General features: G+C 42.5%; 3 protein-coding genes across 4 annotated transcripts in view; all 3 read left to right on the forward strand.

Annotated features, from left to right (window-relative positions):
- The first annotated feature begins 11,500 nt into the window (after positions 1-11,500).
- Positions 11,501-38,946, forward strand: LOC106568205 (polypeptide N-acetylgalactosaminyltransferase 9). The gene is made up of 10 exons (XM_014138341.2): positions 11,501-12,378; positions 27,612-27,801; positions 27,900-28,066; positions 28,593-28,767; positions 31,646-31,843; positions 32,458-32,575; positions 34,720-34,905; positions 35,023-35,256; positions 36,875-37,042; positions 37,151-38,946. The coding sequence occupies exons 1-10, from the start codon at positions 12,138-12,140 to the stop codon at positions 37,295-37,297; spliced, it is 1,824 nt and encodes a 607-aa protein (XP_013993816.1). The 5' UTR covers positions 11,501-12,137; the 3' UTR covers positions 37,298-38,946.
- A 13,579-nt stretch (positions 38,947-52,525) lies between these two features.
- On the forward strand, positions 52,526-67,077 carry LOC106568204 (sushi domain-containing protein 2). Of its 2 annotated transcripts, none has more exons than XR_006758390.1 (16): positions 52,526-52,833; positions 53,542-53,740; positions 53,869-54,020; positions 54,168-54,335; positions 58,340-58,514; positions 59,910-60,111; positions 62,268-62,353; positions 62,430-62,698; positions 62,872-63,015; positions 63,141-63,299; positions 63,688-63,936; positions 64,129-64,312; positions 64,469-64,563; positions 64,679-64,899; positions 66,279-66,375; positions 66,524-66,722. XR_006758390.1 is itself a non-coding variant. In XM_014138339.2 (16 exons), the coding sequence occupies exons 4-16, from the start codon at positions 54,266-54,268 to the stop codon at positions 66,582-66,584; spliced, it is 1,968 nt and encodes a 655-aa protein (XP_013993814.2). In that variant the 5' UTR covers positions 52,526-52,833; positions 53,542-53,740; positions 53,869-54,020; positions 54,168-54,265; the 3' UTR covers positions 66,585-67,077. The 2 variants fall into 2 exon arrangements, 1 of the variants encoding a protein (XP_013993814.2); XM_014138339.2 differs by having other exon boundaries at positions 64,679-64,855; positions 66,524-67,077.
- Positions 67,078-70,709: 3,632 nt separating this feature from the next.
- Positions 70,710-72,089, forward strand: part of LOC106568216 (heat shock protein beta-1) — a 1,789-nt gene continuing 409 nt past the window's right edge. Inside the window, exons 1-3 of the mRNA XM_014138362.2 lie at positions 70,710-71,572; positions 71,730-71,793; positions 72,058-72,089. The exon at positions 72,058-72,089 is cut by the window's right edge and continues 409 nt beyond it. Coding sequence (XP_013993837.2) covers positions 71,170-71,572; positions 71,730-71,793; positions 72,058-72,089 — 499 coding nt within the window. The 5' untranslated portion in view covers positions 70,710-71,169. The remainder of the gene's footprint in view (positions 71,573-71,729; positions 71,794-72,057) is intronic.

Here is a 72,089-nt window from a genome sequence, read left to right on the forward strand (position 1 = left end):
GTTCTGTTATCACATAACATTCTCCAAACTCTGTTGAGTGTAAGTAAACCTTTTTGATTTCCTATGTTTGTATAGTGATATATATTAGTGTTTGTATAGTATAGTGCAATAGTTACTACATTCCCCATTCCCCAGTGTCTTAGGTCTCTAGTGATGCTCTGACAGATTCTGTGGGTTTTCCCTGATGAAGTGCTCCGTTTAGAAAGGTCCTGTAAGCTGAGTGCACCACTAGGCTGCTGGAGAGCATTGACAAATGAGACATGTATGCTCTGGAACAGTAGGTTCTAACCTCCCCAGGGCACCAGGAGTCCATTCAATAGTTATTAAAGGCCCAATGCAGCCATTTTTATCTAAATATCAAACCATTTCTGGGAAACAGTTAAGTACCTTACTGTGATTGTTTTCAATTAAAATGGTCAGAAAAAAAACAAAAATAGCTTCTTAGCAAAGAGCCATTTCTCAAACAAGAATTTGGCTAGGACTGTCTGGAAGTGGTCTGAGCGGGGACAACTGAAAACTAGCTGTAATTGGCAGAGGTTTGGAACTCTCTACATTGTAGAACAATAGTGAAGACATCAAAACTATAAAATAACACATATGGAATCATGTAGTAAGATTCTTCAAAGTAGCCACCCTTTGCCTTAATGACAGCTTTGCACACTCTTGGCATTCTCTCAACCAGCTTCATGAGGTAGCCACCTAGAATGCATTTCAATGAACAGGTGTGCCTTGGTAAAAGTTCATTTGTAGAATTTCTTTCCTTCTTAGTGCCTTTGAGTCAATCAATTGTGTTGTGACAAGGTAGGGGTGGTATACAGAAGATAGCCCTATTTGATAAAAGGCCAAGTCCATATTATGGGAAGAACAGCTCAAATAAGCAAAGAGAAATGACAGTCCATCATTACTTTAAAACATGACGGTCAGTCAATCCAGAAAATTTCAAGAACTTTCAAAGTTTCTTCAAGTGCAGTCGCAAAAACCATCACGCGCTATGATGAAACTGGCTCTAATGAGGACCGCCACAGGAAAGGAAGACCCAGAGTTACCTCTGCTGCAGAGGATAAATTCATTAGCGTTAACTGCACCTCAGATTACAGCTCAAATAAATGCTTCACAGAGTTCAAGTAACAGACACATCTCAACATCAACTGTTCAGAGGTGACTGCGTGAATCAGACCTTCATGGTTTAGTTGCTGCAAAGAAACCACTACTAAAGGACACCAATAAGAAGAAGAGACTTGCTTGGGCCAAGAAATAGAGCAATGGACATTAGACTGGTGGAAATCTGTCCTTTGGTCTGATGAGTCCAAATTTGAGATTTTTGGTTCCAACCGCCATGTCTTTGTGAGACGCAGAGTAGTGGAATTGATGATCTCCGCATGTGCGGTTTCCAGCGTGAAGCATGGAGGAGGAGGTGTGATGGTGTGGGGGTGCTTTGCTGGTGACACTGTCAGTGATTTATTTAGAATTCAAGGCACACTTAACCAGCATGGTCCCTACAGCATAATGCAGTGATACGCCATCCCATCTGGTTTGTGCTTAGTGGGACTGGGACTATCATTTGTTTTTCAACAGGACAATGACCCAACACACCTCCAGGCTGAGTAAGGGCTATTTGACCAAGAAGGAGAGTGATGGAGTGCTGCATCAGATGACCTGGCCTCCACAATCACCCAACCTAAACCCAATTGAGATGGTTTGGGATGAGTTGGACCGCAGAGTTAAGGAAAAGCAGCCAACAAGTGCATATGTGGGAACTCCTGATGGAAAAGCATTCTAGGTGAAGCTGGTTGAGAGAATGCCATGGGTGTGCAAAGCTGTCATCAAGGCAAAGGGTGGCTACTTTAAAGAATCTAAAATCTAAAACATATTTTGATTTGTTTAAGTGCTGGCCTGGTTTAGATCTTAAATAACATTGCAAAAATCAGAAATTTCGGTCCAAAAATGATGCAGAAAAATGTATCCAGCTGGAGGCAGAGCTTTCTCCTATAGAGCTACATTTTTATGGAATAGTCTGCCTACCCATGTGAGAGATGCAGACTCAGTCTCAACCTTTAAGTCTTTACTGAAGACATATCTCTTCAGTAGGTCCTATGATTAAGTGTAGTCTGGCCCAGGGGTGTGAAGGTGAACGGAAAGGCTGGAGCAACGAACCGCCCTTGCTGTCTCTGCCTGGCCGGTTTCCCCTCTTCCCACTGGGATTCTCTGCCTCTACCCCTATTACGGGGGCTGAGTCACTGGCTTACTGGTGTTCTTCCATGCCGTCCCTGGGAGGGGTGCGTCACTTGAGTGGGTTGAGTCACTGACGTGGTCTTCCTGTCTGGGTTGGCGCCCCCCCTTGGGCTGTGCCGTGGCGGAGATCTTTGTGGGCTATACTCGGCCTTGTCCCGCGATGGTATGTTGGTGGTTGGAGATATCCCTCCAGTGGTGTGGAGGCTGTGCTTTGGCAAAGTGGGTTGGGTTATATCCTACCTGTTTGGCCCTGTTCGGGGGTTTCATCGGATGGGGCCACAGTGTCTCCTGACCCCTCCTGTCTCAGCTCCAGTATTTATGCTGCAGTAGTTTATATGTCGGGGGGTCTGTCAGTCTGTCACATCTGGAGTATTTCTCTTGTCTTTTCCAGTGTCCTGTGTGAATTTAAATATGCTCTCTCTAATTCTCTCTTTTTCTTTCTTTCTTTCTTTCTTTCTTTCTTTCTTTCTTTCTTTCTTTCTTTCTTTCTTTCTTTCTTTCTTTCTTTCTTTCTTTCTTTCTTTCCTTCTTTCTTTCTCTCTCTCGGAGGACCTGAGCCCTAGGACCATGCCTCAGGACTACCTGGCTTGATGACTCCTTGCTGTCCCCAGTTCACCTGGCCGTGCTGCTGCTCCAGTTCCAACTGTTCTGCCTGCAGCTATGGAACCCTGACCTGTTCACCGGACGTGCTACCTGTCCCAGACCTGTTGTCCCAGACCTGCTGGAACCCTGACCTATTCACCGGACGTGCTACCTGTCCCAGACCTGCTGTTTTCAACTCTCTAGAGACAGCAGGAGCGGTAGAGATACTCTCAAAGATCGGCTATGAAAAAGCCAACTGACACTTACTCTTGTGTTACTGACTTGTTGCACCCTCGACAACTACTATGATTATTATTATTTGACAATGATGGTCATTTATGAACATTTGAACATCTAGGCCATGTGCTGTTATAATCTCCACCCGGCACAGCCAGAAGAGGACTGGCCACCCCTCATAGCCTGGTTCCTCTCTAGGTTTCTTCCTAGGTTTTGGCCTTTCTAGGGAGTTTTTCCTAGCCACCATGCTTCTACACCTGCATTGCTTGCTGTTTGGGGTTTTAGGCTGGGTTTCTGTACAACACTTTGTGATATCAGCTGATGTAAGAAGGGCTATATAAATAAATTTGATTTGATTTGGTCACTTCTAGATTAGACACTGCAATGCTCTACTTTCCTGCTACCCTGATAAAGCACTAAATTAACTTCAGTTAGTGCTAAAACACGGCTGCTAGAATCTTGACTAGAACCCAAAAAATGTATCATATTACTCCAGTGCTAGCCTCTCTACACTGGCTTCCTGTTAAGGCTAGGGCTGATTTCAAGGTTTTACTAATGACCTACAAAGCATTACATGGGCTTGCTCCTACCTATCTTTCTGATTTGGTCCTGCTGTACATACCTACACGTACGCTATGGTCACAAGACGCAGGCCACCTTACTGTCCCTAGAATTTCTAGGCAAACAGCTGGCGGCAGGGCTTTCTCCTATAGAGCTCCATTTTTATGGAATGGTCTGCCTATCCATGTGAGAGACTCAGACTCGGTCTCAAACGTGAAGCCTTTATTGAAGACTCATCTCTTCAGTAGGTCCTATTATTGAGTGTAGTCTGGTCCAGGGGTGTGAAGGTGAACGGAAAGGCTCTGGAGCGACGAGCCGCCCTTGCTGTCTCTGCCTGGCCGGTTCCCCTCTCTCCACTGGGATTCTCTGCCTCTAACCCTATTACGGGGGCTGAGTCACTGGCTTACATGTGCTCTTCCATGCCGTCTCTAGGAGGGGTGCGTCACTTGAGTGGGTTGAGTCACTGACGTGATCTTCCTGTCCGGGTTGGTGCCCCCCTCGGGTTCGTGCCGTGGAGGAGATCTTCGTGGGCTCTACTCGGCCTTGTCTCAGGGTAGTAGGTTGGTGGTTGAAGATATCCCTCTAGTGGTGTGGGGGCTGTGCTTTGGCAAAGTGGGTGGGGTTATATCCTGCCTGTTTGGCCCTGTCACGGGGGTATCGTTGGACAGGGCCACAGTGTCTCCCGACCCCTCCTGTCTTAGCCTCCAGTTTTTATGCTGCAATAGTTTATGTGTCGGGGGGCTAGGGTCAGTCTGTTATATCTGGAGTATTTCTCCTGTCTCATCCGGTGTCCTGTGTGAATTTAAGTATGCTCCCTCTCTTTCTCTCTCTCTTTCTCTCGGAGGACCTATGCCCTAGGACCATGCCTCAGGTCTACTTGTCCTAATGACTCCTTGCTGTCCCCAGTCCACCTGGTCATGCTGCTGCTCCAGTTTCAACTGTTCTGCCTACGGCTATGGAACCCTGACCTGTTCACTGGACGTGCTACCTTGTCCCGGACCTGCTGTTTTGGACTCTCTCTCTCTCTCTACCGCACCTGCTGTCTCTAACTCTGAATGATCGGCTATGAAAAGCCAACTGACATTTACTCCTGAGGTGCTGACCTGTTGCACCCTCTACCACCACTGTGATTATTATTATCTGACCCTGCAGGTCATTTATGAACATTTAAACATCTTGGCCATGTTCTGTTATAATCTCCACCCGGCACAGCCAGAAGAGGACTGGACACCCCTCAGAGCCTGGTTCCTCTCTAGGTTTCTTCGTAGGTTCTGGCCATTCTAGGGAGTTTTTTCTAGCCAACGTGCATCTAGATCTGCATTGCTTGCTGTTTGGGGTTTTAGGCTATGGTTCTATACAGTACTTTGTGACATTGGCTGATGTAAAAAGGGCTTTATAAATACATTTGATTGATTTATTGATTTAACACTTTTTTGGTTACTACATGATTCCATATGTGTTATTTCAAAGTTTTGATGTCTTCACTATTATTCTACAATGCAGAAAATAGTAAAAATAAAGAAAAACCCTTGAATGAGTATCCAAACTTTGGACCGGTACTGTATATAGTATATAAAATATAGGAAATCACTTTTTTGACTGCACTGGGCTTTTAATGTCAATTTGTCAATGTGAAAGCAATAAAAGCACACTCCAGTAATAAAAGCACACTCCAGATTAACCTTTGTGATGAGATCAATTGTCTACTTTCTAATACAATCTGACTGATGATTTGCAGTGGAATTATATGAAACACAGAACAAACGAGGGACAGAGCTGAAACCACCTTTTGTGAGAAACAGCAAGGAACATTGGAGTGGGCCTTGTTTTCTCTGTCGTACTTCACACCTGATGGATCACAGGGCACATTTGTGCAACACTATTGTTCAACGTTATCCATTGCTAAGAGGGTCCAGTCACCACAGCCATTTCATTTTGTGTTACACTGTCCTCTGCTGGTGTAATACCTGGCTCTTTGAAAACCATTTGAGAAACCAGAAACATGCTTGTCAGTAGAGGGCAGCATAGGTCTATCCCATGTCACTTATTGTGCTGTTGGATCAACTTGTCCAACCTTTAAATTGAAACTTTTACTTCGGGATGGATGGTTTAACCACAGCCTCCACGTTATCCTGTATAAATCTTTGTTTGTGCACATTGCACAACATCGATCAGAAATACCTGACAGAAACGCTCTCATCAAAATAATATTGTCATCTTTAGTTACAGGTCCGATGCAGATGTTTTTATCTCAATATCTAATCATTTCTGGGTAACAGTTAAGTACCTTACTGTGATTGTTTTAACCCTTGTGTGGTGGTCATGTTTTGGTTATTCACGCAACGTTCGCGGGTCTGATGGACCCACAACATTATTGGGTTTTTAAAACATTACAGCCATAACAATGTACATAAAATACTTAATGCTTAGATGTTGACATATCAATTACAAGCAATATAGACAGTATACATGGTTAATATTTGCCATTTACCTCTGCTAGATCACGTTGACCAATAAAACCGCTATTCGTTTTTTTTAATAATGTGATTTTTGTAAACAGAAATCTATTATAATCAAGACATGGGTGCAATAAATCATGTTTATCTTGAACAAATATTAATGAAACAAGGTTTTAATCACTATTGATGTTTATTGGTTTGAACTGAGCAAATTGGAACGACAAATTGTACATACAGTATTTTATGGAAATGATAAATGAGCCACATAGAACACAAATTAAGGCTGGTCTACACACGACATGAGGGACAGAGTTTTACTGTGTGTGTTGCAAATGTATTTCTTGCACTTGATGCGTGTACTGTGTCTTCCTGTCCTTCTTGGGTCCATATACATCACAGCGCTTCTTCTTGTTGCTACTGGCTGCAATCTAGAATGATCATAACAATTAGTTCAGGAATTTTACCAACATTTCACTCACTCACATAAATTGTTACAGCAGGCCCAGGTAGGAGAGTCAGACACACACATGCAACAACATCACTCACACTTACTTCCGGTACTGGAGTTGTTGGTTCTGTGGGTTGGGCGGATGGGGAACCGCCATCCTCCTCCTGAATCCTCCTCACAATGGCTGCAGAAGCTGGGGTCCTTGGGATATGTTGCCTTCTCTGGATTTGAGGTCTCACCAATGCCTTGCCCAGCTCCTCGAGAAAGAGCTGTGTCCTCTGGAGCTTCCCACTGTTCCAATCAGGGTTCAACGCCATCCAGGTGACAAATGTGTTGTATGCTGAGATGTCTAAGATGTTTAAGAATATCACAAGTGGCCAGCATAGGGTTCTTCTTTTGCAGCTGGAGCTGTAAATTGTCCACCCCTCCTTTTGTGGCATTGCAATCCATTATGATTTCTGTTTTTCATGTTCCTGGCCACAGATTATCCCATCCCTATGCAGCGTACTCATGAGTACCACAGTTTTGCCTTTCTTTTGCACATAGGACACTAGGGACGTGTCAGCCGTGAACACACATTTAGAGGAATTGATAGTTCTGTTCCGTGTATTCAACAGCTGAGGTGGGAGCTCTGGCTTGTTTTTTCGTACTGTTTCTTCCATCGTCAGCTTCCTCTTGAGGAGCTCCTGTCCCAGCTTGTACAAAGTAAAAAAGTTATCACATGTGACAGAGTCCCTGTGTCACGTCCAGGACAACCCACATCCCTTGATTCTTCTCAGGGGCTCCTCCATCTGGCTTCCCCATCTACACTTGCAAGTTCCACGCATATGATGAAGCAGCATCACAGTCAGACCAGATCTTCATTCCATATTTTGTGGGTTTAGACGGTATGTACTGCCTGAAGGGGCAGCGGCCCCTAAATGCCATAAGCTGCTCATCAACAGTAACGTTGGGCCCAGGGTTGTAAAACAGGGGAAGGCTGTCCACCCACTTGTCCCACACTGACCTGATTGCAACTATCTTGACTCTTTGCCGCTGAGCTGGTCTGGTGTCTTGGTTATCGAAGTGGATAATCCTGGAAATAATGTGGAAGTTTTCCAGAGACATTGTTGCATGGAAAAGTTCTCTGCCAGTTTCTGCACCCCACAGGGATTCTGTGGATTCCCCACTGGATCTGAAAACACCAGCAAGGATAAGAACCCCAAAGTATGCATGTAAGTGAGTTTGGTCCATCTCTTTCCATCTCTCTCCAAAAACACACCTCCATATTAGTGCATTCCAGAATGATTTTCTGGATGGTGTCTGGGATGAACAGTTCAAAAGAAGACTTTATGTCCTGCACATGAGTAACCGCCATCCGCGTCGGCCCTGGTTGCATCCTTATCACATTGGCAGCCATGTGGGGTGGCTCATTCCTTGGGCAAGAAGACCATTCAATATCACCATTTTTTGACATCCATATTTCTCCTCCTGCAGGCTACTGATGAGCTGGTTGCTGACGGGCTGGTCCTGGGGCTGGCTGCTGATGGGCTGGTCCTGGGGCTGGCTGAGAGTCAATCTCACCCTCTTCTTCCAACTCACTCTCAGACTCCAAATTGACAGAGACATGATCCTCATATTCAGAAAATTCTTCATCTTCCAAAGTGGAAGACGTTCTTTCCACACTAGCTTCTCTCTCTACAAAGATTATTTCTAAGGCCCTCTGGGCAGAGATTATTTTTGCCATACTGATTGATTGTGGTAAGGAGCCACACATGCAAAGCTATTTATTGGCTGTGTCCCTCCCCAAATTTGTACCTCGCTGGGGTAGAGTGTGGGAAAATACAGATTTTTGTTATAATGTATTGAAATAATGTATTATAATAACAATGTGCAGGTTCCCACAAGATATTGTGTAGTTTCACATACTACAGAGGGTAAAGAATGTGAGAAAAGCGGGAGACAGGCAGACAGGCAGGGAGACAGACAGGTTATTGGGGCTATGTTGAAACAGCAGGCCCTGGGAGGAGGAAGAAAGAGTCAAGGCACACAGAAAACCTTTTTGTTTCATTTTTACATGTTTTCACCTACACACATATTTTTCCACACTTTTATTACCCTCGGTTACAGTGGACCCGAACACCACATATGTACTATAAATGTGTAGGGGGGTGCACGGTGTCACTCAATGAAAATGTGTTATTTTAAATGTTCTTTACAGAAAATGAGCCAAGGCCAATGAGACTCAGGTTTAAAAAATTATTGATTGTATCACTTGTCTTTTAGTAAACATTGAAAATGGGTCCCATAGACCACCACACAAGGGTTCAATTAAAACAATAAAAAATAAACAAAAATGGCATCTTAATAAAGAGCAATTTCTCAAGCAAGAAATTTGCTAGGACTGTCTGGGAGTGGTCTGAGCGTGGAAAGCTGAAAAGTAGCTGTTAATGGTAGAAAGGTTTGGAACTCTCTTTCTTATTAGCCTATTAACTAATTTACTGCCAGGCAGGCCAAAACTCCATTCCACCAAAACAGGCTGAATTTGCAGGCCTCATTTTCACAATTTCACAGTATTATTTCAACCTCAAAGTGTGGAAATTTATGTAAAACACAGCAAAATCATTTTTGACTGCACTGGGCCTTTAAGGACGATATGGAATGTTCCCATATGGTAGAACTATTTTCTAAGCAAAAAAACAATAAATTTATTACAAAACTCTGATCAAGGAAAAGAAGATAGAACTTCAGATTGTCTGTATCAATTGTCTCCCACCCCCATCTCAGAGTTCAAAGAAAAAAACGTAATTGAAACATGTTAGGCAGACTTCCTAAACAATGTTTGCCTATTGCAATGAGGCAAGGAACTGTTTTATTGTTATTCTCAACATGTTTCTCCTGCCTGTGATGTGCTGTATAATGCGCTGTATGACCACAGCAGCTGCAGCCTGATGGCTCTCATGAAGCTGTTAATCTGGCTAAGAGAGCATGTCTGGCACTCAGGCTGCCACTGGCTCTGAATAGGATGTGATGGCTTTGGACATTTCCTAATACAGAGGCAGGATTGCCTGGGAAATGTGTTTGGATGGATTCAGTGGGAAGGCCAATGAGAGAGAGAGAAAAAGAGAGAGAGAGAGCAGCCATACCCAGTGTCACCTCCGCTGTGGCTTTTTAAGATATACTCAGGGTGGTGTTGTGAGTTTCCATGGGGTATTATTCAGCAACGAGGTGTAGTTTTGGTTTACAGAATAGCTCCTAAATGGAAGGGCCGGGATATTGCTCTTGAATGGTTTAAGATAGAAATGCCAAACCAACTTTAAAATGTGCAGACAGGCTACCTTTTGCTAGTGTGAAATATATCTTAAGGGACACTTTACGTTGCTAAAGGTCAGTGTATTATATATATTTTTTTACAATAACAAGTTTAATGGAAGATTCTTTGCCTTAGCCTATTGTCCTGTGCCCTTTATCGCACGATTCTGTAAGAAAATATAAACAGTTGGCATTTCTGTTCTGTGCAGACATTTTCATTCATCACTTTGCTTAAAATAAATACTGCTTTGGTCCCAAATCAACTTTTGTTAGAAACATTAAGCTGCCCTCAGCAGTTTTTACCTAACATGTAAAAGATCGTATGAAGTCAGATTTATGCTGCTGGTTGTTAAGCTGTACATTCATATTCTTTATGGACAATTTGGTTTGTCTGCATTTCCATGTGGTCAATTTCAACAAGCAAAGGAATAACAGTTTTACTAATGTCATTACATGCAAATAAGGGATTTGCCAGATCCACCTATCAGATTGTAAAGATTTACATGAATGTGCTCCATGACATGAATGTACTCAGAGCATGACTGTTCTTGGATAATTCTGGTCAAGTAAATAGAAGTATTGCCATGTCTCCATTTTTTTCTTTTTCTAGCTTACAGTGCAGCTTCTTCGATGCATAATGCTACTGTAGCATTATTTAACAGGACATGGCTCCAGTCCTTTATTGCTTCAATATCATTTATTTCTAGCTGATATATTTTATAATGTAAGGTATTATGCAATTTTACACATGGGGATATTTATTTTCCCTCCTTGGAAGTTTGTTATTATATTTGGATATCCTGGGACCAGCTTTATTTATTCTATATGATTTGAGGCCCCACATACCCCCTGTCTAGACTATTGACTGTTGCCCTGAGGAACAGTTTGGACCTCTGAGTGGATTGTGTAATTATAGCAACGCACATTCAGCACCCGCCTGCTTTATGTGGGGTGCCCTGGGAAATTAGTATACAGCATAAAACAACAGCAGCAAAACTACACAGATTTTACCTTTATTTAACTAGGCAAGCCAGTTAAGAACAAATTCTTATTTACAATGATGGCCTACCGGGGAACACTGGGTTAACTTCCTTGTTCAGGGGCAGAACAACAGATTTGTATTTTTTTTCACACTGTCAAGCTCAGGGATTTGATCCAGCAACCTTTTGGTTACTGGCCCAACGCTCTAACCACTAGGCAACCTGCCGCCCCAGAATGACATTGTGTACCTTCCTGGCTTTATTCTTGGTGTTTCCTAGAAAGCACACCACCACACATCATTGACTGACCTTGGTGGCTTAGTTTCTTGATGATGGAAGTAGGGCTAGTCATGTTTGGGGTTTGACATATGCTTTGAGCTGACATATGATATGCCTTTTAAGGAGGAATATATTGCAAAGCACAAACAATAGATTACAAATCAATAAACGTTTTAAATAGCCCGAGCTACAAAATTACAAATTGCACCAGATTAAAACAAGTTGTTACCTCAACTCTTGGTTAGCTTTGAACACTGAGTGCAATAGGGCTAATCGTGAGAACATAGAGAGAGAGAGAGAGAGAGAGAGAGAGAGAGAGAGAGAGAGAGAGAGAGAGAGAGAGAGAGAGAGAGAGAGAGAGAGAGAGAGAGAGAGAGAGAGAGAGAGAGAGACCTGTAACAAGGATGCTTTCCATCTTCTCCAGAGCACGGGGCGATATCAGACATACCTTGGTTACTGGTAGCCTATGGCAGCCCTTTTATCTTTACTTAACAATCTTCATCAAGCGAGCAAGGTAACATGCGATTAAGGATTACATTCACTTCTCATTAGTAACGCTTTGGTGTTTTGTTCCAGATTTTATGAAATAATCTCAAGTGGTGTGACTGAGGAGACCCAGATGGGGTATTAGCCTAGGCTACACTCGCTTCTTTTGTCCTCGATTGTACTACTGGCATCTGGAAACAAGCCCCGCGTTTAGAGCACTGGAGCGAGATATACTGCCATGCTGCTAAGGAGTAAGCAATCAGTCGCTGAGTAAGCAATCAGTTGGGGGCAGGAGTTCGCCCGACAATATCTTCTCTCTTGAACCAATTTGGAGAGGATGCCCTGGGCAATACAATGGAAATGTGATTCTACGTTGGCTTATTGTTTTTGACAGCCTTCTTGCCGACTCTTATCCCTGCAGCGAGGATGGTGCTCAATGGACAGCTCCTTTCATGCGCGGGAGCACTGAGGTGGCTATGACGAGACTACGTGCCAATACACATACACAAAGATTGGCCACCAAACTTGGATTGCACGTGTTATTCTTTCATGGGTAGATGCTGACGGATTCCTATCGGTTTCATGGCTGGGGCACGGCGGATAAAAACTTTGTTGACTGTAAACATCTGCGTTTTTGTGGGCATTATACTGTTCTCGATTTACTGCAGATTTCAGGATCGCTCAGAGGAATTCATGAAAAACGGCAGGACCACTGAGCAAAGATCTAACCGTAGAAATGGGAAAGTCGCTAACTTTGTGGACAAGCAGGCTATTCTTCAAAGGCTCGAGCATCTTGAGGACGTGGTCTACCATCAATTAAACGGTACATATATTTTTATTTTTTTTTCGTTATTTTACCAGGGAAATTGACTGAGAACACGTTCTCATTTGCAGCAACAACCTGGGGGAATAGTTACAGGGGAGAGAGGAGCCAATTGGAAACTGGGGATAATTAGGTGACGATGATGGTTTGAGGGCCAGATTGGGAATTTAGCCAGGACACCAGGGTTAACACTCCTACAATAAGTGACATGGGATCTTTAATGACCTCAGAGAGTCAGGACACCCATTTAACATCCCACTACACAGGGAAATGTCGCCAATCACTGTCCTGGGGCATTGGGATATTTTTTATTTTAGACGAGAGGAAAGAGTGCCTCCTACTGGCCCTCCAACACCACTTCCAGCGCATCTGGTCTCCCATCCAGGGACTGACCAGGACCAACCCTGCTTAGCTTCAGAAGCAAGCCAGTAGTGGGATGCAGGGTGGTATGCTGCTGGCTATGATTGATTGATGTGATCATGAACATCAAGAGTCAGCTTGGTGTAACTTTATTTCACCCCATGTCAGGGCTTTATTAATGAATTGCATAGTGCTTCGAGTAAATGCATTTTACAGTGTTTCGTGGATTTGCCACATCTCAGGTGCCATACTTACCTGGTAAAATAACGGTAAAATTAAATAAATAAATAAAATACAACCCAATGGGTATCGTACTTCTCTTATCTTGGAATAACTGATCAACCTGGCCTGCATCTACCTCATCCATATTTACAGTACCATACCTAGCTTCACTTTCAGCCCACATGTCTACCCTGCTTTTCAATCATCCAAAAATAACCTAGACAAAGGGCTGTTTTCCTTCCAAAATACTAGCATTATACAAGTCTAATCCATATGGAGAGTATAGTTTGTTTTATATAACAATTAATTGTGGATCATTAAAACTATTACAGTATATAGACTGTGTGACTGGCCATAATTAAATATTTTTTATTAGATCGGGGTGGCCAATACTTACTGGAAGATACTAATAAGGTGCTCATCAGCAGCTTGATTAGCTGAATCAGATGTGTTTTAGAGGACTGTCTGGAAACAAAAGCCTGCACATCCAGTAGCTCTCCATGGTTAATGTCCATGGCCACTCCATGGCCCCTCTTTTTAGCACCTAAAATATTTAATAACATTCTCTTTGAGGAGTATAATTAAAATCCATTACAAAGCAGTTTAGAAGGATGGATGATGTGTCAGCCTTAATAGATGGGTCTCAATCTTGCTCCAAACAATTGTAAAGGACAATATCACCTCTTCTTTTACTGCACAAGGACTAAGGACTAAAATCAATGAATAACAAAGTCACCCAAGAAGAAATCTCTATACCCCACTGTCCTGAGGTTATATAATAATAAATAAATAATAGTACATTTAATTTGTTTACTGCTTTTCATTAGTGTTATCTCAAAGCTCTACATAGGAAAAAATACAAACAATGATAACAATAAAATACAAAAAATGATATAAACATCATACATTTAGAATCAAAGCAGGAATAGCAATTCTGAATCCTAAAAGGACTTTCCAGATTAGGACTATAAAATAGAAAGTCAGTAGAAATATGTTGTTTTAAGCAGGGGTGCAACTTTCACTGGGGACAGGGGGACATGTCCCCCCACATTCTGAAATTGCATTTTTGTCCCCACCAGTTGTATCATTGAAATGTGATACAAAACGAAGGAACGGTGTGCTTTAGGACCTGTGGGCGACGTAGGCTGTTTGGAGTGTTTATCCGGCTGGATAAAAAACAATAATAATAATGCATGTCCCACCACTTCTAAAACCAAAGTTGCGCCCCTGATTTTAAGGCCCGTTTTAAAAGATCCGATTGATGAAGCAGCTCTCAGATGGTCAGGGAGAGCATTCCATAGGCGAGGGGCAAGGGAGCAGAAGGCTCTGTCCCCCATAATATGGAGACGTGTCTTGGGGACTTGAAGAAGTAGGTAGCTGCTGGAGCGAAGAGGGCGAGGTGATGCGCACTGTATCTCCAGTGCGCATTCATAGCCCAGTGCGCTCCGTGCCTGCGCCCCGCATTTGCTGTGCTAGAGTGGGCATTCAGCCAGGACGGATTGTGCGGGCTCAGCGCTCCTGGTCTCCAGTACGCCTCCTCGGTTCAGGATATCCTGCGCCAGCTCTACGCACTATGTCACCAGTGTGCCTTCACAGCCCAGTTCGTCCTGTGCCGGCGCCCCGCACTTGCCGGGCTAAAGTGAGCATCCAGCCAGGACGGGTTGTGCCAGCCCTACGCTCCAGACCTCCAGTGCGCCTCCACGGCCCAGTATGTCCTGCGCCAGTTCTACGCACTCTGTCGCCAGTGCGCCTTCACAGCCCAGTTTGTCCTGTGCCAGCGCCCCGCACTTGCCGGGCTAAAGTGAGCATCCAGCCAGGATGGGTTGTGCCAGCTCCGCGCACCCGGTCTCCAGTGCGTCTCTCCAGCCTGGTACGCCCTGTGCCTGTTCCACGCACCCGGCCTCCAGTGTGTCTCCCCAGTCCGGTGAGACCTGTTCCGGCTCCATGTACGAAGCCTCCAGTGATGATCCATGGTCCGAAGCCTCCAGTGATGATCCATGGCACGAAGCCTCCAGTGATGATCCATGGCCCGGAGCCTGTAGTGATTATCCATGGCACGAAGCCTCCAGTGATAATCCATGGCCCGGAGCCTCCAGTGATAATCCATGGCACGAAGCCTCCAGTGATGATCCATGGCCCAGAGCCTGTAGTGATGATCCATGGCACGAAGCCTCCAGTGATAATCCATGGGCCGGAGCCTCCAGTGATGATCCATGGCACGAAGCCTCCAGTGATGATCCATGGCACGAAGCCTCCAGTGATGATCCATGGCGCGGAGCCTGTAGTGATGATCCATGGCACGGAGCCTGCAGCGACGGCCCCCAGTCCGGAGTCTGCAGCGACAGTCCCCAGTCAGGAGCCTCCAGCGACGGTCTGCAGTCCAGAGCCTCCAGAGACGGCCTGCAGTCAAGAGCCTCCAGCGACAGTCCCCAGTCAGGAGCCTCCAGCGACGGTCTGCAGTCCAGAGCCTCCAGAGACGGCCTGCAGTCAAGAGCCTCCAGCGACAGCCTGCAGTCCAGAGCCTCCAGCGACGGTCTGCAGTCCAGAGCCTCCAGCGACGGTCTGCAGTCCAGAGTCTCCAGCGGCGGTCTGCAGTCCAGAGTCTCCAGCAGCGGTCTGCAGTCCAGAGTCTCCAGCGGCGGTCTGCAGTCCAGAGCCTCAGCGGCGGTCTGCAGTCCAAAGCCTCCATTGGCGGTCTGCAGTCCAGAGCCTCCAGTCCACAGCCTACAGCGGCGGTCTGCAGTCCAGAGCCTCCAGCTGCGGTCTGCAGTCCAGAGCCTCCAGCGGCGATCGGCAGTTCAGAGCCTCCAGCGGGGATTACCACTTTTCCCACTGAGTTTTTGTGGGATCTTGTTTTTGTATAGCTGCTTTATAGCCTGCAGAACTTTACATTTGTTTTTGTATTTCGTTGTTTTGACGGTGTTCATTTAAATAAAGAGAAAATGTTCGCCTGCCACGCTGCACCTTGGTCTCATCCTTCAGACGAACGTAACATACGTGCTATTGTTTGTACAGATGAATGTGGTACCTTCAGGCGTTTGGAAATTGCTCCCAAGGATGAACCAGACTTGTTGAGGTCTACAATTTTTTTTCTGAGGTCTTGCAGATTTCTTTTGATTTTCACATGATGTCAAGCAAATAGGCATTGAGTTTGAAGGTAGGCCTTGAAATAAATCCACAGGTACACCTCCAATTGACTCAAATTATATCAATTAGCCTATCAGAAGCTTCTAAAGCCATGACATCATTTTCTGGAATTTTCCAAGCTGTTTAAAGGCACAGTCAACTTAGTGTATGTAAACTTCTGACCCACTGGAATTGTGATACAGTGAATTATAAGTGAAATAATCTGTCTGTAAACAATTGTTGGAAAAATTACTTGTGTCATGCACAAAGTAGATGTCCTAACCGACTTGCCAAAACTATAGTTTGTTAACAAGAAATTTGTGGAGTGGTTGAAAAAACGAGTTTTAATGACTCCAACCTAAGTGTATGTAAACTTCCGACTTCAACTGTATCAGATATAAAGTTTATATATCAGGCCTCAGTGATGAAATTCAACGCCAGATAGTGACATTTCTGCAGCAGGTTTGGTATTTGGTATTTTTGGTATTTTATTAGGATCCCCATTAGCTGTTGCAAAAGAAGCAGCTACTCTTCCTGGTGTCCACACAAAATATGAAACATGACATAATACAGAACATTAATAGACAGCTCAAGGACAGAACTACATAAACATTTTTTAAAGGCACAGGTAGTCTACATATCAATGCATACACACAAACTATCTAGGTCAAATAGGGGAGAGGCGTTGTGCTGTGAGGTGTTGGTTTATCTGTGTTTTGAAACCAGGTTTGCTGTTTATTTGAGCAATATGAGACAGAACGGAGTTCCATGCAATAATGGCTCTATATATAATTTATTGAATTTGTTCTGGATTTGGGGACTGTGAAAAGACCCCAGGTAGCATGTCTGGTGGGGTAAGTGTGTGTGTCAGAGCTGTGTGTAAGTGGACTATGCAAACAATTTTGGATTTTCAACACATTGTTTCTCATAAAAATAAGAGAGACTGATATGCATAGTATTTATCACAGCCCTCTGATTACAATGTAAAAACTGTTAATTGATGAAGAGCTGAAAAATTGTATGGTTGAGAGGGATGAGGCAAAATAAGTCTGGCTGCCCAACCGATTGGCAAACTTATTGCAAATTGAGAAATCATGTGACTAAACTAAATAAAAAGAAGAAACTACACTATGAAATCAAGATAAATGAAATAAAGAATGATAGTAAAAAGCTTTGTAGCACCTTAAATGAAATTCTGGATCAAAGGGTAAACTCACCCTCATCATTCATTGCAACAGATTGCTCATTCATCACAAAACCAACAGATTTTGCCAACTACTTTAATAATTTTTTTAATTGGCAAGATTAGCAAACTTAGGCATAACATGCTAGCAGCAAATGCTGACACTACACATCCAAGTATATCTGACCAAATGATGAAAGACAAGCATTGTCATTTTAAATTCGGCTCAAATAGCCGACCAATCAGCCTGTTACCAACCCTTAGTAAACTTTTGGAAAAAATTGTGTTTGACCAGATACAATGCTATTTTACAGCAAACAAATTGACAAAAAACTTTCAGCATGCTTATAGAGAAAGACATTCAACAAGCACATCACTTACACAAATGACTGATGATAGGCTGAGAGAAATTGATGATAAAAAGATTGTGGGGGTTGTTTTGTTAGACTTCAGTCTAACATGTGTTAAACTAACATGTGTTTCTCAAACTAGACACTAATGTACTTGTCCTGTTGCTCAGTTATGCACCGGGGGCCTCCCACTCCTTTTTCTATTCTGGTTAGAGCCAGTTTGCTGTGTTCTGTGAAGAGAGTAGTACACAGCGTTGTATGAAATCTTCAGTTTCTTGGCAATTTCCCGCATGGAATAGCCTTGATTTCTCAGAACAAGAGTAGACTGATGAGTTTCAGAAGAAAGTTATTTGTTTCTGGCAATTTTGAGCCTGTAATGGAACCCACAAATGCTGATGCTCCATATACTCAACTAGTCTAAAGAAGGACAGTTTTATTGCTTCTTTAATCAGTACAACAGTTTTCAGCTGTGCTAACATAAGTGCAAATGGGTTTTCTAATGATCAATTAGCCTTTTAAAATGATAAACTTGGATTAGCTAACACAACATGCCATTGGAACACAGGAGTGATGGTTGCTGATAATGGGCCTCTGTACGCCTATGCAGATATTCCATAAAAAATCTGCCGTTTCCAGCTACAATTGTCATTTACAACATTAACAATGTTCACACTGTATTTCTGATCAATTTGATGTTATTTTAATGGACAATCTTTTTTCTTTTCTTTCAAAAACAAGGGCATTTCTAAGTGACCCCAAACTTTCAAACGGTAGTTTATGTGTTATGGCTTTTCAACCTCTGCCATATCATGGATTCAGAGCTATCTATCTAATATAACTCAAAGGGTTTTCTTTAATGGAAGCTTCTCTAATGTCAAACATGTAAAGTGTGGTGTACCGCAGGGCAGCTTTCTAGGCCCTCTACTCTTTTCTATTTTACCAATGACCTGCCACTGGCATTAAACAAAGCATGGGTGTTCAAGTATGCTGATGATTCAACTATATATGCATCAGCAAACACAGCTAATGAAGTCACTGAAACCCTTAACAAACAGTTGCAGACTGTTTTGGAATGGGTGGCCAGTAATAAACTGGTCCTGAACATCTCTAAAATGAAGAGCATTGTATTTGGTACAAATCATTCCCTAAGTCCTAGACCTCAGCTGAATCTGGGAATGAATGGCGTGGCTGTTGAAGAAGTTGAGGAGACTAAATTACTTGGCGTTACCTTAGATTGTAAACTGGCCTGGTCAAAACATATAGATTCAACGGTTGTAAAGATGGGGAGAGGTCTGTCTGTAAAAAAGATATCCTCTGCTTTTTTGACACCACACTCCAAAAAGCAAATTCTGTTTATTCCAACAGTTTGCTAAGAGTTGGCAGCAAAATTATAGGTCTGTTGTTTGAACCAGTGAAGGCCGCTTTACCACTCTTGGGTAGCGGAATTACTCTGGCTTCCCTCCAGGCCTGAGGACAAAGACTTTCCTCTACGCTCAGATTAAAAATGTGGCTATAAGGGGAACATAATTCCTCGAATGCAGTCCTTGAGAAGATCACAAAGTTGAAATATGAATACAATACCATTCTTTCGAAATGGGTGGGCTCTTTACTTGCTAGAACGCAACAAAGTTATTTTGAACTGGGTGACAAACCACATAAATGATTAGCAAGACAGCTAAAGCATGTACAGGCATCTAGAGCTATTCACAAAATAAAAGACAAGAAGGGTAAAATAGTAACAGATCCGCAGGATATTAATAAATGCTTTGTGCAGTTTTACTCAGAGCTATATCAATCAAAATGCTATGCTACTGATCCACAAACTATGGAACGCTTTCTCACTGAATGTGAACTTCCTAAACTAGACAGGGGGCAGCTGATGCACTCGATGCTGGGATAACTTTAGAGGAAATGAACACAGCGATAGCACAATTTCCAAACAGCAAGGCCGCTGGGCCCGATGGATATGTAATAGAATTCTATAAGAAGTACTGCGCCAGTCTAGCTCTACTTATGTTGCGAATGTTTAAACAATCCAAAGAAAATGCCAAACTCCCGCAAACACTGTATGAGGCTACAATAGCACTGATCTTGAAAAAAGATAGAGATTCCATGGAGATGTCGTCTTATCGCCCCGTGTCGTTACTCCCCATAGAAAATAAGGTGTTGACAAAGATATTGGCAAACCGATTGAAAAAATATATTTCTGACATCATACACCCTGACCAGACAGGTTTTAGACCGGGCCGACATATATACTACAATTTGAGAAGCCTTTTCAATGTAATGCATCATGATCATAAAGTTGAGGCAGTGGTAATTGCTCTTGACGCAGAGAAGGCATTTGATCAGATTGAGTGGAAGTATATGATGTCGGTTCTGGAGCATTTCCGGTTTGGAAAGGAATTTATGAATTGGATAAGAATTATTTATGCACACCCAATGGCGTCCGTGGTAACCAACCAGGAAATGTCACAGTCATTCCGCCTGTTCAAGGGCTGCCGACAGGGGTGCCCTATTTCGCCTGCTCTCTTCGTTATAGCCATGGAACCCCTTGCTACGACGCATTCGTGCGTGTGCCGATATAGCTCCGGTTAAAATAAAAGACACGCAGCACAAAATGTCCCTATATGCAGACGATATTCTTTTGTTTTTATCCAAGCCCACAACTTCGATTCCCCCCTTACTTAACTTGATAAATACATTCGGCTCCTTCTCTGGCTACAAGATAAACTGCCAAAAAAGCGAATTGATGCCGATATCACAGCCTGTGGATATGCAATTTCTGCAATCTACCCCATTTAGAACAGTGATGGACAAGTTATCAAGCCTTGGCATTGTAGTGACAAGAGACCTTGTCAGCTATTGAAAGCGAATTGGGACATGAAAATTTATCAGCTTAAACAAAATATAGATTTTTTTGAAAACTCTGCTTATCTCCTTGGTTGGTCGTATAAACGCTATTAAAATGGTTGTCCTACCCAGGTTTCTTTACCTCTTCCAATGTCTACCCAATTTCATACCACAAAGCTATTTTAAGAAACTGGATTCAATAGTAATTCCATTTTTATGGGATAACAAGGCAGTCAGAATTTCAAAGAAGCATTTATGCAAGTACAAGATAGAGGGGGGCTTTGGCTTTACTCACTTTAAACTGTATTATTTGGCTGCTAATCTGAACATTGTGTCTTTCTGGAGGGAAAGTTTACCTGGGATGCGACAGAATGGTATGTCTTCATGGCTTTTGATTGAGCAGGCCTCCTGTCAACGTTCCTCACTCCCTGCACTTGTTAATAGTCCATCATATGTGAAAAAAGCCACTTATGACTCTAATCCAGTCATTTGTCACCCACTGTATACATTGACAGCCCGATTTGCCTGAATCACGCTTTCCACCCTGCATTGGATGAGGGAGAAGGGGTGGAGGGAGAAGGGGCTCACAACAATTGGTAACTTATGCATTCATGGTCAGTTAGCTTCATTTCAACATTTACAGGGAAAGGTCAACATGCCAACAACACATTTTTTCAGATACCTCCAAATCAGGAATTTCTTCAGGGCACATATCCCACACCATCTGTCTATCTCCTCATTTGAATTCCATGCTGTCACAGTTACCAGCCCTTTCAAGCTTAACATCCTTATCATTTATCGCCCTCCAGGTTCCCTTGGAGAGTTCATCAATGAGCTTGACGCCTTGATAAGTTCCTTTCCTGAGGATGGCTCACCTCTCACAGTTCTGGGTGACTTTAACCTCCCCACGTCTACCTTTGACTCATTCCTCTCTGCCTCCTTCTTTCCACTCCTCTCCTCTTTTGACCTCACCCTCTCACCTTCCCCCCCTACTCACAAGGCAGGCAATACGCTTGACCTCATCTTTACTAGATGCTGTTCTTCCACTAATCTCATTGCAACTCCCCTCCAAATCTCCGACCACTACCTTGTATCCTTTTCCCTCTTGCTCTCATCCAACACTTCTCACTCTGCCCCTACTCGGATGGTATTGCGCCGTCCCAACCTTCGCTCTCTCTCTCCCGCTACTCTCTCCTCTTCCATCCTATCATCTCTTCCCTCTGCTCAAACCTTCTCCAACCTATCTCCTGATTCTGCCTCCTCAACCCTCCTCTCCTCCCTTTCTGCATCCTTTGATTTTCTCTGTCCCCTATCCTCCAGGCCGGCTCGGTCCTCCCCTCCTGCTCCGTGGCTCGACGACTCACTACGAGCTCACAGAACAAGGCTCCGGGCAGCCGAGCGGAAATGGAGGAAAAACTCGCCTCCCCTGCGGACCTGGCATCCTTTCACTCACTCCTCTCTACATTCTCCTCTTCTGTCTCTGCTGCTAAAGCCACTTTCTACCACTCTAAATTCCAAGCATCTGCCTCTAACCCTAGGAAGCTCTTTGCTACCTTCTCCTCCCTCCTGAATCCTCCTCCCCCTCCCCCCCTCCTCCCTCTCTGCGGATGACTTCGTCAACCATTTTGAAAAGAAGGTTGACGATATCCGATCCTCGTTTGCTAAGTCAAACAACACCGCTGGTCCTGCTCACACTGCCCTACCCTGTGCTTTGACCTCTTTCTCCCCTCTCTCTCCAGATGAAATCTCGCGTCTTGTGACGGCCGGCCGCCCAACAACCTGCCCACTTGACCCTATCCCCTCCTCTCTTCTCCAGACCATTTCCGGAGACCTTCTCCCCTTCCTCACCTCGCTCATCAACTCATCCTTGACCGCTGGCTACGTCCCTTCCGTCTTCAAGAGAGCGAGAGTTGCACCCCTTCTGAAAAAACCTACACTCGATCCCTCCGATGTCAACAACTACAGACCAGTATCCCTTCTTTCTTTTCTCTCCAAAACTCTTGAACGTGCCGTCCTTGGCCAGCTCTCCTGCTATCTCTCTCAGAATGACCTTCTTGATCCTAATCAGTCAGGTTTCAAGACTGGGCATTCAACTGAGACTGCTCTTCTCTGTGTCACGGAGGCTCTCCGCACTGCTAAAGCTAACTCTCTCTCCTCTGCTCTCATCCTTCTAGACCTATCTGCTGCCTTTGATACTGTGAACCATCAGATCCTCCTCTCCACCCTCTCCGAGTTGGGCATCTCCGGCGCGGCCCACGCTTGGATTGCGTCCTACCTGACAGGTCGCTCCTACCAGGTGGCGTGGCGAGAATCTGTCTCCGCACCATGCGCTCTCACCACTGGTGTCCCCCAGGGCTCTGTTCTAGGCCCTCTCCTATTCTCGCTATACACCAAGTCACTTGGCTCTGTCATATCCTCACATGGTCTCTCCTATCATTGCTATGCAGACGACACACAATTAATCTTCTCCTTTCCCCCCTTCTGATAACCAGGCGGCGAATCGCATCTCTGCATGTCTGTCAGACATATCAGTGTGGATGACGGATCACCAGCTCAAGCTGAACCTCGGCAAGACGGAGCTGCTCTTCCTCCCGGGGAAGGACTGCCCGTTCCATGATCTCGCCATCACGGTTGACAACTCCCTTGTGTCCTCCTCCCAGAGTGCTAAGAACCTTGGCGTGATCCTGGACAACACCCTGTCGTTCTCCACTAACATCAAGGCGGTGACCCGATCCTGTAGGTTCATGCTCTACAACATTCGCAGAGTACGACCCTGCCTCACACAGGAAGCGGCGCAGGTCCTAATCCAGGCACTTGTCATCTCCCGTCTGGATTACTGCAACTCGCTGTTGGCTGGGCTCCCTGCCTGTGCCATTAAACCCCTACAACTCATCCAGAACGCCGCAGCCCGTCTGGTGTTCAACCTTCCCAAGTTCTCTCACGTCACCCCGCTCCTCCGCTCTCTCCACTGGCTTCCAGTTGAAGCTCGCATCCGCTACAAGACCATGGTGATTGCCTACGGAGCTGTGAAGGGAACGGCACCTCCATACCTTCAGGCTCTGATCAGGCCCTACACCCAAACAAGGGCACTGCGTTCATCCACCACTGGCCTGCTGGCCCCCCTACCTCTGAGGAACCACAGTTCCCGCTCAGCCCAGTCAAAACTGTTCGCTGCTCTGGCACCCCAATGGTGGAACAAGCTCCCTCACGACGCCAGGACAGCGGAGTCAATCACCACCTTCCGGAGACACCTGAAACCCCACCTCTTTAAGGAATACCTAGGATAGGATAAAGTAATCCTTCTAACCCCCCCCCCCCCCTTAAAAGATTTAGATAGATGCACTATTGTAAAGTGGTTGTTCCACTGGATATCATAAGGTGAATGCACCATTTTGTAAGTCGCTCTGGATAAGAGCGTCTGCTAAATGACTTAAATGTAAATGTAAATGTAATGTAAATGTATGGCATTAAGCCAAATAGTCCTACATTAGATAGCCTGATCCTTGTCAAACCCCATTCAAAAGGGTCGGCCTCTAGACTGTATGATGTGCTACAGGCCCACACAGAGGTATCCACAGACACTATTAAAAAGGCTTTGGAACAAGAACTTCGTTCAGAAATGACAGATGAGGACTGGGTAGAAGCTCTCAGGAATATAAACCACAGTTCAGTGAATGCCAGACACAACCTTGTTCAGTTTAAGGTGATACACAAGTTACATTACTCAAAAGTAAAACTGCATAAAATATTCCCGGACATCTCACCACTGTGTGAGAGGTGCAAGCAGGATGAGGGGACGTTGACCCACTTATTTTGGACATGTCCTAAGTTACATGCTTACTGGGCTCTCATTTTTGATTACTTATCTTCAATAGAGTTATAGCCCCAGACCCATTGATCGCTCTGTTTGGCACAGTTGATGGGAATAACCAGGAGGGAAAGGCTGTCTCTCTTTGTACTCTATAAGCCAAAAGGCTCATATTGCAATTTTGGAAATTGGAGACTGTACCTACCTTTGAAATGTGGTTACGGGATTTAGGGAATGTAATACATATGGAAAAGATTTGATACAATATCTCCAATAGAAGTCCAATGTTTTACAAAATATGGCAGCTGATACTGGATAAATGGTCTAGTCCCGCATTAACTGGGTTGATGATCTGCTGCTACTCTGTGCTGTACTCCACTCAATATTTATTTTTGGCTTAACTACACTGCTTGTAATGACTATATGCTGTCTTCTTATACATGTACCACCTAATAGGATTTTGTTTTATTTTACATATGTGTGAATTAAGGTTTGTTTTGTCCTCTAAAATTAGCCATCCCATTCAACAGTACAATGAATGTCAATGTCTGTAATGCTGTCTTTTAAAAAAAAATGTTTTATTGGAAAATAATAAACATATTATTTAAAAAAAATGTGGCTATAGAGTCAGCTACCATCCTCAGTAGCTTTCCATCTAAGTTTTCAATGCCAGGAGGTTTGTCATTATTGATCGATAACAATTTTTCCACCTCTCCCACACTAACTTTACAAAATTCCAACTTGCAATGCTTTTCTTTCATTATTTGTTTTTTTATGCATGAATACAATGGCTCAATGTTCGTTATTGGCATTTCCTGCCTAAGTTTGCCCACTTTGCCAATGAATAAATCATACAAATAATTGTCAACATCAAATGATTTTGTGATGAATAAGCCATATGATTCAATGAAAGATGGAGTTGAATTTGTCTTTCCGCAAATAATTTCATTTAAAGTACTCCAAAGTTTTTCCCCCCATCATTCTTTATATCATTGATCATGGCTTCATAATACAGTGTCTTCTTATTTTTGTTGAGTTTAGTCACATAATTTCTCAATTTGCAGTAAGTCAGCCAGTCAGATATGCAGCCAGACTTATTAGCCACTCCTTTTGCCCCGTCTCTTTCAACCATACAGTTTTAACATCCCTCATCAATCCATGGAGCCTTAACAGTTTTAACAATCATTTTTTTAACAGGTGCATGTTTATCAATAATTGAAAGAAGCAATTTCATAAATTCAAGTGCAGCGTCTGGTGCTCCTCATTAATTACATCAGACCAACAAATATTTTTAACACCATCCACATACTGTAAGAGTCACAGCTAAATCTTTTGTATGATCTCTTATACACTATTTTAGCCCCAGCTGTTGGAACTTTGGCTTTCCTGGATATATCCACTATATTGTTATCACTGCATCCCATGGGTACGGATACAGCTTTAGAACAAAGTTCTATAGTATTAGTAAAAATGTGATCGATACATGTGGATGATCTTGTTCCTGTAGTGTTTGTAAACACCCTGGTAGGTTGATTAATAACCTGAACCAGATTACAGGCACTGGTTACAGTAAGAAACTTCCTCTTGAGTGGACAGCTTGATAAAAACCAGTCAATATTCAGGTCCCCAAGAAAGTAGACATCTCTGTTTACATCACATACACTATCAAGCATTTCACACATATTATTTAGATACTGACTATTATCACTTGGTGGCCTATAGCGACACCCCAAAAGAAAAGGCTTTAGATGTGCCAAGAGAACCTTCAACCACAACACTTCAATAACACTTGACATGAGATCTTCTCTAAGCATTACAGGGATATATCTCTATATACAGCAACACCTCCCCCATACGCATTTATGTCTCTTCTGTAGATGTTATATCATTGTATTGCTACTGCTGTATCATCAAACTATTTATCTAAGTGAGTCTCAGAAATGGCTAATATATGAATGTTATCTGATGTTAGCAAGTTATTGAATTCATTATTTATGTGGGCTATTTTCAGCGCTTTCCTGGGAAGCTTATCAGAGATAGACATAATACTGAAAAGAGCAAACAAAGCAAGAGAGAAAAATATGTACATTCAGCTGTCCATTAATCAATTAATTTATATTTTTGTTCGTTTAAAAGATCCTTTACCTGTGATAAAGAGACACCACTGTCCTCAACAGTACTTCCGCCGGCTATGGTCTTTGTCATGGTAGCTAGCAAGGTAGATTACGCTGTTACTCCTCGCAGTTCCAGACAGGGCAGGTCACAGGGAAGATTGAAAACAACAAATAGCAGGGATCTAGACAGCCACAAAACCGGGACTATCCACGGTCTCAGCCACAATGGCTAACCGCGTCGCGGGCTGTGTTCAAGCCCTCAAGAAAACCCAGTTAGCTTGATATGCAGCTAGCTAGCTGCAACACATAGCTGAAATGCCAAATAGCTAATCAGACCTGTCCTTGATTGGCAGGATCACTGAACAGAGACTAGCAGTCCCAGCAACTGATGCCAACTGCGTCGCAGGATCCAAAGGGTTTGACTATTAAGGATGTAGGATCTTAATTTGATCACTCTTTTGTAGCTGAGAATTTTCCTGAACTGCAGGATATGCAGATGAGCTTCGGGATTTACATAAATTCTCTGAAAACCCGCACTAACACTAAATGTTCAAATCCTGTTGCTGCAGGATTATTTTACTGTGACAATATAGGTAAAATTAAGATCCTACATCTGTATACCACATTTACAGATTCATCTTCAGTATCCAATGTGGTGTTTGTCTGATCCATTTGCTTTCTAAAATCCACCTCAAGGGACAAGCTAATTTAATCATTTAATTAATGCAATAATTAAGTTTCGACTATGTCACTTTGACACTTATTATCAGTGTTTAAATGCATAATCAGTTCAGAAATTGGATTAGCAAGATGCCAGGTCCTGCTGTAATACTGACAGTATAAGCCATTCTACTCACATTACAAGTCAGTCATCCTGTCCCCTTGTTGTGTATTCCTCTCCACTAGTAGAGTCTAGATAAAGAATAATAATAACAACCTTGAGCTTCCTTCTACCTGGCTCTCCTGTTTGTCAGTCAGACTGGGAGTTTCTGAAGATGATTTTTAGTATTATTTCATCCAGTAGACATGTCAATTATTTCCCCTGTCTACATTTCAATTGCCAACTCTCCAATTCATCTAGATGCTCACATTTTGTTTAGTTTCTCAACGGAAAAGAGACAGCTCAAATTATTGACGAATTGAGATGAAAGGTGTAACAGCTTGCTGGCACCTCAGACAGCAAAATGAGTCTAACATTTTCCTCTGAATTTCCACAGGGCTGGGAAAGCCGGTTGGATTGCTGGAGGGACAAATGAGTCTGAGACAGTGGGAGGCCAGGAACCCTGCAACCCTGAGAAACCCTGTCCGTGACCCAGATGGGGGAAAGTACAAAGATTATGGCTACAACGCACAGCTGAGCAATCAAATCCCGCTGGATAGATCCATTCCCGACTACAGGCCGAAAAAGTAGGTCCTAAACCCTGCCCTCACAGCTTGAAAAACAAAAGATAACATTTGAGTTTAGGGCACTGATGTGACAGCTTCTCACTAAATTGTGTTGACAGGTGCAAGCTGATGACTTACCCAGATGACCTCCCTCAGATGACGGTGGTGTTCATCTTTGTAAACGAGGCCTTGTCTGTGATCCTACGGTCAGTCCACAGCCTGGTCAGTCACACACCTGCATACATCCTCAAGGAGATCATCCTGGTGGACGACAACAGTGACAGTGGTAACTCAAGGGCTTTTTCAGTGCTTGTGTGTGTGTGTATGTGTGTGTGGACGTGTTTAACTATACTTGTGGGGACCACAAGAATTGTAAACTAATAACAATTGGACCATCTGGGGAGATTTTGGTAGTCCCCACAAAGTCAAATGCTATTTCTAGTGGGTTTAGGGTTAAGGTTAGAATTAGTGTTAGGGTTAGAATTAGGTTTAGGGTTAGCAGCTAGGGTTAGTTTTAGGGTTAGGCGCTAGGTTTAGATTTAGGGTTAGGGTTAGGTTTTGGTGTTAAGGTTAGGGTTTGGGTTATGGTAATGTTTAGGGTTAGGGGTTAGGGAAAATAGTATTTGGAATGGGACTGAATTGTTTGTCCCCACAAGGTTAGTTATACAAGACTGTGTGTATGTGCGTGGGTGTGTGTGTGTGTGTGTGTGTGTGTGTGTGTGTAAGCGTGACAGAGAGTGAGAGAGACTTCCCTGAAATGATTGTTTTCTAGTTTTTGCTCCAACACTTGATTCTTTGTTTGTTTTTTTCAGTGGATCTAAAGCTGAACCTGGATCAGTATGTGAATAAGAATTATCCAGGCCTAGTGAAGATTGTCAGAAATAGCAGACGAGAGGGACTTATACGGGCCAGAATCCTTGGATGGAAAGCAGCCACTGCACCAGTTGTTGGCTTCTTTGACGCACATGTTGAGTTCAACACAGCATGGTGAGAAAGAGATTCTTATTTTCCCTCAGATTGAAAAGGAGTTTAAAATAATCTCATGCATTATCAATCAATCAGATGCAGATTCTTCCCAACACTGTGGTGCAACACTCATATGTCCTCCAATATGTAGCAACATACTGTACTATTATAAGCCTGGAATTCATTACACTGAGACCTGCTGATAGAGTTTGTGCGTTTGAGTCTTAAGACAGTCTGACAGAACAAGAGCACTCTTATTTGCATATCAGAGGTATTCCTTTCCTTCAGTAATGGAAAGACAAGGAGGTACAGTAGTCACTGCAATCCATCTTCACCACGCCACTTTGGAAAGAGCAATTCATTCATGAAAGGTTACACTAACTCTCAGAGGTTATCCCTATTTGTTCTAAAATGATATTGCAGCTGTAAAATGTAGACTCCTTGGCAGGTAGCCTAGTGGTTAGAGCGTTGGACTAGTAACTGAAAGGTTGCAAGATCAAATCCCCAAGCTGACAAGGTAAAAATCTGTCGTTCTGCACCTGAACAAGGCAGTTAACCCACTGTTCCTAGGCCGTCATTGAAAATAAGAATTTGTTCTTAACTGACTTGCCTAGTTAAATAAAATAAATTTGCACTCTTTGCTAATGTTATGACCACGTTGGAAAATTCTCTCTGATTGTATCAGTAAATTAGTTTTACACAGAACCATGTGTCCCATGTGAGGCCATCAGCCTGAGCGTTTCACTACAGCCGTAATACAGAGAACTGCTAGCTACATATATTAATATTGATTTAGTTTTGATCTCTGGAACAGGCGTGAAATGGGAAAGGAGGTGTCAAGTGAAGGGAAAAATGAGAAGTGCACCTCCCTCTGCTAGCAGTGAGACGTCAGGATGTTTTGATGATGATGAACTATTTGAACAGACTGCGGTGGTCCCGTTTCCCACCTGGGAACAGATGAGATGACAGAAACATGATTTACTGTCATGCTTTCCTTTCATGTCAGCACGTACACTACATCTACAGCAGGGGTACTCAAGTACTATTTGAAAAGGTCTGCCCTTACAAAAAAACACGTGAAATTTGCAGTTTCACATGTGAAAACTTGTCAAATTTGCAGTTTCACATGTAAAAATCAATCACGTGAAAATCGAATTTGCAGTTTCACATGTAAAAATCAATCACGTGAAAATCGAATTTGCAGTTTCACATATAGAATTGCAACTTCACATGTCAAAATCGTATTTTCAGTTTCACATGTGAAAATCTAGCTTTCACATGTGGAATTACAATTCACATGTGGTGGTGAAATAGTGCTATTCTCCTCACATGTGAAAAGGTGGTGTTAACATATTGCTATGGAATTGGAATTGCAAATTCTGTAATGTAATTCTGTAAAAAGGTAACTTAGCCTGCCTGAGTATAATAATAAAGTAAATAGGTAACTATAATAATAAAAAATTATTCATCATTTCTGAGCCGTCAATTCGGGGTGTTACTGCTGCAGGCTCACGCCTGTCTTCTTCATATGTTGGTCAGTGACCTTTGGAAGAAGCTCAGTGAAAAGAACAGAGAAGTTAGCGCTCAGTGTCTCCTTATTTATAAAATTAGCGCTGTCAGAGTTAATCAGTTAACTCGAGTTAACTTTTCGCAATTTTTGTGTAAAAAAAAAGATTTATTGCATTGTCTGAAAGTGTTCAAAATACCCTGAAAACATTCAAAATACATCATCTATACAGCTATGTCAAAACAAGTCGACTTTGAGGTTAAAGAAAGTTACCTGATTTTGCTAACCGTTACTTTGGACAAAATCAAAACAGCAATATTCTTGCAATGCTTTTTGTATAAAAAACCTTAAATTACAGCTACATTTGAGCGAATTATGAATTTGCGATTAATAGTGATTAATCACAGCAAATCCTACGATAAACTCAATTACGTTTTTGAATCGTTTGACAGCCCTAGCTGACATTAAAATGTAAAAATGCACATGTGAAAGTGTAGCAGACATGAGTCAGTCAAGTTGCTCATGGTCATGTGATGAGGTAGCCCAGCCTGCAACTTCAAAATGATTGTTGGCCCTCTTGGTGGAATGGTCAAGATGTTGACTTCTCCCGTGGTAGACTGGGTTCTAATCCCACCAGTTACAAAAGCACATGTGCAATTTATAATCTCACATGTGAAATGTTGGGAAACCACATGTCTGAGTCATGTGAAAGATTAACATGGGAAAAATCTATGTGAAATTTCACACTTGTCTGAAAATCACCTGTCTGACTCATGAACATTATACATAAAAAAAATAAAGATGTGATTTGTTTGCACGTGTCCATTTATCAGCACAGTAAGAAACCCCCAGTTTTAAAATGTTGCAGTTTTAAAGCTAATTTCCTGCAATTCTACACATTTTGCCATATCTTGTGTGTTGATATAATAACTGGCTGACTCAGCAAAATCAATGGGATCCCCTGGCAAGGCTCCTGGGCAATTAATCTGGCCAATGTGGCTATGATACATAGCCTACAAGATGAAGATAAGTTAGGCCTACCTATCTAACATGAGCTAGTTGATCACATGGACATTTCTGACAGGCTATAAATAGCTCTCTAAGGTCTGTCAGTGAATGACATAACAAGAGGGAAACTGCCCATGCCCTACCACATTGTGAAATTGCACCCTGTTCATGATACTATTAAAACACTCAACAGCAGTAAGTTGAAAGCCCGACTGAGTTCCTAAAAACATCCGTATTGACCCTGTTCTGGGTCTGGATCTGGACCACTTGTTGAGTATGGTTGATATTGTACAGTTACCAGTAAACATCTCAAGCTCCTGATATTACAACATTTATAGAGGTACAACATGTGACTAAAATGTGTCTCCTTTCCTCCTTTGATAGGGCAGAGCCAATCCTAACAAGAATCAGGGAGGATCGAACACGTATTATTCTGCCGTCGATCGACAACATCAAGCACAACACGTTTGAGGTGCAGCAGTATGCTAACGCGGCCCATGGCTACAACTGGGGCCTGTGGTGTATGTACATCATCCCCCCTCAGGCCTGGCTGGACACAGGAGATCAGACGGCCCCCATCAGGTATGGGAAAAATATATATCTTAGATATTATTGGAGGCTATAAGGGCACAAGGCGAGACCCAGATGCAGACACGGGAGGCAGATGGTTTGAGTCTTTGATATTTATTATGATCCAAAAAGGTAGGCAAGAGAATGGTTGAGGACAGGCAAAAGGTCAAAACCAGATCAGAGTCCAGGAGGTACAGAGTGGCAGACAGGATCGAGGTCAAGGCAGGCAGAATGGTCAGGCAGGCGAGTACAGAGTCCAGAAACAGGCCAGGGTCAAAACTGGGATGACTAGAGAAAGAGGATAGAAAAAGCAGGCGCACGGGAAAACCACGCTGGTTGACTTGAACATACATGACAAACTGGCACAGAGAGACAGGAAACACAGGGATAAATACACCGGGGGAAATAAGCAACACCTGGAGGGGGTGGAGACAATCACAAGGACAGTTGAAACAGATCAGTGCGTGACAGGGGGCAGGTGCTTTGGCAGCACTCTGGTGCAATACTCTGATGTATGTTGTTTTACTGTAAATGAGGGCTTGAAAAACATGTTCTTAAAATATACAATATTTTACAACAAATTTTTGTACTGGGTAGTTATACAAGATGTAATTTCTCCTGTTCAGGACCCCTGCCATGATTGGCTGCTCCTTTGTGGTGAACAGAGAATACTTTAGAGAGATTGGCCTTCTAGACTCAGGCATGGAGGTGTATGGAGGAGAGAACATTGAGTTGGGCATGAGGGTAAGTTTCTAAGTGGTACATGCTTAAACTAAGAACTGAGGAAAATGTTGTGTAAAGTAATCCGTTAGTTTAAGCTTGATAAGATGCAAACCCTGTGATCCATGATGTGTTTGCCTAGTACAAAGATATTATAGAGCAACAAAATCATTAGGTCTTTGTGACTGGAGAGTTTAAGTGTTTGTGTGCTGGAAGTCATGAATGAAGTTCAATTTAGCTCCATCACAGTAAAAAGGATGTGGGTGTGATTTCATTTGAACGTAACTACAGCAAATTATTCTATTGATTTTGGCCTCATTTTCATTTGAGTGATCCAAATATATTTCAAAATCATTAAAAGGGATCGGCTGCCATTATCTGAAGTATGATTCAGAACAAGTTCAGTTTTACTAGCAAACAGAATGGAAAAATCCATCCTATCATTGACCTGAGGAGGTCCAAAAATAACTTAATCCTGATAGTTTCCGGTGATTTGGCATCAATGTCTTGTTATTGAAACATATGGGGTTGTTCTGACTAATTTCTCTCCCTTCATGTTGCAATCATGTTTTCTGTGTGGCTCTGCTGAGATCATTAAGTAGTCATTAGGCTCTAAGCATACAGGGAGACCAGTTGGCATGAATATGGATGAAAGCTATCCTGCACCGTGGCACCTGGTATTCTGCTGAATAACAAAAACATGCCCTTTTAGTGCACCAAAAACATTTGTGTCAAGTGATTTGTGAATTCTTTATTTCACAAAAGGTCTGTACCCATTTGGATTCCTTTACTCTGTAATAATATTACTGAGATAGTTTAAATGTTTTTGGGAGTGGACTATTTTGGTTTGTAGACAGTCAAAAAGTCTGCAGTGACATTGGTGTGGAAGTTGTGTCCCAGTGTGAGAATTGAATGTGATCCAGAACTCTGCAGTCACCTACCAGCGTCCCACTGGCACACAGGCTGGTGCGTTGGCATATTTTACACTTCATTGCCCCAGACATGATCGTTATGATGTGAGAGGCAGTGTGTGGGAAACGAGAGGACACACAGGAGACAGCAGGAGAGAGATGGATGTGGAGAGAGGGAGGGGTACGGAGAGGAGGAGAAGAGCCCATGTTTGCACCTATTACTGTCAGCGGGGAATAAAATTCAAAAAATGTGGTCCAGGTAGAAGAGACAGTGGGAGTGGAAGAGGGAGACGGCACAACAATAGAAACTCAATGAGAGAAAGTTGATTGTATCAAAAGAGATTTAAGCCATATAATACTATTGTGAGGTACCTCTCAGTGCTGTGCTCACAGCGCTGGAGTATGGAGAGGTACTCTAAAAAACAACTCTCTGTGCTGTGCTCACAGCGCTGGAGTATGGAGAGGTACTCTAAAAAACAACTCTCTGTGCTGTGCTCACAGCGCTGGAGTATGGAGATGTACTCTAAAAAACAACTCTGTGCTGTGCTCACAGCGCTGGAGTATGGAGAGGTACTCTAAAAAACAACTCTGTGCTGTGCTCACAGCGCTGGAGTATGGAGAGGTACTCTAAAAAACAACTCTGTGCTGTGCTCACAGCGCTGGAGTATGGAGAGGTACTCTAAAAAACAACTCTGTGCTGTGCTCACAGCGCTGGAGTATGGAGAGGTACTCTAAAAAACAACTCTGTGCTGTGCTCACAGCGCTGGAGTATGGAGATGTACTCTAAAAAACAACTCTGTGCTGTGCTCACAGCGCTGGAGTATGGAGAGGTACTCTAAAAAACAACTCTGTGCTGTGCTCACAGCGCTGGAGTATGGAGATGTACTCTAAAAACAACTCTCTGGCAACACCACCAGCACAGTATAATAATACACACAATGAAGTGACCCTTTGTCTGAAAAATGTCCAAGCAATTCAGCAACTAGGCAATTGCTGATTGTTAACAGCTCTCCATGTGCCTGTGGGCAATTGCCTCTGCAACTCTCTCAACAAGATTCATTTTTAGAATACAAAACTATATAGCTATTGTGCTCAGGGCAGGTTTTGGTCTTTCTTTCTTTCTTTCTTTCTTTCTTTCTTTCTTTCTTTCTTTCTTTCTTTCTTTCTTTCTTTCTTTCTTTCTTTCTTTCTTTCTTTCTTTCTTTCTTTCTTTCTTTCTTTCTTTTTCTTTCTTGAACTGTCTATGTTATTGCTTAGGTATGGCAGTGCGGAGGGAGTATGGAGGTTTTACCTTGTGCTCGGGTGGCACACATTGAACGCACCAAGAAACCCTACAACAACGACATTGATTACTATGCCAAGCGCAATGCCTTGAGGGCAGCCGAGGTATGGATGGATGACTACAAATCCCATGTATACATGGCCTGGAATATCCCCATCAATGTGAGTCTAGTGTAGTTCCCTAAGGGAACAATATTTTACAGCTCAATTGCATCTACTAACTTCTGATCTTAATTGGTCATTGTTTTTGGTGCTGTGAATTGTTTTCTAACAAATCAGAACCCTGGGGTTGATTTTGGAGATGTTTCTGAGAGAATTGCCTTGAGGAAGAAATTGCAATGTCGCAGTTTCCAGTGGTATTTGCAGAATGTGTATCCAGAGATGCGAGTGTACAACGACACCATCACCTACGGCGAGGTGCGGAACAGCAAGGCCAGTGGCTATTGCTTAGACCAAGGACCAGATGATGACAACAGTCCAATTCTCTACCCGTGCCACGGCATGACATCTCAGGTCAGGGGATCTTCTGCTGTTTAACTTAAAACATTTTTTACATTTTTTTTAACTGTGACACAGGTAGGGTATATCCCAGGATTTTTCCTGTTTAAATATAGCTGGAGAAAATATGATCTTCTGGCTTTCTCTTACACAAGCGCTTACATTAGAAAACATAAATCACTTCCCCATACACCCTGCCCCCTCACACAAAACCACAATACATCATCCATCCCTGCACTTTTGCTTTCAAGCCCTTCCATTGTTCATCTCACAGTGGTTGTTTGTGATGTTATCTAGCTTGCTTTAGCATGGTATTTCTGTGATTTCCAAATGAATATGCTTGACACAAGCCAATTATACACTGTAAGGTTAGGCTATCCCTCTACTCAGAATAGTGCAGCAGCACCTGTGATGGGCTCTAACATCCTCTCTGGCATCTAGTTTCCTGAGTGTTGTTCACTATGAATAATTAAACCCTGGCTTTTGTAATCAACTGTGCCCTTCACTGTGAATGGATTGAAGCTAACTTTTGGCTTATGAAATTAAATATTAGGAGCTGTGTGAAATTAACTCGGCAGATAGGATCACTGGGTGTCATTTATCAAACATGCACTCAAACAAAGGTATGTGTGGTCCATTAAACTCATAAACAATTGAGCTTTCACCAGCATGGAACATACAGTCAACACCATATATACTGTGCATTCGGAAAGTATTCAGACCCCTTGACTTTTTCCACATTTTGTTACGTTACAGCCTTATTCTAAAATGTATTAAATAAACCCCCCCCCATCAATCTACACACAACACCCCATAATGACAAAGTGAAAACAGGTTTTTAGAAATGTTTGCAAAAAACGGAAATACCTTATTTACATAATTATTCAGACCCTGTCTGGTGGACAAGGGAGGAGGGCGGACGCCAAGTCTATGTGAGGGAATGTCAAGCTCATCACAGAGGCTTTGGGACTTTACTCAGGTAAAACTCGAATGTCTTGGCTTGTGGGGAAACAAGGAATCCTGCTATGAGGATCTGCTATGAAACTCGAAATTGAGCTCAGGTGCATCCTGTTTCCATTGATCATCCTTGAGATGTTTCTACAACTTGATTGGAGTCTACCTGTGGTAAATTCAATTAATCAGACATAATTTGAAAAGGCACACACCTGTCTATATAAGGTCCCACAGGTCCCACAAAAACCAAGCCATAGGGTCGAAGGAATTGTCCGTAGAGCTCCGAGACAGGATTCTGTTGAGGCTCAGATTCAAATCAAATCCAAAATACTGGAGTATAATTTTGCTTCACTGTCCAAATACATATGGTGTTGATACATGCACACATCCCTGTGATACCAAGGATACATTATCATTAGCTATTATTTCAGCCAATTACGCAGCAAAAATTTCAAGAGGCACTATTACTTACCTTTGTTTGTACTCAATGCGTCAAGAAAGATCTTTCTCATGAGACAGCTCAAGTATTATGTACACAATAACATGTACCACTTCTATGTACAGATGTATTAGAAACGTTTTGTAGTGTCCAACGACTATATGGGTGCTTGCATAGGAAGAATTTGTGTAAAACCTTTCATATTGACGTTTACCTGCCATTGACGTGATTTTTTTTTAGCTGGCCCGTTACACCTCAGCGGGGCTTCTGCAGCTTGGTCCCCTGGGCTCCACTACGTTCCTGCCCAACACCAAGTGTCTGGTGGATGAGGGACGAGGGCGGACGCCAAGTCTAAATAAATGTGAGGGAATGTCACGCTCATCACAGAGGCTTTGGGACTTTACTCAGGTAAAAAATGTCATGGCTTGTGGGGAAACAAGGAATCCTGCCTGCCAAATCTATATTGCTTGTTAATACTGCAATAATAATCACAGCTTGTTCCTCTTCCCTCTGTAGAATGGCCCAATAATCAGCAGAGACACTGGTCGTTGTTTGGAAGTAGAGATGTCTAGAGAGGCCAGCTTCGGCCTGCGCCTGGTGGTCCAGAGGTGCTCTGGTCAGAGGTGGACTATTAGGAACTGGATCAAACCTCCACGACACTGAGGGCGGTCTCATACTCAAAAAGGAGGTACACCATGTACAGGCCAGCTGATGTCTACAAAGGGACATGGGACCCTTAACTTGTATCACTTGTACTATCCTCTTCACAAAGATTGTGTTCCTTTGGATTGAGGCTATAGACTCTGTTGTCTGCTCCTGGAAAGGTCAAGGAATTTCAAAAGCATCTTAACACCAACCTTCAACATCTCAAGCACCTCAAGACCAAGTCATCACAAAGTATGGAGGATACATATCCCTACGAAGAACCATAGAATGTACCATATCCACTACAAAGATTGTCTAAGACAATGAGATTTGTGGTCTGTGATACTGAAGGATTTAGTATAAACGAACTGGCATCTCTTCACAAACCTGCACAGTAAAATCAATGGTGTACATTTAACTCTGAAACGTAAAATGTACACTATTTTCAGTAAACATATGAGTCCCACTGAACTGGTGTGCAATTAACACGTTTGAAAGTGTTAAAGATTTAACACTGTTGCAGTGCTCCACATTCAACTCTTAAAGTGTTCAAATGAACTTGATTGTGGTGTTTGCATAGCGCTATTGTAGAAAAATACGCAACACCTACAGTGTAAAACATAACACTTGGTTTAGAGCAGGGCTCTCCAGCCCTGTTCCTGGACAGCTACCGTCCTCCCGATTTTTGCGCCAACCCTAATCTGGTGCACCTGATTCTAATAATTAGCTGGTTGATAAGATGAATCAGGTTAATTACAACTGGGGTTGGAGCGAAAACCTACAGGAGGCTAGCTCTCCAGGAACAGGTTTAGAGAGCCCTGATTTAGAATAAACTGGACTCCCTTTGCTTAGTGCTGATGCTGTTACACTTTCTCAGTGTAAGAAATGAACAACTGTAGAGTTACAGTATATCATTTTCGGGTTTTAACACTGTTTGGTGTAAAGCCTCATTTGCATATTTCTTTGAGTGAATTGTAGAGTTACTACCCATGACTGTATTTGTTAGTGATTTGTTAGGTTATTGAATTCTTTAATTTTAAAGGCATGTGGCTTTCACCAAGTGAGTACCTAGGCAAATGCTATCATACACATTTTACTCTATGACAATACAATTCATACAGTGAGCTCTAAAAGTATTGGGACAGTGGTAAATATGTTGTTATTTTGGCTCTGTACTTCAGCACTTTGGATTTTAAATGATACAATGACTATAAGGTTAAAGTGCATACTGTCAGCTTTAATTTTATACTATTTGGATGCATTTGCTGTTTGTTTGGGTTGTGTTTAAGATGATTTTGTGCCCAATAGAAATGAATGGTAAATAGTGTATTGTGTCATTTTGGAGTCTTTTATTGTAAATAAGAGTGGTGTTGTAGTACTCAAGACAGTCCGGTTTCGGGACCACATATTGAGTGTCTCAGTCTTGTCTCGGTGTCGGATACATTTGTACTCGGTCTTGACTCGGTCTTGGACAGTGAGGACTCCTAATTTCTTCCCGATGCCAACCGAGACCAGCGGATTAAAAAGCTTCCATTCAGCCAGTGCATAAAACCGCTTTGTCAGGCCAAATATATACACTTCTTTCTTGAAACACTAATACAGTGCCTTGCAAAAGTATTTGTCCCTTGGCGTTTTTCCTATTTTGTTGCATTACAACCTGTAATTTGAATGGATTTTTATTTGGATTTCATGTAATGGACATACACAAAATAGTCCAAATTGGTCAAGTGAAATGAAAAAAACTACAAAAAAAAGTTGGAAAAGAATTAAATAAAAAGAAAAAACGGAAAACTGGTGTGTGCATTTGTATTCACCCCCTTTGCTATGAAGCCTCTAAATAAGATCTGGTGCAACCAATTACCTTCAGAAGGTACACAATTAGTTAAATAAAGTCCACCTGTGTGCAATCTAAGTGTCACATGATCTGTCACATGATCTTAGTGTGAATATATACACTGCTCAAAAAATAAAGGGAACACAAACAACACAATGTAACTCCAAGTCAATCACACTTCTGTGAAATCAAACTGTCCACTTAGGAAGCAACACTGATTGACAATACATTTCACATGCTGTTGTGCAAATGGAATAGACAACAGGTGGAAATTATAGGCAATTAGCAAGACACCCCCAATAAAGGAGTGGTTCTGCAGGTGGGGACCACAGACCACTTCTCAGTTCCTATGCTTCCTGGCTGATGTTTTGGTCACTTTTGAATGCTGGCGGTGCTTTCACTCTAGTGGTAGCATGAGACGGAGTCTACAACCCACACAAGTGGCTCAGGTAGTGCAGCTCATCCAGGATGGTACATCAATGCGAGCTGTGGCAAGAAGGTTTGCTGTGTCTGTCAGCGTAGTGTCCAGAGCATGGAGGCGCTACCAGGAGACAGGCCAGTACATCAGGAGACGTGGAGGAGGCCAACAACCCAGCAGCAGGACCGCTACCTCCGCCTTTGTGCAAGGAGGAGCAGGAGAAGCACTGCCAGAGCCCTGCAAAATGACCTCCAGCAGGCCACAAATGTGCATGTGTCTGCTCGAACGGTCAGAAACAGGCTCCATGAGGGTGGTATGAGGGCCCGACGTCCACAGGTGGGGGTTGTGCTTACAGCCCAACACCGTGCAGGACGTTTGGCATTTGCCAGAGAACACCAAGATTGGCAAATTTGCCACTGGCGCCCTGTGCTCTTCACAGATGAAAGCAAGTTCACACTGAGCACGTGACAGACGTGACAGAGTCTGGAGACGCCGTGGAGAACGTTCTGCTGCCTGCAACATCCTCCAGCATGACCGGTTTGGCGGTGGGTCAGTCATGGTGTGGGGTGGCATTTCTTTGGGGGCCGCACAGCCCTCCATGTGCTCGCCAGAGGTAGCCTGACTGCCATTAGGTACCGAGATGAGATCCTCAGACCCCTTGTGAGACCATATGCTGGTGCGGTTGGCCCTGGGTTCCTCCTAATGCAAGACAATGCTAGACCTCATGTGGCTGGAGTGTGTCAGCAGTTCCTGCAAGAGGAAGGCATTGATGCTATGGACTGGCCCGCCCGTTCCCCAGACCTGAATCCAATTGAGCACATCTGGGACATCATGTCTCGCTCCATCCACCAACGCCACGTTGCACCACAGACTGTCCAGGAGTTGGCGGATGCTTTAGTCCAGGTCTGGGAGGAGATCCCTCAGGAGACCATCCGCCACCTCATCAGGAGCATGCCCAGGCGTTGTAGGGAGGTCATACAGGCACGTGGAGGCCACACACACTACTGAGCCTCATTTTGACTTGTTTTAAGGACATTACATCAAAGTTGGATCAGCCTGTAGTGTGGTTTTCCACTTTAATTTTGAGTGTGACTCCAAATCCAGACCTCCATGGGTTGATACATTGGATTTCCATTGATTATTTTTGTGTGATTTTGTTGTCAGCACATTCAACTATGTAAAGAAAAAAGTATTTAATAAGATTATTTCTTTCATTCAGATCTAGGATGTGTTGTTTAAGTGTTCCCTTTATTTTTTTGAGCAGTATATATATATATATATATATATATATATATACCTGATATGAAAGGCCCCAGAGTCTGCAACACCCCTAAGCAAGTGGCACCATGAAGACCAAGGAGCTCTCCAAACAGGTCAGGGACAAAGTTGTGGAGAAGTACAGATCAGGGTTGGGTTATAAAAAAATATCTGAAACTTTGAACATCCCACGAAGCACTATTAAATCCATCATTAAAAAATGGAAAGAATATGGCACCACAGCAAACCTGCCAAGAAAGGGCCGCCCACCAAAACTCACAGACCAGGCAAGAAGGGCATTAATCAGAGAGGCAAAAAAGAGACCAAAGATAACCCAGAAGGAGCTGCAAAGCTCCAAGGTGGAGATTGGAGTATCTGTCCATAGGACCACTATAAGCCATACACTCCACAGAGCTGGGCTTTACGGAAGAGTGGCCAGAAAAAAGCCTTTGCTTAAAGAAAAGAATAAGCAAACACATTTGGTGTTCGCCAAAAGGCATGTGGGATTTTCCCCAAACATATGGAAGAAGGTACTCTGGTCAAAAGAGACAAAAAATATGCTTTTGGCCATCAAGGAAAACGCTATATCTGGTGCAAACCCAACACCTCTCATCACCCCAAGAACACCATCCCCACAGTGAAGCATGGTGGTGGCAGCATCATGCAGTAGGGATGTTTTTCCATCGGTAGGGATTGGGAAACTGGTCAGAATTGAAGGAATGATGGATGTCGCTAAATACAGGGAAATTCTTGAGGGAAACCTGTTTCAGTCTCCCAGAGATTTCCAGCAGGACAATGACCCTAAGCATACTGCTAAAGCAACACTCGAGGGGTTTAAGGGGAAACATTTAAATGTCTTGGAATGGCCTAGTCAAAGCTCAGACCTCAATCCAATTGAGAATCTGTGGTATGACTTAAAGATTGGAACCTATCCAACTTGAAGGAGCTGGAACAGTTTTGCCTTGACGAATGGGCAGAAATCCCAGTGGCTAGATGTGCCAAGCTTATAGAGACATACCCCAAGAGAGAGTTGCAGCTGTAATTGTTGCAAAAGGTGGCTCTACAAAGTAATGACTTTTGGGTGAATAGTTATGCACGCTGAAGTTATTTCTTGTTTGTTTCACAATAAAAAATATTTAGCATCTTCAAAGTGGTAGGCATGTTGTGTAAATCAATCGATACAAATCCCCCCAAAAATCTATTTTAATTCCAGGTTGTAAGGCAACAAAATAGGAAAAATGCCAAGGGGGTGAATACTTTCGCAAGCCACTGTACAATATCTTAGCAGCCTTTATATCTATTATAGACATTTTTGCACAGTGGCAAACATATAGGCCTTCAGTGTGTGACAGGTTTGTGATTCTGAAAGGACAGCAACCGTAATACTAGCTCACTCATGTATGAGAGTCCACTTTTTGTAAAACCAAATGGGCCAATGGTGTAGTGGATGGTATACGCAGGTACAAACTGTACACCCACATTTTTTCAGTGAGTATTGCCTATACTCACTTCTTACGCTTCAAACACACCGACAGCATCATTACGCAAAATAGTACGCAGCATCATCTGGATATATATCCAACAAAAGTTAAACATTCACCTTTTCTGTCAAGCTGTCAATGCGTACAGTTTGACGCATACGTTTGATAAATCCAACATATGCACCACACCAAATGCACTGCAACTGCCTCTGCAACGCAATGCTGCAAGGCAAACGCAGCGTTTCATTGGAAATTAATGTAATTCTGGTGTACCAAAATGCAATGATGCTGTCAGTGTGTTCAAAGTGGTACGCTTCGAACACACAGAAAGCGACATTGTGCAAAATAGTATGCAGCATCATCTGGATATGTGTGCAACAAAAGTTCAACATTCACTTTCTGCTACCATTTCTGTCAAGCCATCTACGCATACAGTTTGACGCATACGTTCGATAAATCCAATTTATGCATCACACCGAAGGCATTCTGGTGTACCAAAATGCAACGACGCTGTCAGTGTGTTCGAAGCACTAATCACTACTGATGCGTTTCAAAGTAGTGTAGTGGAGGCATACGTCAGTAGCCAGTAGGGTACGAAAAACATTTCAATTCATGATATCTACCAGTAAATGCTAACTAAGACGACAATGGGTATGCAAAACAGGTTTTAAAAAGTCCAGAGTTTTGGTTACTAGGCTATTTGCGATGCACAATTGTCATCATGTTCTGTTTGCATCAGGGGCGTAGACATGGATGGGCCTGGGTGGACAGAGGCCCACCCACTGGGAAGCCATGCACTGAGAAGCCCACCCAATCAGATTGATGTGGTTTAAGCGTTGTTGTAAAAAAAAAGGTGTGGTTTTGAGAGTGAAAACCTAAAATATCTATAGAAAACTCATAAAAAAACAGGAAAACATTTTTCATACAGGGATCCTTTCCTTTACTGGGTAGGCATACACATACTAAAATACAGTAGAATACAGTATATACATATGCAATGAGTAAAGCAGTATGTAAACATTATAAAAGTGACTAGGTGTTCCATTATTAAAGTGACCAGTGATTCCATGTCTATGTATATAGGGCAGCAGCCTCTAAGGTGCAGGTTTGAGTAACTGGGTGGTAGCCGGTTTGTGATTGCTATTTAACAGTCTGATGGCCTTGAGATGGAAGCTGTTTTTCAGTCTCTTGGTCCCAGCTTTGATGCACCGGTACTGACCTCGCCTTCTGGATGATAGTGGGGTGAACAGGCCGTGGCTCGGTTGTTTGATGTCCTTTATGATCTTTTTGGCCTTCCTGCAGATTGCACCACCTTCTGGAGAACCCTGCGGTTGCGGGTGGTGCACTTGGTGTACCAGGCGGTGATACAGGATGCTTTCAGTTGTGCATCTGTAAAAGTTTGTGAGGGTCTTCGTGGCCAAGCCGAATTTCTTCAGCCTCCTGAGGTTGAAGAGGCGCTGTTGCGCCTTCTTCACCACACTGTCTGTGTGGGTGGACCATTTCAGTTGGTCAGTGATGTGTACTCCGTGGAACTTGAAGCTTTTCACCTTCTCCAATGTGGTCCCGTCGATGTGGATAGGGGGGTGCTCCCTCTGCTGTCTCCTGAAGTCCATGATCAGCTCCTTTGTTTTGTTGATGTTGAGGGAGAGGTTATTTTCCTGGCACCACTCCGCCAGGGCCCCCAACTCCTTGCTGTAGGCTGTCTCATCATTGTTGGTAATCAGGCCTACTACTGTTGTGTCGTCTGCAATGTTGATGATTGAGTTGGAGGTGTGCGTGGCCACGCAGTCATGGGTGAACAGGGAATACAGGAGGGTGCTGAGCACACACCATTGTGGAGCCCCTGTGTTGAGGATCAGCGTAGTGGAGGTGTTGTTTCCTACCTTCACCACCTGGGGTCGGCCCGTCAGGAAGTCCAGGACCCAGTTGCACAGGGCGGTGTTCAGACCCAGGGCCCCGAGCTTACTGATGAGCTTGGAGGGTACTATGGTGTTGAAGGCTGAGCTATAGTCAATGAACAGCATTCTTACATAAGTTTCCTCTTGTCCAGATGGAATAAGGCAGTGTGCAGTGCGATGGCGATTGCATCGTCTGTGGACATATTGGGGCAGTATGCAAATGTAAGTGGGTCTAGGGTGTCAGGTAAGGTGGAGGCGATATGATCCTTGACTAGCCTCTCAAAGCACTTCATGATGACTGAAGTAAGTGCTATGGGGCGATAGTCATTTAGTTCAGTTACCTTTGCTTTCTTGTGTATTGGAACAATGGTGGACATCTTGAAGCAAGTGGAGACAGCAGACTGGGATAGGGAGAGATTGAATATGTCCGTGAACACTCCAGCCAGCTGGTCTGCGCATGCTCTGAGGATGCGGATAGGGAAGCCGTCTGGGCTGGCAGCCTTACGAGGGTTAACACGCTTAAATATTTGACTTACTTCGGCCATGGAGAATGAGAGCCCACAGTCCTTGGGAGCGGGCCGTGTTGGTGGCACTGTTTTATCCTCAAAGTGGGCGAAGGTGTTTAGCTTGTCCGAGAGCAAGACGTCGATGTCCACAACGTGACTGGTTTTCCCTTTGTAATCCGTGATTGTCTGTAGACCCTGCCACATACGTCTCGATAAACAGTCCATAATAAGCCAGTAGGTCCCAATCATAAGAATACAAAAACACAACCATTAAGCATTTCCCAATCGAAATGTACAACTATTACTTCCCGTTACAAAAGCATTTCAAAATTATAATCATGGTCTGGAATTGGACTCGCATTTTTCTGGTTTCGGTTTTGACTCGGTCTCGGAACCCTTGGCCCCCTCCAGGTCTGGACTCAGTCTCGCCCCCCCTCCGTTCTTGGTCTTGACTCGATCTCACTTTAGGTTGTCTCGAACACAACACTGGTAAATAAGAATTGAGTGTTTCTAAACATTTCTACATTAATGTGGATGCTACCATGATTATGGACAATCCTGAATGAGTCGTGAATAATGGTGAGTGAGAAAGTTACAGAGGCATAAATATCATACCAAATACTAAACTTTTGACTACTTTAATACCATAATTGAATTTGTCCCAATACTTTTGGTCCCCTAAAATGGGGGACTATGTACAAAAAGTGCTGTAATTTCTCAATGGTCCACCCGATATGGATAAAAATTGGTTTTGTACACCAGCTTCAAAGCTGAAAATACAAGATTTTTGGTTATGGAACATATATTTCACAGAGGTTTAGATGGCACAATGATTATTTACACTATACTTGCTTGTTTTTTCACATAAATTCAAATCAAGCAAACTATTAGAATTTTTTGCAACCAGGATTTCTGCATAGTGCATCTTTAAACTCGTACAACTATTTCAGTATCGGGAGCAATAAATCTAACTAACTGATTGGATTAGTTTAGAAAATATATGTAATTTATCTTTGTGTAGCATAAGATTAATCAATCAAGGGCCTCCCGAGTGGCGCAGCAGTCTAAGACACTGCATTGCATTGTAAGCTATGTTGCTACAAATGCTGGTTCGATACCCACCTGTGTTTCAGCCGGCCGCAACAGGGAGACCCATGAGGCGGCGCACATTGGCCCAGCGTCGTCCGGGTTAGGGGAGGGTTTGGCCGGCCGGCATGTCCTTGTCCCGTCACACTGTAGCGACTCCTGTGGCGGGCCGGGCACATGCACGCTGACACGGTCGCCAGGTGTACGGTGTTTCCTCCGACACATGGGTGCGGCTGGCTTCCGGGTTAAGCATGCATTGTGTCAAGAAGCAGTGCGGCTTGGCGGTGTTGTGTTTCGGATGACACACGGCTGTCGACCTTCGCCTCTCCTGAGGCCGTGCGGGAGTTGCAGCAATGCGACAAGACTGTGATTACCAATTGGATAATAAAAAATTATCAATCATTGCAAAAACACAGATATTAAAAACAATCCTAAAAAATATACCTGTAATAGAGCAAGGTGGGAAATGGTTTTTATGGGACTGTTTTACTCTCCACAGTAAAACAGTAAAACAATAACCCAGGTTATTAACATCACTGAGTGTTAATTTCACCTTTACAGAGTGAATTTAACTCCTGAGTAAACACTAGATGTGTTACACTGAAAAAGCTACGCTGGCCAATTTGCCGTGTGTTCATTTATCTGTGTGTGTTTTGTTTTGATTCGTATCACATCATAATTTCTGAACACAATGATGGAGACCTCAATTGTTTCAAATCCATAGACAAGAGGAAAAAGTGATGAAACATTTTTCTGACATGTTTGTGTTCCTTCCTGACGAGTGATTTTGTATGAGAGCTACATTTTAGACTATTGTTTTTCATGAAAAGTGTTGGTTTCCCACCTCCAGAGCTGGTTCCACATTCATTTATGCACAGGGCTGACCTTGAGTTTCCAGGCTCTCTGATTATATTTTAGATGTAAGTGTTTCAATCTGGCAGCATGTGAATATGCTCTGCAATCTCTGTGATCCAGCACAGGGGAGGCATGATGAGATGTGTCATGTCAGATGATGTTTCATTACTCCAACTGTCATTTTCCACCATCTGTACATCAGAGGAGATTCAGTCCTGAGCTATCAAATTAAACATTTCTAATCACTATTGGGGTCTGTTTCATAAAAGTCTTGGTCCCTGAGTCCTATATCCAGCGAGACCTATCACCAACAACTCTGAAAGTACTAATGGCATAAATGCTGCATGTACAGGCCAGACTTTGCATTTAAAGTTAACTGATTTAAGTGAATGGTGCTACAAGGCAAAGTCTTATCTCTTTATATGAGAGGGGCTGCTCGTGTGTCCAAATCTGAACAGGTCTGGATGTGATGCGGGGGAGTAAAAGTGGGGTCAGAAATGGAAAGGTTGATTGTGACTGACAGGCTATCGACAGAGAGCTCAATCAAACAGAGTGCTGTTGTAATTGCTTTTAGCACTTGAGTGTGATGGAGAGGGGCTGAGATTGTGAAAGGGCTCTTTATGGTTTCTGGATAGGCCATGTCTTTCCACTTGTGACAGTCACCTCTAGTTATTTGGACTTTACAGTAAGAGCAGGCCTCCATACAGAGACACAAGTGCATTCACACATACCCACACAAAGCTGCACCCACCCACATGCATAAATTGATTCATGAAAATATACACAATTTCATGCTTGACATTGAAGATACCTGGTACCACCTGCTAATTTCCCCTGAAGAATCTGGTTATGCCATGACAGGTTTTTGCTGTTTGGTATTCACTACTATTGAAATGGAGCATGTGCAACCTGTGCAAAAACTATTTCAGGTTTAAAATGTTTTTCTACAGATGTAGGATCGTAAATTGAACAAGTTTGCTACAGCAGGAAAAAAATCCTGCATCAATATGAAATGTGAATTATTATGTGGATTATAATTAATGGACATTTTTGTGGGGGTTGATACATTTTGTGGACAATTAAGTGGAAAATGAAGTGGAAATGACAAACTTTAGAAGCCTTTTTAAACCTGAAATACACTACACGTTTTACATTTCCTGCATCTGTAGCTCTACAGTGCCTTAAAACGAGGGTAGAGCGAAAATGATATGTTAATGAAAGCATGAGTATCATGAGACACAGAGGGTGATAGCTGGGCTTTAATCTTGCGTAGAGGAATGAAAGCTGCCTCAGACCGAAGACTAATCACTTGTTCCCTACTGGGAGATAAGCCGTTACAATAAGCAATCCCTCATCATGCTATGCTGGAAGATACGGATGGGCCTCCACTTCCACTCTGTGATGAAGGGGCGACAGGTAGCCTAGAGGTTAGGGCATTAGGCCAGTAACTGAAAGGTCGCTAGTTCAAATCCCAGAGCTGACAGGGTGAAAATGTGCCCTTGAGCAAAGCACTTAACCCTAACTGCTCTAGGGTCGCCGTTGATAGTGGCCAGCCATGACCCCCACTATCCAAGGTGGCAGAATAGAATGCTGGAATATAAAATGTAGAATTAAACTGGCAGTGGATATCTTTACACTATGATAAAAGCAAGCACAGTTCCCTTTTACACTCCTCAGTATCTGTTGTGCTGCTGTGCCATGTTTTTCCAGAAACTATATATTTCAGTAAGAAACATAAACAGCCAAAGTCTACAAAAGATAAATGTTATCTTAAATGTTAAAAGTGATAAATGTTACAAGTGGTTTTGTTGGAGCAGTTAGCGATAACTCTGCGAAAGCACTTCACCTCTGAGGTAAGTCCTACTATTGATGTATTGATGTCCAAACCCTGGAATCATTGCCCATAGGAGGATGATGGGGCACGGCTTGGGTGAACCTGCTAGGAGGCTGGAGCAGGCTTATCAGAGCCCAGCAGGCAGTGTTAGCAGGTACAGGGGAGAGGATTTCTGACCTGATACCCAGAGTACTGTGGCACACCGCCACTTGGCCACAGCCTGTCAGCACAGCCTGGAGCCACATCTAAAAGCCCCTCCAGCTATTTGAGCCCAATCTGTCTGTGTGTGTGTGTGTGTGTGTGTGTGTGTGTGTGTGTGTGTGTGTGTGTGTGTGTGTGTGTGTGTGTGTGTGTGTGTGTGTGTATAATTAAGAGATTTTGCATCTTTATAAGTTACTCTGCTAATACATTTTGAATAACTGAATAATTTAAAAAACAACATTTCCAAAAGTTTCTGGAACAGTATATGGATTTACTACAATGCAAATGCAATAACTTTGTCAAGTAGGATGCCACAGTATGTGCAATACTAGAGGGTGAAAGTTTATTATAAACTGGGTGGTTCGAGCCCTGAATGCTGATTGGCTAACAGCCGTGGTATATCAGACCGCATACCAAGGGTATGACAAAATATTTATTTTTACTGCTCTAATTACATTGGTAACCAGTTTATAATAGTAATAAGGCACCTCGGGGGTTTGTGGTATATGGCCAATATACCACGGCTAAGGGCTGTATCCAGGCACTCCACGTTGCGACGTACATAAAGCGACGTACATAAAGCCCTTAGCCGTGGTATATTGGCCATATACCACACCTCCTCGTGTCTTACTGCTTAAGTATCCCATACACAGAGACGTGCTTTAATATTATCCTCTTGCAGGAAAGCTGACTCTAATAACATAACACAGCCAATAACTTTGCTATTACATGTACAATACCTCTAGTATAGAATTTTTTTAATGTATTTGACCTTTATTTAACTAGGCAAGTCAGTTAAGAACAAATTCTTATTTTCAATGACAGCCTAGGAACAATGGGTTAACTGCCTTGTTCAGGGGCAGAATGACAGATTTTGTACCTTGTCAGCTCAGAGATTCGATCTTGCAACCTTTTGGTTACTTGTCCAACACTCTAACCACTAGGCTACGCTGCCGCCCCAAATATTGAACGATGAGATATTTCTCCAGTTAGCCTGGGGGTTAAGAGCGTTGGGCCAGTAACCAGAAAGGTTGTTGGTTGAAATCCCCGAGCTGACCAAAAAAATCTGCCAATGTGCCCTTGAGCAAGGCACTTAACCCTAATTGCTCCTGTAAGTCTCTCTTGATAAGAGTGTCTACTAAATGACTTAAATGTAAAATGAGTGACTAAAAACAACATGTTGCTTAACCCTGTCCATAGCTGTGGAACAACATGTCATCCATCAAAGTCCAGTAACAACACAGCTTCTGTATGTGCCAACAGAAGACAGACACAGCAATTTCCTGGCCTTGATTGATGTTAGGATAGCATCATCCCATTCCCCTCAACTCGACAGATAGATGGGTTTACACTAGACTAGAGCTATGTCATACACTACCCTGATGGAGCGATGCTCCAATCTCTATGATGGACTGTGTTTACTGTTCAATTTCTGAAAAGTTTCAACATACCATATGCTCTTGAGAGATATCTATTTTTTTTTTTTAGATGTATGCCAGCAAAGCCACTACACAACACATTACTAAACAATACATTAATTGGACTATAACGGTGACAAACAGTGCCCACAAACTGTTAGGGCCTACATAAAGCTGTCCCAGGAGCAGTCCCAACAGCAGTCCCCACATCTTACCACTGCAACACCTGGCTATCAGAGGAGCCTTGTCTGGCAGCGAAACAGTTCATTCAGCCTCATTTACTGCCTTTAAAAAAAAACATAGCTGATATGGCTGACTTGCTTAAACAAATGTGGTTTCTACTGACAACTGAGATGTACAAACTATGGCATAAGGGGACAGCGACCAGAAAAGACGCAATCTGTAATTTCGATAAAGACATTAATGAGTGAGCTAGGACGGACGTAGTCAATATAACTATTTGTTCAGCACTTTTGACATTTACAGCGAAACCCCGATTTGTAATTCCGAATTGGATGACCGTTCAAAACTAGTTTTATCCAAGTTCCCACTTGTCTTGAACTCACTGAGACTTCCCAGTTCCCGAGTTTCCAGTTTTTTTTGGATGCTGGAAGTCATGCTGGATTGACACGTACTAATGTAAAACTAACATGCAAAAAAAAATAACTTTGTGGCTCTGCCCTGAATGACTCGTCACCACTGATTATCAGTATTAATTAGATTTCCTTGCTGAAGGCAACAGTTTCCCCCATAGGTAGAATTCATAATCTCCAACAGCAGGCTATCTGTCACTGCTGCCATCTCATCATTTCTGAATATGTGGAGGTAGCTGATGATAAGGGCTGCAGGAAATTGAATGTAGAACATTTGATTACATTAGTTGTGCTCCTTGATCTCTGTTGATTTCCCCTAAAAAATATATTAAATTAATGACACATTCACATGCAAATCTTGTTTAAATCTTCAAAACCTAATTTAATATATTATCATATTTCCAGCTACATTTGGAAAGCTCATAATGACTCAGATTTGCCACTGTGGAGTAATTGCACCTTCTTGCCTTTGTGTAAGTGAGCAGAGTGCTTTGTCTTTTTGTACCCTGAATCCCTTCTTAAAAAGAGCAGTGGAGGGTAGTACTTATGAAGTTGGCTGTTTGCATCCTCTTTTCAAACAGAATAAATGAAAGTGTAAAAGTGATTAATCCAAGCAAGACACAAAAATAACTTTAAGTCTCAGATTTTTCTAAGGGAGTTCATTAGCTATTCACTGGTAATTACATATCATCATTGTGTCTTAATTCAGAGTCAGGTTTTTGAGTCTAAGAACTGTACCTCCCACCAAGTCTGTCTCAAGAGGGCTCTCTAGCTACAGAGGTTACCAAGGCAACTAACTGACTCCCACATGGCACCATTATGATCAATAATGGATAATGTAGGCTACAGAAATCTAGGGGCTGAGAGACAAAATCTGATTAGAAAAGTGTTGTATCATAACCTGTTTTTTATAAGAGATTTTAACTGACAAACCAAAATCAAACATATTTATGATTGGTGAAACACTACTATCATATCATTTGAAAAAGCCGAACATTGTAATTATTTCATGCACTGTTTGGAGTGCCATGAATACAGAGTTCACTGTGTGAATAATCTTTAAAGTGTTTTTAGCACTGTTGCTTTAAAACAAGACATGCCATTAATTGTATGTTTACTTCAATGATTTCAGCATGGAGTTTTGGCCTCCTCTGGGGACTGGCTCACGAGAAAGAGGTCTTACAGTGTATTGGTCTGGTGGGTGGTTTACCACTCTCTGGACACATGTACAGGATCATTGAATACCTTAAGCGGAGGTCAGTCGGTTTTCAACAGCATCTCCTTGTACCAATTAAGTAATACATCAAAGCCTCTTACAGCTTCTGAAAACTATAAAAACAGAATATGTGTAGATCCATTGCCTGTTAAAAACGACAGGCTAAAGAGATTAATACATTTGACAGATGATAAAGATCAAGACACAATCTATTACTGAATGATACAGCTCTATTATGTACAGTATTCGGAGTTGTACAAGAAAATGCCCCAACGTGTTGTTGGTGCTAAATAACCACAGCCAATCACACAGGAGACAGATGGCTTAACAGCACCCAAAGTTATGAATCAACCGTATTTATAATGACAAATTGTGAGTAACTTGAGTAAACACAGGCCAATAGAAGAATGTATTATATTCTCACTGTGGTGTGTAATTAATGCATTACCATGGAAAAAGGGAATTACTTGTCACCTCCACGGGTTTGTAATGATATTCTTCATCAGCTCACTCACAGTTCAAGGTGCTGATATTTTTTCTTTGGTGAGGTTTTTAATCTGTACGGCAGCTAGAGCCACCCACGCCCAACATACAGCCTTATTACTCAACTGTGAAAATAGGGTCCAAAATACACAAACACTGTTGAGTGAATTAGTCAACTGAGGACAAGCATGCAGAACTGTGTTATCATAATGACCTTTGCTACCATTTCTCAACAAAGATGCCTGTAAATGTTAGTTACCGAAAGGTTATGTGACACTGGACTGTTGAGCACGACCCGTAACTCATATTGGTAAAAATCTAGTAATTGCAGCTAGCTGGAAGCCTCTCTGTACATTGTATAGTACAGTATCAAGGACAGGCTGTTGGTAAACAAACAGTCAAACATCAGGATGGGAAGAGACTCTTACTTAGCTGTGATTTTCATCTGTTTGGTTTCCAGTAGCAGGATATCTGGTAGGTAGTGGGAACTTTATTATACTAAATCTATTAATGGTGGTTCCACATGCGACTTGAAAAGGACAAAATATGTTGCAGCTCAAGGTTCTTGGTTGGAAGTTGTGTTCAGTGGTGAAAAAAGGACCCAATTGTCATACTTGAGTAAAAGTAAAGATACCTTAATAAAAAAGTAAAAGTAAAAGTCACCCAGTAAAATTCTACTTGAGTAAAAGTCTGAGTATTTGGTTTAAAATATACTTAAGTATCAAAAGTAAAAGTACACTTTCCTTATATTAAGCAAACAAGATGTTTACGGATAGCCAGGGGCACACTCAAACATTCAGACATAATTTACAAACGAAGCCTGTGTGTCTAGTGAGTCCACCAGATCAGTGGCAGTAGGGATGGCCAAGGATATTCTGTGCATGAATTGGACCATTTTCCTGTCCTGTTAATAAGCATTCAAAATGTAACGAGTACTTTTGGGTGTCAAGGAAAATGTATGAAGTAAAAAGTACAATATTTTCTTAAGGAATCTAGTGAAGTAAAAGTACAAGTTGTTAAAAATATAAATAGGAAAGTACAGGTACCCCAAAGAATGACTTAAGTAGTACTTTTAAGTATTTTTACTTAAGTACTTTACACCACTGGTTGTGTTATACTGTAACAACACACTTTATTTTTCTCCACTCTCATTTCACATGTAATTTCATATTTTTCTTACAGGACAGTCATGTGAAGGAAAATGTGGTGGCAAATTAGAATCCTGTTCTTGCCATGCCACTTGTATATCCCTCAAAAACTGCTGTGCGGACTATGGGGAGTACTGTGTCGATGTCACTCCATATTCCTGATCAATATTTGGTGGAACTGACTTTGTTGTCCTCAAAGCAACTTTTAATGAGAGCTCCCAAATAATCTGCAGGTAGATGCAAAATACTTATTTCAGTTCACTTACCTATCACATGCTGAGTTTTACATTCTAAGTTCTGTGAATGTATGGCTGGTAGATATGCATATTAAATCTACTGAAAACTGTCTTTATAATTGAAGGTTCAATGATGAAATCAAAACGGTGGGCTATGTGGACACAGACAGCAGAGGCCACTGCATATCACCTCTACTGTACGAAACAGGGTTTGTTCCTCTTCAGATCTCTACAGACAATGGTACAACCTTCAGCAGACATGGAGCTTGGTTATCAGGTAGGGAAAGCCTGTGCAGCACTGATATATGGCAGCTATTTATGACAAAATCCGACCAGATACACTTATTTAAAATGTGTCAATCAAATTTCTTACCAACTTACAATAAAATGCATTCATACTCCATTTGTGTTTTTTAATCTACAGTCCATCCTGGAAAGTTACATCCTAGTTTCAAAGCTACTATAATCAATGCAACCCAGTGGCAGTACTATGGCACCCCAAAGGTTGGAGGCCCGCTGGACATGACATGGAACACCTCACAGGTCAGAGCAGAAAAGGTCAACATAGAGCTCTGGGGATACATGGAGAAAGGTGAGTAACAGCTAAGTCCTTCCAACAATCTTACCATTTGCAGTCAACTGCTGTCAGTGCATTTTCTTTATTTCACCTTTATTTAACCAGGTAGACCAGTTGAGAACAAGTTCTCATTTACAACTGCGACCTGGCCAAGATAAAGCAAAGCAGTGTGACAAAAACAACACAACAGAGTTACACATAAACAAACGCACAGTCAATAACACAACAGAAAAGAAAAATATATGTACAGTCTGCAAATGTAGAAGAGTAGGGAGGTAGGCAATAAATAGGCCCTAGAGGTGAAAATAATTACAATTTAGCATTAATACTGGAGTAATAGATGTGCAGATGATGATGTGCAAGTAGAGATTCTGGGGTGCAAAAGACCAAGAGGATAAGTAATAATATGGGGATGAGGTAGTCGGGTGTGCTATTTACAGATTGGCTGTGTACAGGTACAGTGATCGGTAAGCTGCTCAGACAGCTGATGCTTAAAGTTAGAGAGGGAGATATAAGACTCCAGCTTCAGAGGTTTTGCAATTCGTTCCAGTCATTGGCAGCAGAGAACTGGAAGGAAAGGCGGCCAAAGGAAGTGTTGGCTTTGGGGATGACCAGTGCTGGAGCGTGTGCTACGGGTGGGTGTTGCTATGGTAACCAATGAGCTGAGATAAGACGGGGCTTTACCTAGCAAAGACGTAGATGACCTGGAGCCAGTGGGTTTGGCAACGGATATGTAACGTGGGCCAGCCAACGAGAGCGCACAGGTCGCAGTGGTGGGTAGTATATGGGGCTTTGGTGATAAAACGGATGGCACTGTAACAGACTATATCCGGTTTGCTGAGTAGAGTGTTGGGGACTATTTTGTAAATGACATCGCCGAAGTTAAGGATCGGTAGGATAGTCAGTTTTACGAGGGTATGTTTGGCGGCATGAGTGAAGGAGGCTTTGTTTCAAAATAGGAAGCCGATTCTAGATTTAATTTTGGATTGGAGATGGGATAGGCATGCCGCTAGCGGGACACCAGCCGACAACATCCGGTGAAATTCGAGGGCGCACAATTCAAATAAATAATCGTAATATTAAACATTCATGAACATACAAGTATCTTAAATCATTTAAAAGCTTAAATTCTTGTTAATCTAACTGTGTTGCCCGATTTCAAATATGCTTTAGGGCAAAAGCATACCATGCGATTGTCTGAGGACGGCGCCCCTCATCAACATATTTTTCAACCAGCACAGGCTTCATAAAAATCACAAATAGCGATTAAATAAATCACTTACTTTTGAAGATCTTCCTCTGTTTGCAATCCCAAGTGTTCCAGCTACAGCAAGAATGGTTGTTTTGTTAGATAAAATCCTTCTTTATATCCCAAAAAGTCTGTTTAGTTGGCGCCAACGATTTCAGTAATCCACTCGTTCAACATGCAGACAAAGGCGTCCAAAAAGCTACCGCTAAACTTCGTCCAAACAAGTCAAACAACATTTCTATTTAATCCTCAGGTACTCGAAAATGTAAATAAACTATAATATTTCATAGGGAAAGTAGTATGTTCAATAGGAAAGGAAAGTGAGTAAGCAAAACTCCAAATTCTTGCTTGTTTTTCAAAAAACAAGCCTGAAACCTTGAATAGCGACTGTTGACATCTAGTGGAAGCCATAGGAATTGCAATCTGGGAGATGGATTTACATCGAAACAATAGGCTTCCATTATAAGAGCCTGGGAGCTCAAAAAACAAACATTTCCGGTTGGATGTTCTTCGGATTTTCACCTGCCATATTACGTTAAGGTCTCAGACATTATTTTAACAGTTTTAGAAACTTCGAAGTGTTTTCTATCCAATGCTACCAATTATATGCATATCCTGGCTTCCGGGCCTGAGTAACAGGCAGTTTATTTTTGGGCACGTCAGTCAGGCGGAAATTCAGGAAACTAGACCCTATCCCTAAGATTACAGTCTAACCAGACACCTAGGTATTTGTAGTTGTCCACATATTCTAGGTCAGAAGCGTCCAAAGTAGTGATGCTAGTCAGGTGGGAGGGTGCGGGCAGCAATCGGTTGAAGAGCATGCACTTAGTTTTACTAGCATTTAAAAGCAGTTGAAGTCCACGGAAAGAGTGTTGGATGGCATTGAAGCTCGTTTGGAGGTTTGTTAGCACAGTGTCCAAAGAAGGACCAGATGTATACAGAATGGTGTCGTCTGCATAGAGGTGGATCAGAGAATCACCAGCAGCAAGAGCGACATCATTGATATTTACAGAGAAAAGAGTCGGCCCAAGAATTGAACCCTGTGGCACCCCCATAGAGACTGCCAGAGGTCCGGACAACAGGCCCTCCGATTTGACACGCTGAATTCTGTTTGAGAAGTAGTTGGTGAACCAGGCGAGGCAGTCATTTGAGAAGCCAAGGCTATTGAGTCTGCCGATAAGAATGCGGTGATTGACAGAGTCGAAAGCCTTGGCCAGGTCGAAGACGGCTGCACAGTACTGTCTTTTATTGATGGCAGTTATGATATCGTTTATGACCTTGAGCATGGCTGAGGTGCACCTATGACCAGCTCAGAAACCAGATTGCATAGTGGAGAAGGTACGGTGGGATTTGAAATGGTCGGTGATCTGTTTATTAACTTGGCTTTCGAAGATTTTAGAAAGGCAGGGCAGGATGGATATAGGTCTATAACAGTTTGGGTCTAGAGTGTCTCCCCCTTTGAAGAGGGAATGACCGCGGCAGCTTTCCAATCTTTGGGGATCTCAGACAATACAAAAGAGAGGATGAATAGACTAGTATAATGGGTTGCAACAATTTCTGCGGATAATTTTAGAAAGAGAGGGTCCAGATTGTCTAGCCCAGCTGATTTGTAGGGATCCAGCTGTCTGGATTTGGGTGAAGGAGAAGCGGGGGGGGGCAAGTTGCTGCACGGGGTGCTGAGATGTTGGCCAGGGTAGGGGTAGCCAGGTGAAAAGAATGGCCAGCCGTGGAAAAATGCTTATTGAAATGATCGATTATTGTAGATTTATCGGTGGTGACAATGTTTCCTATCCTCAGTGCTGGGAGGAGGTGCTCTTATTCTCCATGGACATTACAGTGTCCCAAAATTTTGGGAATTAGTGCTGCAGGAAGCAAATTTCTGTTTGAAAAAGCTAGCCTTAGCTTTCCTAACTGACTGAGTATATTGGTACCTGACTTCCCTGAAAAGTTGAATATCACGGGGGCTATTCGATGCAAATGCAGTACACCACAGGATGAGTTTGTGCTGGTCAAGGGCAGTCAAGTCTGGGGTGAACCAAGGGCTATATCTGTTCTTAGTTCTACATTTTTTTAAAGGGGCATGCTTATTTAAGATGGAGAGGAAAGCACTTTTGAAGAGCAACCAGGCATCCTCTACTGACGGGATGAGGTCAATATCCTTCCAGGATACCGGCCCAGGTCAATTAGAAAGGCCTGCTCGCTGAAGTGTTTTAGGGAGTGTTTGACAGTGATGAGGGGTGGTCGTTTCACCGCGAACCCAGTACGCACACAGGCAATGAGGCAGTGTTCGCTGAGATCCTGGTTGAAGACAGCAGAGGTTTATTTAGAGGGCAGGTTGGTCAGGATGATATAGCCCATGGTTACGGATTTAGGTCTGTACCTGGTAGGTTCCTTGATGATTTGTGTGAGATTGATGGCATCTAGCTTAGATTGTAGGATGGCCGGGGTGTTAAGCATGTCCCAGTTTAGGTCACCTAACAATATGAACTCTGAAGATAGATGGGGGGGATGATCAATTCACATATGGTGTCTATAACAAGCTGCAACGCTGAGAGACTTGTTTCTGGAAAGGTGGATTTTTAAAAGCAGAAGCTCGAATTGTTTGGGCACAGACCTGGATAGTATGACAGAACTCTGCAGGCTATCTCTGCAGTAGATTGCAACTCCTCCCCCTTTGGCACTTCTATCTTGTCGGAAAATGTTACAGTTAGGATGGAAATTTCAGGATTTTTGGCATTCCAAGGATACTCACTGATTTTTCATGTCATAGGGGATCCCTACTCAGAGTCCTGGCAGGGTAAATGGGAGTACCTGTATTCTCTTGGGAGGGACCAGCCTAACAGTGGTGCCTTTAGATTTGTGCCCAAGACAGCAGGGAAGCCTTTCTCAGACTGGGAGGTCGGCTGTCTACGCATCAGCCCCAGTACTCACCCAGATGGAACATGGTACGGCAAAAGACTCGACACACACATTTAAACTGATAACAAAAATACCATACAGCATTTTTTTGCAGCACAACCTACCAGTGGTGGAAAAAGTACCCAATTGTCCTACTAAAAGGAAAGATACCTTAATAGAAAATGACTCAAGTAAAAGTGAAAGTCACCCAGTAAAATACTACTTGAGTAAAAGTCTAAAAGTATTTGCTTTTTAATATACTTAAGTATCAAAAGTAAATGGAATTTCTGAAATATACTTAAGTATTGAAAGTAAAAGTAAAAGTATGAATCATTTAAAATTGCCAATATTAAGCAAACCAGACGGCCACATTTTCTAGTTTTTGTATTTATGGATAGCCAGGGACACACTTCAACACTCAGACATCATGTTTAGTGAGTCCACCAGAACAGAGGCAATAGGGATGACCAGGAATTTTCTCTTGATAAGTGCATCAATTTGACAATTTTCCTGTCTTGCTAGCCATTCAAAATGTAACAAGTACTTTTGGGTGTCAGAGAAAATGTATGGAGTAAAAAGTATTTCATTTTCTTTAGAAATGTAGTGAAGTAAAAGTAGTCAAAAATATAAATAGTAAAGTAACGTACAGATACCCCCAAAAACTGCTTAAGTATTTTTATGTAAGTACTTTACACCACTGGAACCAACTATACTTGGAAGACATATTGTTGTAACTGCCCTAGCAACTTAGTCATAAACCACCTAGTCATAAACCACATACATGTTGTTGTAACTGCGCTAGCTAGCTAGTCATGAACCACATACATGTTGTTGTAACGGCCCTAGCTACCTAGTCATAAACCACATACATGTTGTTGTAACGGCCCTAGCTACCTAGTCATAAACCACATGCATGTTGTTGTAACTGCCCTAGCTACCTAGTCATAAACCACATACACGTTGTTATAACTGCGTTAGCTACCTAGTCATAAACCACATACATGTTGTTGCAACTGAGCTATCTACCTAGTCATAAACCACATACATGTTGTTATAACTGTGTTAGCTACCTAGTCATAAACCACCTACATGTTGTTGTAACTGCTTTAGCTACCTAGTCATAAAACACATACATGTTGTTGTAACTGCGTTAGCTACCTAGTCATAAAACACATACATGTTTTTGTAACGGCGCTAGCTACCTAGTCATAAACCACATACATGTTGTTGTAACTGCGTTAGCTACCTAGTCATCAACCACATACATGTTTTTGTAACGACGCTAGCTACCTAGTCATAAACCACATACATGTTGGCTGAAAATGAAGAAAATGAAGTTATTGTTCAACATAAAGTTGAGCAAATAAGTTGAGTATGCTCCATCAGTGTATGCATACATAGTCATACAGGTAAACTGTCTCCGTGATATGAATGTCCTATAGGAATGTCCAGGCAGTGTGGACTGATGACCATGCTCTAGCCTGGCATCTGGAGGACAAGTTCAGGCAGGACTCAGCCGTCTGGGCACTGGATAAGTGTAAAGCCTGGGACCAGCTGGAGGAGACACTGCCAGACTTCCTCTCTGAAATGATTGACTGTCCATGCACACTGGCTCAGGCTAGAGCAGACACTGGGAGGTTTCATGTAAGTCAAAGCAGTAAACTATTGTATAGATGTAGGATCTTAATTTGATCACCATGTTGCAGGAGAACTGTCCACGTATTTGAGGTTTAAAAAGGCTTCTGAAGTTTCAAATCAAATCAAATTGTATTTGTCACATGCGCCGAACAGATGTAGACCGTACAGTGAAATACTGACTTACTAGCCCTTAACCAACAGTGCAGTTTTAAGAACCTACAACCCCCCCAAAAAGTAAGAGAAAAAAATAACAAATAATTAAAGAGCAGCAGTAAATAACAATAACGGGATTATATGCAGGGGGTACCAGTACAGAGTCAATGTGTGGGGGCACCAGTGTCGAGGTAATTGAGGTAATATGTACATGTAGGTAGAGTTATTAAAGTGACTATGCATAGATAATAAGAGAGAGTAGCAGCAGCATAGAAGAGGGTGGGGGGGGGGGCAATGCAAATAGTCTACTAGTCAACTACAGGTAAAAGAGGACCGAGCACGCCCCCATTCTCATCAACGGGGCTGCAATGGAGCAGGTTGAGAGCTTCAAGATCCTTGGTGTCCACATCACCAACAAACTAACATGGTCCAAGCACACCATGACAGTCGTGAAGAAGGCACGACAAAACCTATTCCTCCTCAGGAGACTGAAAAGATTTGGCATGGGTCCTCAGATCCTCAAAAGGTTCTACAGCTCCACCATCGAGAGCATCCTGACTGGTTGCATCACTGCCTGGTATGGCAACTGCTCGGCCTCTGACCGCAAGGCACTACATAGGGTAATGTGAACGGCCAAGTACATCACTGGGGCCAAGCTTCCTGCCATCCAGGACCTCTATACCAGGCGGTGTCAGAGGAAGGCCCTAACAATTGTCAAAGACTCCAGCCACCCTAATCATAGACTGTTCTCTCTGCTACCGCACGGCAAGCGGTACCGGAGCGCCAAGTCTAGGTCCAAGAGGCTTCTAAACAGCTTCTACCTCCAAGCCATAAAACTCCTGATCATCTAGTCAAATGGCTACCCAGACTATTTGCATTGCCCCCCCTCTCCACACCACTGCCAACTCTCTGTTGTCATCTATGCATAGTCACTTTAATATTAACTCTACCTACATGTACATACTACCTCAACTAACCGGTGCCCCCGCACGTTGACTCTGTACCGGCACCCCCCTGTATATATTGTTATTTTTTACTGCTGCTCTTTAATTACTTGTTACTTTTATTTCTTATTCTTATCCCTATTTTTTGAAACTGCAATGTTGGTTAGGGGCTCGTAAGTAAGCATTTCACTGTAAGTATTCGGCGCAAATGACTAATACAATTTGATTTGATGAGTCGTCCCTGGTCGTGCAGTCATGAGTGAACAGGAAGTACAGGAGGGGACTGAGCACGCACCCGTGTTGGGGATCAGCGTAGTCAATGAGTAGCATTCTCACTTAGGTGTTCCTTTTGTCCAGATGTGAAAGTGCAGTGTGGAGTGCACTAGAGATTGCATCATCTGTGGGTCTGTTGGTGCGGTATGCAAATTGGAGTGGGTCTATGGTTTCTGGGATAATGATGTTGATGTGAGCCATGACCAGCCTTTCAAAGCATTTTATGGCTACAGATGTGAGTGCTATGGGTCGGTAGTCATTTATGCATTTTACCTTGGTGTTCTTGGGCACAGGGACTATGATGGTCTGCTTGAAGCATGTTTGTCTTACAGACTCAGACAGGGAGAGGTTGAAAATGTCAGTGAAGACACTTGCCAGTTGGGCAGCGCATGCTCGGAGTACACGTCCTGGTAATCCGTCTGGCCCTGCGGCCTTGTGAATGTTGACCTGTTTAAAGGTCTTACCCACATCGGCTGCGGAGAGTGTGATCAGACTTGATTTTCCCATACAAAGAATGTATCAACCTCTATAAAAATGTCCATTAATTACAATCCAAATAATTCACATTTCCTGTTGCTGCAGGATTATTTTCCTGCTGTAGCAAACTGGCACAAATTAAGATCCTACACCTGTACCTTGATCAGTAATGGCTCATATGTTTGTGCTCCCAACAGTGCAGGCACAGCATACATACAGTATTGCTTTACATGTATGATAGATACCAGTAAAATAAAAGAGTATGATACAGTTTGCTTTGTGCATTTTAATTAATGCTTTCCCTTTCACCCACAGACAGATTATGGCTGTGATATAGAGAAGGGGAGTGTGTGTACCTACCACCCAGGAAGTGTGCACTGTGTGCGGGCCATACAAGCCAGGTAAGTCCCATAACAATCTAAAGATTTGTCAGTCATTAAGAGTCCTTAAGGCCTATTTGTATCCTGTGTTTGACAGCCCCAAGTTTGCAGCAGGACAGCAGTGTTGCTATGACCACACGGGAGCCCAGGTTTTGACAGATGACTCCATTGGCGGGAGTACCCCAGACAGAGCCCATGACTGGGGCTCACCCCCGTTTGTAAAGCCCCCCAGAGTCCCTGGGTTCTCCCACTGGGTCTACGACGTCCTCAGCTTCTACTACTGCTGCCTGTGGTCTGACAACTGTCACTACTACTTCAAACACAGACCCTCCAGTGACTGCAGGACCTACCAAGCACCAAAAGCAGGTGAGAAAATGGCTCTGGTCCATATTATGACTGTCTGATTCATGACATTTCAGCTGTCTGAACATAATATTATACAGTGTCTAAAATGTAGATATTTTTTTCTGTTATTTATTATCGTTTCAATGTCATCTTAGAATAATTTATAATAATGGTATTGGATTTTTTATCACTAGGTGTGGTGTTTGGAGACCCCCACTTCATAACATTTGATGGCGTCAGTTACTCCTTCAATGGAAAGGGGGAATACACCATTATGGTCTCAGAAAGCAAGGAACTGACAATACAGGGCAGAACAGAGCCGGTAATACTGACAAATGGTGAGTTTTTAAGAAAACCTATAGTTAGAATGAAAGAGACAAGAAATTCAGAGAATCTCAGTTGACCTCAAATTTTGGGAAATTATTATTATATTTATTATTATTCATAAACATTAATTTCACAGGCAGCATGGTGAAAGCAACAAAGCTGTCAGCGGTTGCCATGAGAGAGGGGACCTCTGACATCATTGAGGTGCGACTCGGCAACCCTCAGGACCACCTACAGGTGCTGCAGAACCAAACCTCCCTCTCCTTCTCTGAGCAGAGCTGGATGGATCTGAAGGGTGAGACCTTGGACTTTTTTAATTAACTTTTGGATTCATGGAAGAGCTATTGTTTTCATAAAATAATCAATGCAGTGGAGAGATAATGCAGCAGAGATAAGGCTGAGCTGGCTCACTGATGAAGAGATATAAGGGCTCTCTGTGCCCTTGTGAAATTACTAACATATATTTACAACTGCTTTAAAGTCCTAGCTTCCCTGCGTAAAGAGAATGATTCAACTTTAATTTCAAGTTCAAATGTTTGACAGCAGTATTCACCAAGTCTGCACTGAGCTGTAAATGTGGATGTAGAATCTAGAATGGAGATTCTATTTTCTAAAATGTCAACCAGATAAGATAAGAAAAATGTGCAATTCTAAGATAGGGATCTATCATACTTATTTTCCAGGTGTGTTTGTATTTTCGCCCAACCCTACAAATGTGACTGTCATGTTCCCCTCTGGAGCTGGAGTGGAACTGAGACTGCGAGGGGGAACCATGACAACCACAGTGCTTCTACCGGAGGTGTTTAAGGATATTACCGGTGGACTGTTAGGAAAGATGAACGGTGATCCCAAAGATGACCTGGTTACCAGTGATGGTCAGACTGAGTCTGATCAAGGCAATGCAGAGGGGCTGTTTAATTTCGGGGAAAGCTGTGAGTAAATACAAAGTCTGCATCTAATTAATATCATACATGTTCTCCAGACAGATTACAGAGATATTGTTAATCACTAATTAAGGTTCAGTGTACTCATAATGCAATTGCACACAGTTGTCATGTGCACAACAAATGCAGTCAATACATTTTTTACTCAGTAAAAATATGCTTTTACTTTAATTTTTCCAGGGGCTATATTGAACGAGTCCACGCTCTTCACGTACGATTCGGAACACTTGTTGAACTCATATCTCCATGCTCCAAAACACGACGCCAGTTTCCGTCCAGTGTTTTCCATCCCTGAGGATCCTAATGATCCTCTTGACAGCCAGGCCTCTGAGCTGTGCTCTGGAGAGGGCTCTCTGTACTGTAGGTACGACAAGCATGGATCAGAGGAATCTAGCCAGACATCTGCCATCCTCTGTTATCACACACAGTACACTGAGACTCTATACTTTTTTATAGCTAAAGAGATAATGTTCTCTTCTGTTTTATTGCTTTGAAATAACTCATCATAATTGCATTGTAGATATGATACGCTGATGGCTCGTAGTCTGGAGATGGGCAATGCCACCAGGGTATCTTTTCAGAGCCACAGGTCTGTAGTGGAGGATCTAGAGCCAGGTAGGTAACCTACTGTATAACAAAATAACAAACAATGAACATAAGCACATTTGCACCGTTAGTCATAGAATTAATATAGTGGAAAATTAAGCCCATCTTATCTCATTCTCTTCAGTGGTGTCCTGTGGCTGGCTTTCTCCACCCACAAATGGAAAGAAGGACGGGACCAGATATTTACAGGGAGCTGTGGTGAAGCTGTCCTGTGACTCTGGCTATCTCCTCTGGGGGTCAGAGGAGCACACATGCCTGGGGACTGGTCAATGGTCTGGTGAAACCACGACCTGCGTGGCTGGTATGGATCATCGCTGAAATCAACAGCAAAATTCTATGCTACTGGTATGAATCATCGCTGAAATCAACAGCAACATGATATATGCTCTTGGTATGTAGGAAATACCAGTACGAAAAAGTATGAAAACGTATTGTGGCAGACCAGGGGGTTTGGTCAAAACATTTACACAGATCAGACATGGACAGAGTATGATTAGCTCAGTTTCAAAGGTGTTTATTAAAATAATAATCCAAAGAAAATAATAAGTCTCCCCCAAGAGACCCTCTCCGGGATACCATCTTCTGGGCTCTGGGTCTTGCTGTATCCTGTGGGGATCAAACACTAAACTCTATCCTGTTACCTCTGGTACCATCCCCCAACTATACAGGAGTCCTTTCCTTCTCCAGTCTCTCCCCTGTGTGCTGCCCTTCTGGCAGCTTTATGGGACTTGTACAGCTGGTGAGCAATCAGCCCTTGATTACTCACCAATCCCCAATCAGCCCCAATTAGTCCTGGCCAGAGAGCACGTCGAGACCTGGCACGTCCAGCAGATAGAGCCATCGCCTCGTGATGTACACTCCGTCTGTCACCAGGCCTTGACGAGTCTCCCCCTAGTGGCTGACCTGCTGTATGCCACAGTATGCACTCACTACTGGAAGTCGCTATGAATAAGAGTGTCTGCTAAATGACAAAAATGTAAATGTAAAAATGTATTTATCATCGCTGAAATCAACAGCAAAATGCTCTATAATTCTGGTACAAATGATCACTAAAATCAACAGCAAAATACTCTATAATTCTGGTAACAAATTATCACTAAAACGTTACTGCAAAATGAAATCAATATTGGCTTAGGATCAATATCATGGGCGTTTTGCCAGTGAGATCACATCAACTTTACCATGCTTAATGTTTGAAATCAGTTGCTTTTTTATGTACGGCGTGTCCTGTCTTCTTTAGATTTCCCAAAATGATACAAAAAATCATAAATTCACCACTGATTCATGTGCTTTGTTTAAACCCCTTTTACAATCCCTCCAATAATACTGTTGACATGAGTTGGCAGGGACAGATATGGGGGCATATTGCTATGGCAATGAGACCAGACTGTGAATTTGAATCATTACATACAATATATTTCACAAAATTATTTAAATATTCATAGCATAGGCCAGCTATAGTACTGTTATGTTACTGAAGGATGCTGTAGCCACTATACTATTATTTACAGTGCGTGAGGCCCCCCATCATGAATATCATAGGGATGAAATTGAGTATCTGAAAATCAAAGGTTTGCATTCTCCTTTTTGACAAGCTGATAATGGCTCCTCCTTTATGGAAAAGAGAAGCATTTCAAAGCCCTCACAACTCTATCTCAACAAAATGATTTATCTTTCCCGCTAAAGTCACACTTAAATTACAGTATATGCTCTTTGTTTTGCAGATAATCTCAGGGGAATTGTGGTTGGTTCAGTTATTGGAGCACTAGCATTAATCCTAATGATAGTAACACTCGTAATCAACAGCAGGCAACATAAAAGGTAGGGTATAGTGATCTTCAGTGCCTTACATTTTTGTTTACACACTTCCTCTGGAAAATACACCTTTTACACTATACATGTACATTCAAGGTTGTGAGCTCAATGCTACAGCAGTTAAACATGTCTGTTTTCTTATTTTTCTGTTCAGAGAAACTGCAGCGTCTGCTGTGTCAGATGATGGACAAGATCAGATCAGTGTGGTTTTATAGTAGACATTCTGCAGGATCCAGACATCTCTCTTTACAGCCACTTCTACAGTACATAGAATAGTTGGTTTAAGAATACCAGCACAGAGAATGACTGCGTCACAGAAAGCCTCGACTGTCTCACAGAAAGCCTTTCAGTAACCTTCAGTACTAGGCTATATTCTTCAATAGACACACTCCATAAATGTTTGTATGTAACCCACTTTTGCATAAAGGACTCAGATATGTGTCAAGGTTAGAGTTGCAAACATATACATTTATTCTACTGCTGATAGTGAAAACAGAGTTAATTGCACCATAATGTATCTAGTTATATGGCAAATCACAATACCTGTTGATTTAAAACAGTACTGTACTTAATGACATGCATAAATCCACACTTCTAACTCTGTAATGCAAAATATGAATGTATGGCATGTAATAATATCAGCAATGAAATTCATGATATCTCTTCCACTACCATACTAATAAACTCTATCACTGTACACTCACGGTACCGATTGAGTCAGGTGTGAGGTTCATCGTTTGAATTATTTATGACAGATGTTTTGGGCTTTGTTTGAGCCAAGGTTATTATAGTTTTGTGTTTAATATTCATTTTTATTTCTATTAGTTGTCAGATTTTCATTTGAAATTCAGTTTAGTTTCAGTTAATTCAGGTTTTTATTTTGTTTAAGTTTTATAGAAATATTTATATATTAATAGTATTTCATTTCAATTTTAGTTTTAGTGTTAGGGACAGAAAGTAGCCTATGCGTGGGAGGCCAGGAGCCATTTACTGTATAGTTGTATAAGTTGAGTATGTCACTTCTTACCACTGTGGCGGAGTAATGCATTTGGTGATGGGTCAGATCTTAGGTTAGGTTTAAAGGTAGACTCAGTGAGATGACGTCGATGCACAAAGCGAACAGTTTCTGCAACAACCAGGAGCGTTGAAGCGCAAGGCTAAACTTCTTTGTTGTTTTGGTCCAGTAGCTACCAGGTTGTAGTAGAGTGAAGCACACCTGTACACATGATGTGAGAGCAAAGTCTTGCATTGTGCTCGTGTTCAAGCTGATCTTGCGCCTACATATCAACTGCATAAACTTGACAAAAATCATGTGCTCAAAAGGTCATCAAGTTTTGACTGCAGTCTACTGCGAGTTTCTGCTGTTGCTCTTCACCAACTTCATCCTGCAGCCATCGCCTGCATTGTGGAAAGCTCTTTAGTCAATCAATCTTTAGGGTGTTTTTATTTGACCCACGCGTGAGCAAAGACATGACTGAAACAGGAACCAATTTACCTTGATTTATGTGTACAGTGGATATGGGGTTTAGATACAGTGCATGTTTATTTTTCGACAATGGCAACATTGCCATGTTGATCGGAGCCTTGCTTTTGGGAAACCACATTAATGTCCAACTTAACGCTGTCGCAGATGCACCTTCTCCGACTTCATTCCTCCACTTTCGTCTAGAGTCTGTCGTGTTTTTGGGGTACCATTAAACTGAAGACATGTTTATCAATTAACTCCCTGTAATTATTATCACGCGATTAAACTGATTAATCGTTTAATTGTAATTAACTAGGAGATCGGGGCACCAAGGAGAATATTCAGATTACAAAGTTATAATTTTCCTAATATAACTTACCTATATGATAATATAGGCCGATTATCTTCTGGTTTAAATGGTGTATTTTACCTCGTGTTCAGTCTCATTCCAAACGTCGTAAATTGTTGTATCTGCACGAACCCAGTCTTTACTAAAATCATCCATACATCAATTGTCTTAAAATCATTTATTTACTACACTAAGTAATTAACAGAAAACATACAAACAGTAATTATCGTCACAAAGGATTGGTATCGTAATGTGCCCTAATGGCTAACAGGCATGGCTGGTCTGTTAGACAATGGGTCATAAACGGTCAGCTGAGAAGGTACACAGAGTTCATTAATATTAACAATTGACAATTGAAGGCTCGCTCATTCGGGAACAATTGCAATCAATATATATTTACGCTCATGTGTCGTCGAGATCCTTGTTGGAGCGTTGTTCTGTGGAGAGTTTTGTCTCTCTCTCTCTCTCTCTCTCAGTTAGAATGGATCTTTCAAAGCGACATTCATTAATGTCGTCATAGAATGGATGTTTCGTTGGTCTTCGCGTTCGATGATATAATTTACTTAGCTGCAGACTAATAATTAATATCAAAGACTTGTTCTTATTCTGTCGGTATCAATAGTCTAAAAGTTAACCACGTGGTATGGTTCACTTTCAATAGAGGAATTGGTTGGTAAAACCTATTGGCCATGGAGTGGAGGCCTGGTCTAAAGAAATGTAAATCAGGGTGGGTTTTATAGTGACCCTTGAACAGGCTTGTCAAATGACGCCTGGTCCTGTATGTGTCCCTGGGGGCGTGCCTATGACTGAGTTAGACTTGGTTACAGAAATACAATTCTATCACATTAACATCAGTACATAGCATCTCAATGTATTATAACAGCTTTATCCTTATTAATACATTCTATACAACCATTATGATGCAAGTCTCAAGCTGAGGCTATTATATAAACAGTTTTATGGTAATATGGCTACATTGTCTCTTCTGAGTATCACAAAATTGTACCAAGCGGACCAGTTCGTAGCTGGATTCTTCACCAATCTTCCATACCTTCTCCAGAACACAAATGTCGCTTGGCTCCCCAATTCTGTGAGTTGGAAGAATTTCCTTTGTCTCTCTATGGGCCATGTGGACAGAGACTCTCCTGGAATTTTACCACTCCTTCACACAGGGACTGGGTGGGGGGAAGGTAGGTTGGGAAATGGTACAAAGGGGAGGGGGTCAACTGTCCTCCCTGTACCAAAAGAGGCCAACGTCATGACAGTCGGTTGATTTAGCCTTACCACTCAAACACACCCAATATCTGTGGTGCTGCTCGTTGGCAACGTCATCTCGTTGAATCTACCTTTAAATTATAAAGTTAATCTTAATGTGACCCTCCAGATTCAGAAGCTTGAAAATCTCATAAAAAAAAGATGGAAAACCCCTTTGGAAAACCTATTCAATTTTTGACCCCTCCCCAAAAAACTAGAACTGAACATAATTCAGGATGGTTTTTATTTTAGTTCATTTTGGAGTCAAAGATAATAGTTTCAGTATAGTTAACCTTATTGTAATGGGTTTGTTCATTATTTTACTTCAGTTTACTAAATTGTTTTTTCATGATTAGTTTTCATGTTAGTTTCAGTTCAGCTGTAAAAATTAAGAGCGTTTTACTTATCTCACATTCCAAATCTATTACTCTGTAATTAATGTTTGCTGTCTGACATAATTTTGACCCACATTTCCCTACTACAGTTGGTAGCTAGCGGTTAAGAGCGTTGGGCCAGTAACCGACAGGTCACTGGTTTGAGTCCCTAAGCCGATTAGGTGAAAAGAATTGGTCGATGTACCCTTGAGCAAGGCACTTAACCCTAATTGCTCCTGTAAGTCGTTCTGGATAAGAGCGTCTGGTAAATGACAAAAATGTAAATGTAAAATGGCGATTGGCGCAGCGGTCTAAGGCACTGCATCGCAGTGCTAGAGGTGTCACTACAGACCCGGGTTTGATCCCTAGGTCTGAACTTGCCTAGTTAAATAACATTGAGTTATCGATTACGTGGGAGAGAAACATCAACAAGTGGAACTTCCCCCAAGAGACTGGAGTTGAGCATAATGAATGGAGAAGGCTTGAGGTGCTGACATTATGTTAGATCATCTCATACACTGGCACAGGCTTATTAGATTCATTCCCCTCTGAAAGTGAGTGAAGCAGGGCAACCCAGAGGACAGACCTACAGGCTCGTCATATCAACATTCTCCACCTCCTCTCTATAGCGTCAGTCTTTCTATTAGAACTCCATCTCTCCCCTCAGATGTAGGAGCCACAGGGTCAACATGTGAGTGAATGTACATAGAAGTTGAAGTCACTGCAAAATAACCTTATGTAAACAGAAAGGTAATGTTTTGGAGTTTGAGGCTGGAACCCCCCGTTTATACTGTAGCTCAGGGGTTGCTTAGCAGTTTCTGTGGTGAATGTACATGCTGTCCCTGAACATAGCAGAGCGATACGATTACTATGGAGAGGACAAAGAGCACCAGTATATGACAAGACTGCAGAGGCCAATCACTGAATAAAACCCATCGTTGATGTTGCCGGATTCATCCACCAACTACTTGCCATTTGCTCTATAAATACAATTTGAGTAATCCTCTGCAGGTCCCAGGGCAACAGAGGAGCAACACCACAGTTCTAACCATGCCTATCAACTCATCCCATGGATAACACTTACTGCTTGATAGGTGCTTGAATGGATCAGCTGGGTATATAAATGTTGTGTGTGGTGCTGATTTGTCCAGGGCAATCCTTCCCACTATGAGGTAGCCTTCCTGAACTCTTTGGGGGAAAATATAGCTGCTCTTTTGTATAGCGAGTCTAAGTCATTAAACCAGACTTAGCCATTGTAAATAGATAGAGATTGAATAACATTAGCTAGCCAAGGGGAAACTAAGAGAGGAGACTGGTTCCACCCTCCAGTACCACTCTCAGAAGGTGATTCATAAGTCATGGCTGACCACAACAAGGTATTACCACATCCTCTTTTCCTCCGAGATGTAAATTGGGATCCTTTCCGTGAGTGGACACAGCCTAGCCACATGATCATGGAGAAGGACTTTGGCCTCCCTCCTTTCCTGGATCCAGGCGATGTGAGCTGGATAGATTGGGCTAGGAATACATTGGCATCATTCTCCTGGCCAGGGTACACACGCTATCCCCTCTTCAGCCTCAGCACTGTTCTCCCTGCTGCAGTGGCACCCCAGACTTCAGCCAGGCTTCAGAGGCAACTGTCTGAAGGAGTGTCAGAGATCAGGAGGGGACAGGGCAGTTGGAGGATCACCCTGGATGTTAATTACTTCTCACCAGAGGAGATGTCAATCAAAACCAAGGGGGGCTTCCTGGAGATTGCAGGTAGGAACATTATTTCTCTGGTAAAAAAAAAAATGGAGTATGGTTTTTGGAACATCCATTGTTAAATATCTTTGACAATTTACTGTTGAAATGTTGTTAAGATGTCCACATGCTCCATATTCCATTACTTCAATAATTGTTCTCAACTTAAATTAAGGTCAACATGACGAAAGGGAAGACGAACATGGATCAGTCTCAAGGTGCTTTATAAGGAAATACAAGTAAGTTGTAATGGTTGAATAGGAAACAAGGTCTCTCACAATGTTATGGCAAAGACATCTCCTGGTAATGAGACTAAGAACTTAATAAATAATGTGTGCAATTGAAAGTCTTCGTGCTGATTGTTATAGGAGACATTAAATCATTTCCTACGGTTTAATTCAATTTGTTAAAACAGATGACATGCAGCCATTTGAACCACAGTAAACACATTGTAGCCTGTCTGTGTTGTAAGCAAATTGTTGTTGTTTGTTTGTTTGTTGAAGGCTGCCCCCTGGTGTGGACTTGCAGCACATCA

This window comes from Salmo salar, chromosome ssa13, assembly GCF_905237065.1.
Source record: "Salmo salar chromosome ssa13, Ssal_v3.1, whole genome shotgun sequence".
NCBI classification, from domain to species: domain Eukaryota; kingdom Metazoa; phylum Chordata; class Actinopteri; order Salmoniformes; family Salmonidae; genus Salmo; species Salmo salar.

What these genes read in the sequence shown, in the direction of transcription:
- LOC106568205 (XM_014138341.2), top strand. Translation starts at nt 12,138, where the DNA reads ATGGCTGGGGCACGGCGGATAAAAACTTTGTTGACTGTAAACATCTGC. An exon ending in GGTCTACCATCAATTAAACG is followed by an intron (nt 12,379 to 27,611) that starts GTACATATATTT and finishes GAATTTCCACAG; the next exon opens with GGCTGGGAAAGCCGGTTGGA. An exon ending in GGCTTTGGGACTTTACTCAG is followed by an intron (nt 37,043 to 37,150) that starts GTAAAAAATGTC and finishes TTCCCTCTGTAG; the next exon opens with AATGGCCCAATAATCAGCAG.
- LOC106568204 (XM_014138339.2), top strand. Translation starts at nt 54,266, where the DNA reads ATGACATGGAACACCTCACAGGTCAGAGCAGAAAAGGTCAACATAGAG. An exon ending in CTGGGGATACATGGAGAAAG is followed by an intron (nt 54,336 to 58,339) that starts GTGAGTAACAGC and finishes TTCATGTCATAG; the next exon opens with GGGATCCCTACTCAGAGTCC. An exon ending in AACCACGACCTGCGTGGCTG is followed by an intron (nt 64,856 to 66,278) that starts GTATGGATCATC and finishes TTTGTTTTGCAG; the next exon opens with ATAATCTCAGGGGAATTGTG.